Below are 72,089 nucleotides of genomic sequence, written 5' to 3'. Positions count from 1 at the left end.
GGTACCCATTGTCAGGCTCACAGGACGGAGCGGACAAAGTATCGAGTACCAGGTGTAGAGAAGTCTCTCTCCATTTGTCATCGAGTGGTATCCCGGAGGATTCAGGAGGCAACTGGGGGTCCTCCGCCAGGTAGTAGAGGTGCACAGACTGTGAGGTAATCACAGCTTCGGAGCATCCTTGGACATGCACACCGGTTAAAGTGGGTGAAGCATCTGATGCCGGGTGCAGGAAGTTCTCCTGTGTGGAGTCTGGATGGGCAGTAGTCTCTTCGGGCAGGAGAACTGGTGCACTACCCACGCACATTACCCGTTGGGGCTTCTCCGGGATACGGGGAGATGAAGCTTCAGTAGGAACTTCAAGGTTGGGGTCAGGAGGTCTCAGGGAGGACAGACCCTGGCGTGACGGCTTGCCTCTACGTCTAGCACGTCTGGACTGACTCTTGAGGTCGGGAGAAGTATTCCGGAGAGCGTAGTCACCCTGTGAGGATTCTGGGTGGGCAGTAGTCTCATTGGGCTGGAGGACTATTGCGCTACCCACACACATTACCCATCGGGGCTGCTCCGGGATATTGGGAAGTGAAGCTTCAGCAGGAGACTCCGGGTTAGGATCATCGAAGACCATTAGAAAGGCCACCAGGAAGGCCATTATGTCCAGGACGATAGGATCCTGTGTTTCCCATAGGGGATTGATCCATTCCAAGGCATCACCCGCTAGGTTAGACATAATGAATGCCACCTTAACCCGATCGGTGGGAAAACATAGAGGGTAGAACTTGAAGTGTAGCATGCATTGCTCCACAAATGCACGACTTTGTCTTGGATCCCCATAGTAACGTGGCGGATCAGCAGGAACGAGAGCAGATAGATCCATCTGGACGGGTGCGTAATTAGCCAGGAACTCAGCTAGAGAAAAAAAAATTGTATTTATTTATTTTTAATGCATGTATTCGCTGGAAAACGTATCAGAGAGCGAAGGCCGTGGGGCTCAACGGGAACCATGGCCTGAGCATGCTGTAATGCACACGCCCTGGCTGAGCGTCGTGTGCGTGTGATTCCACTGGACCGTGCAGGAGAGTGAATGCCTGGAGGGGCGTAACTAGGTATTCACCCGATCCGACCAGGGTCGCACGACGGCATACGACGCCAGTGCACCCAGGAGGAACCGAGCAGAGGGACCAGGTGCTACTCCAGGACAGACCCCGGACACGGCTGTTGACCCACACAGGGGAATACAGGAACAGACTGGTTAGGCTGGCACACAGACTGGTGGGAATAGGCAGGCACGACTGGTATGCGGGCAGGCGGGTATGCAGGCAGGGGGGTACAGGCAAGCACGACTAGAGTGCAGACAGGAAGGCACTAGCAGGCAGGAACACAGGCGGGATAGGACCCAGTACACACTGGGACTCTGGAACAGAACCACAGATGTGGCAGACAAACACAGCAGAGTGAGGCCGCCCAGAGAGGTGAGCGAGAGCAAGGCAGGACGAGACCGCCTGGAGCGGTGAGCAAGAGCAGAGCAGGACGAGACCGCCTGGAGCGGTGAGCAAGAGCAGAGCAGGACGAGACCGCCTGGAGCGGTGAGCAAGAGCAGAGCAGGACGAGACCGCCTGGAGCGGTGAGCAAGAGCAGAGCAGGACGAGACCGCCTGGAGCGGTGAGCAAGAGCAGAGCAGGACGAGACCGCCTGGAGCGGTGAGCAAGAGCAGAGCAGGACGAGACCGCCTGGAGCGGTGAGCAAGAGCAGAGCAGGACGAGACCGCCTGGAGCGGTGATCAAGAGCAGAGCAGGACGAGACCGCCTGGAGCGGTGAGCAAGAGCAGAGCAGGACGAGACCGCCTGAAGCGGTGAGCAAGAGCAGAGCAGAACGAGACCGCCTGGAGCGGTGAGCAAGAGCAGAGCAGGACGAGACCGCCTGGAGCGGTGAGCAAGAGCAGAGCAGGACGAGACCGCCTGGAGCGGTGAGCAAGAGCAGAGCAGGACGAGACCGCCTGGAGCGGTGAGCAAGAGCAGAGCAGGACGAGACCGCCTGGAGCGGTGAGCAAGAGCAGAGCAGGACGAGACTGCCGGAGCAGTGAGCAAAGGAGTCAGAGCGGAGCGAGACTGAGCAGGGGGAACAGGGCTCTGTTCACACGGAACAGACAGGAAGGGAAAGGCAGAGCCAGATACCCACAAGGTACTTGCAGTGAAGTAGCGAGTGGACCACAAACACACAAACGGGAGTACAGCGACAACAAGCAGGAGTTAGGTACGAGTTCAGACTCTGCAGAAAAAGGAAAAGAACGGACATAGAGGCAAAACAGGTAAAGGATAGGAGAGAGTTCAGACTGGAACTGAGTGTACGGAAGAGACCGACACTGCAGCGGGATACAGGAGCGGGTCTGGGAATACGGCCCCCAGAGAGGCGGGACGAACAGACAAGGAGCGTGTTCAGACAGGACAGACAAGATATAGGAGCGGGTCTAGGTAATCGGCCCCTAGAAGGCGGGAGGAACAGGCTAGGAGCGAGTTCAGACAGGACAGACAAGATATAGGAGCGGGTCTAGGTAATCGGCCCCTAGAAGGCGGGAGGAACAGGCTAGGAGCGTGTTCAGACAGGCCTGGAAATACAGCCTCCAGGATAGGCAGACAAGAGAACACAGAACAGGACCTGGCACCTTCAGAGTGCAAGCACACACTGAATGAAACACAATGCTCAGGCAGGGATTGATTGGAGCAGCTGGGTTATATACCAGGTGACAGACAGCAATAGGCTGAGGACGCACAAGGGGTGTGACCCACAGCAGGTACAAAAAGCAGGAAGTGATCGGGCGCCGCCCTTAAGCAGCAGAAACAGACACAAACACAGCATGTAGGGAAGCCAGAGAGACATTCTGGACTGGAGATCAAGTGTGCGCTCTTGCACAGTGGGAGATGGACCACCATGCAAGGGCGCCGCCAGGTATGTTACACCATTCAATTGGCGGTGGCCACTACAGATGGACGGCCAAGCACCGGAGGTAAGCACTTCCGGCCGGCGGCAGCCGCCGGCACCGATAACAGCTGATTGGCGTGGGTGCCACGTGTGAGATCCTGGCCGATCATGTCATACATTGATGCCCTATCCTACGGATAGGGCATAAATGTGAAAGTAGTGGACAACTTCTTTAACCCTAATGGGCCTCCCGAGATATTTGAATTGGTTACTTAAACCTATGTTGAAAAATATTCCCTCGTATGTGAAGGATACTGGCGATTTTCTACTAGCTCTTAGATTGAATGGCAACCTGATTTCTTATTAACTTCAATAGATATTGTTAGTCTTTATACACAAATTCCCCAACATCTTGGGACTGAAGCTATCAAGCAGATATTACGACAATCAGATAATAGTAATGATTTTATAGCCTTTGTTACTGAAAGTCTAGATTTTATTCTTTCACACAATAGCTTTCAATTCTTAAATAAATGATATAAACAATGCACGGGGATCGCGATGGGGACCCTGCTTGCTTGTGTATATGCTAATCTCTTTTTATCTGTTTTTGAAGCTCAATACATTACCACCATGGCGAATCCGTATATTAAATTTATTAAAATGTATTTACGATACATAGATGATATTTTCATTGTTTGGACGGGGTCATCGATCAATTTTTCTAATTTTGTAACCCATCTTAATGACTGTAATACATTTAATATGCAGTTCCCTTCTGAATTCGGTGGATATTCCCTTAATTTTTCAGCCGTCGGTATTTCAGTTTCAGATTGTTAAGTCCATACTAAAGTTTTTAAAAAAAACGACATCAACTAATTCCCTTCTTCATAATTAAAGTGCACATCCATCACATACAAAAGTTGGTTTACCTTATAGCCAGTTTGTTAGTTTAAGAAAAATTAATAATACTGATGAAACATTTTTAGAGCAGGCTGATGAACTTAAAAATAATTTTCTTGCTAGGGGTTATCCTATTCAAGAATTAAATATCGCTTTAGACAAAGCAAAAAAATATTCTCAAATTAATTTACTTTGTAAAAAAAGCAATAAAAGATCAAATGAGTTGAATAGATTTGTGTTTAATTTTAAACATTGCCCCCTTAATAATGGTATATGTAAAGCTATCTTGAATAATTGGTATTTACTTGAAAATGACAGAGATCTTGCAGCTACAGCCAGTCGCAAACCCCTCATTTCATACAAACGTAGTCATAATTTGGGTGATGACATGAGCAAGCACAGATTACCCGTTGAATCTAAAAATTGGTTAAAAAAGTCAACTCCAGCTGGGAATTTCAAATGCGGAATGTGTTCGTTCTGTTTTTGCCATTTTACAAATAATCCTTTGCGTATAAGACATATTATACACTATGTAAAGGATTTTATTTCTTGTAGGTCTAAATTTATTGTCTACGTAATTTTCTGTCCTTGTGGTTTCTACTATGTTGGGAAAACTATTCGTCCTCTATTTGTTCGCATAAGAGAGCATTTACCTTCCATAGAAACAAGAAAATGGTCCCAAAGATTGATTATGCACGTGATTCATTTCCATGGTGCTGATCCGCAAGTTCTTGGATTTGCTGGTATTGAACAAGTAAATTTTCCTGTCAGAGATGGTAACCACAATAGATTGCTTCTACAAAGAGAAGTCACGTGGATTTCATACCTAAATGCCAATTGCCCGTTAGGGTTAAATGATCGATCTGATTTTTCTATGTTTTTATAAGATTTTATTGACTTTTTTTTAATTGTATTGTGATCTGTGACGTGTACTGCTTCGTCACCTGTAAAAGGAAGTGATGTTACATTACTGATTACCTGGACCTGCAGAAGTGCTCTTGTGAGCGCGAAACTGCTGTTGTCTGTCCTCTCTCCCCGCTGTCCCTGCTTGCCACAGTTTTTTATCCTCAAGATGGAATAAAGGATATTTGATTTTACTGGACCGGTGAGTGCAGCTTTTCATTTTTCTTCCCATTGCACCCTTCTGGCAGTGCCTGTTCACACAAGCCCTGTTGGATGCCCTGGAAAATGACCTCAGAGTCAGCCTAAAGCAAACTTCGGTGCTTTGTGGACTATTTTCCGGGGAACATACCAAACAGGCTATTTAGTAGGCCTGGCGTATTATGAACTGTGTTAAGGATGCTTTGTGTGTATCCAGAAGATGCCTCGTCATGAACTGGGAGAAAGAGGTCCATCCATGATTGCCGCAGACTGGTCCAAAGACTACTCTGTGACTTTAACATCATAGACGGACCACATGTCGATGAAGAAGAGGATTGACATTCCTCTCCTTCCCCTTCTCCCCTCAATATGTACAATGTGTACTTTCATCCTCCATCTCCACCTGGTCCACATGCAAAGCTTCCTCTTTAATTGTGAGCAGCGAGCGTTTGAGTAGACACAGAACCGGGATGGTTACACTGAACATCGCCAGTCACCACCTTGGTTTATTCCTCAAAATTTTGTGGAAACTCACAGATGTCACGCATCCATGCCCACTCATCGGTTGTTATGTGCGAAGGCTGACTGAAATACCGCCGGGCATGTTGTAGATGGTATTCAGCTACTTCCCTCTTCTACTCACAAAGCATTGCCAACATGTGTAATGTGGAGTGCGAGTGGTCACGTTACACACCAGTTTATGAGCTGGCACTTGCAAGCACTGCTGCAGCACTGGCAGATCGGCAACAGTTGGAACTGACTTGCAGAAGTTGGCACACACGCGGTGTACCTTCACAAGTAGCTCAAAAACTGCATTGGTCAGGGCACGGGTGATGTTATGGGTCACATGCTAGTGTAAGGCTAGGACGGCACACCGAAAGAAAAAGTAGCAGCTGGGGACAGAGCACCCGGGGATGGCCTTCACCATGAGGTTGCGGAAAGCCTCAATGTCCACAAACCTAAATGGCAACATTTGCAGGGCAAGCAATCTGCCAATGTGCTTGTTTAGTATTTGGGCCTGTGAGTGGCTGGGTATATCCGCTTGTGTACCAAGGCCTGGGGTAGGGACAGTTGAACGCTGGGCTGGGCTAAGGAATTGGACGTGGTTGCTGATGGTGCTTGCAAATGTGCACCAACAGGTTCAGGGTGGGAGGCATCTGTGCCAGTGTCCTGGACAAGCTATTGGCAAGCACTTAGCACAGGGGAAGATGCAGGTGTTTCCCGCAGACACTGATTGTGTACCCAGGTGTACATAGTTGGGTGGTTTGATGACATGTGCCTGAGCATTCTGGTGGTGCTCAGGCGGGTAGAGGTCTGGCCCCAGCTCATCTTGATATGGCACAGGTTGCAAATGACCGTTCTTTTATCTCTTGCACTTTCTTTAAAAATGCGCCAGACTGTGGAACGCCTAACCCTTGGCTTGGTAACTTTTCAAGTCTGGTTGCTAAGGGGAGCAATCGCCCAACTCTTCAATCAGGCCACCCTATTGCCTCTGCTGCCTGTTGTGGTGCTGCAAATCCTTCACCCTCTGTGTTGCTGTGCTTGCTCTGCATGGCATCTTTCCAGGTTGGGTCAGTGATTTCATCAACCACCACCTCGTTTTTCACTTCCCCACTATGGTCCTCCTGACGTGTTGACCTAACAACATCAATTGTTGGCAACTGTGTCTCATCATCATCATCTATCTCTTGAAATGCTAATTGCCATTCCCCACTATCATCTTCTTCTGACCATGGCTGTTAAAATATTTGGACATCACTACACATAATCTCCTAATGTCCCTGTTGAAATGTGCAGGGTCGAGAGGCCAGAATCAATAAATGGAAATGAAAAGAGTTCCTCGGAGTGCCTCCCATTCGACTGATGGCAGCTGATCGGCGGGGGTGTCACGTGCAGGACCCCAGTCGATCATGCATTGATGCCCGGGTAGGGCATCAATGTCAAAGTAGTGGGCAACTTCTTTAAGTCATATATTGAACCAGCTTTATAAATGTAATGATCTTGTGCCTTTTTAATGTTTTTTTGAGGGCAGTATTGCTCAAGTATTTAATGGAGTAAACATAAAAAAATACATTCATTTTTATTACATACATTTTTTATGTATTTCTATAGGGCCAACAATTCTGCAAAATTCAGTTTTTTTCTGATTCACGAAACTTGCATTTTTCTTATCACTTGTAATATTAAAAAAAAAATCAAAAAAATAAATCACACAGCGCTGATTGTTCAGTTTGATAGAATTTGACTTTTCCCGTATGTACACAAGTTTCAGCAGACTGAGCACAACGTAGCTGGAACTCACAGCATAGCTCTCAATGACTGCCATTATTCTCGTTACTCGAGTTGAGCACCCGAGCAGTCCTAAGTGCTAAATTCAAGTAACAAGCTCCCGGGCATTTTAGTGCTCGCTTATCGTTAGCATAGAGAAGTTACAGACTTTGTTCAGACATGGAGATTGTGCATTGAAAGTAGCTAATGAATGGCAGGTCACTGAGATTGGGACTCAGGAAGAAGAAGGAGGAGGACATCTGAGGTATTATTCTAAGGGTGGGGTAAGAATTGCTATATGTGTCCATATAGTATATACAGTGGGAGAAATAAGTATTTGATCCCTTGCTGTTTTTGTAAGTTTTCCCACTGACAAAGACATGAACAGTCCAATTTTAAGGATAGGCTAATTTTAACATTGTGAGATAGAATATCCCCAAAAAAAATCAAGAAAATCACATTGTATAAATTAGATAAATTTATTTGCTTTTTGCAGTGAGAAATAAGTATTTCATCTGGCAAAAACACTTAATACTTGGCGGCAAAACCCTTGTTGGCAAGCACAGCTTGGCCAAGTGGAAAGGTATCAGGTGGTTAACAAGTCATGAAGGAAGCCAGGTGTCATCGAATCCCTGTACTGGAAAACCCAGAAAGCGACAGATTCTCAAAAGAGGGGTACTAAAGCTACAAATGAATGGAGGTGGGGAGAGTTGGTGTCTGGACTCTTGGACACAGGGAGACTAGTGACCCTCATAAGGGTCACACTCCCTCCCTATTTGATCCCCAGAAGGATTGTGGGCGTTTGCTGTTTTCACACGGAGGCTAAGGAACACCCTGTCGCTCGAGTGACCATAGAAACAAACTGTGGCACTGAGTCCCATGAGGTCAGAGTGGTTAACTACCTGGTACACCCAGTTACAATAGGACGGGACTTTACCATATTCTGGGACTAAGGCTGCATGCACACGATGCGTTTTTCATGCGTTTCTGCTGCGGAATTTCCGCAGCGGAAATGCATCAAAAACGCATGGTAATCCGCACCCCATGGTCCCCAATGGCATTCCGCAATGTCAATGCACATGCTGCGGATTTTTCCGCAGCGTTTCTGCAGCGTTCATAAATCCGCAGCATGTTCATTAATTTTGCGGAAGCGCAGCGGAATTGCCGCCATTGACTTGCATTGAGACGCATAGAATCCGTGTCTGTACATTGGTACAAGCGGATAATATGCGTTTCAATGTGCGGATGGTACCCAGTTCTGGAGGAGAGAAGACTCTCATCCAGACCTGGGTACCATTGTACCTGTAAAAAAAAGAATAAAATAATAAATAAAGTTTATATTCACCTGTTCGGCGGCCCCTGCAGTGCTTACCTTCCAGGACCTGAGATGACGTCGCGGTCATGTGACCGCAGGCTGTCTCGCGAGATGCCGGCAAGCCAGGAACGAACCAGGAAGGAGCGCGACAGCTCACGCGGCGGGGCATCGGAGGTAAGTACAGCTTTATTTATTTATTTTTTACGGTCACACTATATAAATCCATGCCGTTTGCATGGATTTATACAGTGTGACCGAGTTGTCAAGCACTTTCCAAGTGATGCTATCGCCTGGAAAGTGCTTGTCAGTCCGCATGTGGAGACACATGCGTTAACGCATGTGGATAGGCATGTGAATCCGCATATATTCCACATGTATTCTGCAGGAAAAACGCATGCACAATCTGCATGCATTTTTTCTGCCAGGGAGATGCAGAAATGCTGCAGAAATTTTCTGCTTCATTTCGGCATCGTGGGCACATAGCCTTATGGTGAAAAGGGGAGGTGCCGAGTGACTTCAATAAGAGCAGACTTGCCATTAAAAAACTCCCATCGCGGTTTGCCCTGTGTGTGCTTGAGGGTGATGATGACAAGAAAGCGGCCTATGATGCCGACATCCCTGAGTTGGGGGCTTCCGGGGAGAACTTTGGGACTGCTGAACTGAAGGACATTACGCTAAAAGGTGCGTTTGATAATGTCACCGTGTTAAATGTTGTGGCTCAAGAGCCAGGGGCTGACATTATTGTTCCACACTTTGCACTAAACAGGGATTTTCTAGATCAGGTGACTAAGCTATGGGGAAGAGTTATTGGAACAACTGGTAATACCAGGACCCTATAGATATGATGTTAGACCTGGCCAATTCTCGTGTCTTGGTTGGTCATCTGGATGTAGACAAGACCAGTGAGCGGATTCTTCTAAAGTTCTAATGGCCCGGATGTCACCGTTAGATTTCAAAGTATTGTTGGTCACGTCCCACTTGCCAGCTAAAAGCACCAGTTTCTCACTGCCAGAGTGCCATAGTGCCGTTATCGATTATAGAAATCCCGTTTGACATCATTGGCGTGGATCTAGTCAGACCCTTGGTAAAGTCTGCACAAGGGCATCAATATTGTAACATACCTGGCGGCGTCCTTGCAAAGTGGTCCATCTCCCACTGTGCAAGAGCGCGCACTTGATCTCCAGTCCAGGGTGTCTCTCTGGCTTCCCTCCATGCTGTCTGTTTGCTTCTGTGTCTGCTGCTTAAGGGCGGCGCCCGATCACTTCCTGCTTTTTGTACCTGCTGCAGGCACACCCCTTGTGCATCCTCAGCCTATTGCTGTCTATCACCTGGTATTTAAACCAGCTGCCCCAATTAACTGAGGCCTGAGCATCTTGCCCTGTCAGTTGGCTTTTGTATCTAACATGCCAGGTCCTGTCTATGTTACCAGTCTTGCAGTATCTGTTTCCATGTCTGTACTGTGTCCTATCTGTGTACCTTAACCTGCAGTCTGTACTCGTTCCTTGCCTGTTCGTTCCGCCTTCCTGAAGGCTGTATTTCCAGGCCAGTCTGAACACGCTCCTTGCCTGTTCGTCCTGCCTCTCTGGGGGCCGTATTCCCAGACGCGCTCCTGTATCCCGCTGCAGTGTCGGTCTCCTCCGTACACTCAGTTCCAGTCTGAACTCTCTCCTATCTTTTACCTGTTTTTTCTCTATGTCCGTTCCTTTCCTTTTTCTGCAGAGTCTGTACTCGTACCTAACTCCTGCTCATTGTCACTGTACTTCCGTTTGTGAGCTTGTGGTCCACTCGCTACTTCTCTGCAAGTACCCTGTGGGTATCTGGTTCTGCCTTTCTCTTCTAGTCTGTTGTGTGAACAGAGCCTTGTCCACCGCGTCTGCGGTTTTCGCTTTGCTCAGCTCTGTCCACCGCGTCTGCGGTGTTCGCTTTGCTCAGCTCTGTCCACCGCGTCTGCGGTGTTCGCTTTGCTCAGCTCTGTCCACCGCGTCTGCGGTTTTTGCTTTGCTCAGCTCTGTCCACCGCATCTGCGGTTTTTGCTTTGCTCAGCTCTGTCCACCGCGTCTGCGGTTTTTGCTTTGCTCAGCTCTGTCCACCGCGTCTGCGGTTTTTGCTTTGCTCAGCTCTGTCCACCGCGTCTGCGGTTTTCGCTTTGCCCAGCTCTGTCCACCGCGTCTGCGGTTTTCGCTTTGCCCAGCTCTGTCCACCGCGTCTGCGGTTTTCGCTTTGCTCAGCTCTGTCCGCCGCGTCTGCGGTTTTCGCTTTGCTGAGCTCTGTCCGCCGCGTCTGCGGTTTTCGCTTTGCTCAGCTCTGTCCACCGCGTCTGCGGTTTTCGCTTTGCTCAGCTCTGTCCGCCGCGTCTGCGGTTTTCGCTTTGCTGAGCTCTGTCCGCCGCGTCTGCGGTTTTCGCTTTGCTCAGCTCTGTCCGCCGCGTCTGCGGTTTTCGCTTTGCTCAGCTCTGTCCACCGCGTCTGCGGTTTTCGCTTTGCTCAGCTCTGTCCGCCGCGTCTGCGGTTTTCGCTTTGCTTAGCTCTGTCCACCGCGTCTGCGGTTTTCGCTTTGCTCGGCTCTGTCCACCGCGTCTGCGGTTTCGCTTTGCTCGGCCCTGTCCATCGCGTCTGCGGTTTTGCTTTGCTCGGCCCTGTCCACCGCGTCTGCGGTTTCGAATTTGTCTCCCAGTCTGTACTGGACCCTACCCAGCCTGCGCTCTAGTCTGCCTGTCTCTGTATTCCCCGGTGTGGGTCAACAGCCGTGTCCGGAGTCTGACCTGGAGTAGACCCTGGTTCCTCTGCTCGGTTCCTCCCTGGTGCACTGGCGTCGTATGCCGTCGTGCGACCTTGGTCGGATCGGGCAGATACTTAGTTACGCCCCTCCAGGCACTCTCCGGTTCATTGCACAGTGGAATCACTACATAAACACGCACACGCCAGTCAGTCCGGGCGTGTGCATTACAAATATATCCTGATGGTCCATGACTATGCGACACAGTATCCAGAGGCGGTACCCCTAAGAAACTCCTCAGCCAGAAGTATAGCCCGAGAATTGGTCCATATATTTTCCCGGATCGGCCTACCAAAGAAGATCCTGACTAACCAAGGAACTCCATTCATATCCAAAGTGTTGAGAAAGTTGTGTAGGGCCCTCCAGATTACACAACTCAGGACATCGGTATACCATCCGCAAACGGACGGCCTGGTGGAGAGGTTTAATAAAACCCTGAAAGCCATGCTCAAGAAGATCGTGGACAAGGATGGTCGAAACTGGGACTGCCTACTCCCATACCTGCTGTTTTCCATCAGGGAAGTTCCACATGTCTCTATAGGGTTCTCTCCATTTGAAATTTTGTACGGCCAGCACCACCGGAGTTTTGTGGATATTGCAAAGGAGACTTGGGAAGCAGAAGTTACAGTACAAAATTGCAGAGATAATGCAGATTGTGAGAGAAAGAGCCTCTTCCAGGTACAAGAGGCCCAATCAAGGGTCTACAATTGGTCAGCAAGGCTGAGACAGTTTAGCCCTGGAGATCGAGTCTTAGTGCTGAGTCCCAGGGTGGAAAGTAAGTTTCTGGCCAAGTAGCAAGGGCCATACAAAGTGGTCGAGAAACTGAACAAAGTAAATTATAAAGTTCACCAGCCAGGGAGAAGAAACCTTATCAGGTCTACCATGTCTACCTGCTCAATCCATGGTGTGATAGGGAGCCGGTGGAAGCTCCATGCCTGGGGGCAAACCCCGGAGCCAATGTTGAGGTGGCAGAAACACTATCACCGGCCTATAAACGACAGTGCTGAGAATTCCTCCAGTGAAACCAAGATCTGTTTTCTGAGTTGCCGGGATGTATTCAGATTGTGAAGCATGAAGTTCTGATGGAGCCACACATGGGGGTAAACATTAAGCCATATCGAATCCCTGAAGCCAGACTCTATGTGATTTTGTAGGAAGTGAGGAGAATGTTGAACTTGGGTGTCATCAAAGACTGGCTGGTCCAATCTCAATGTCCTGATGGCAAAGTCAAATAGAGAAATGGAGAATGGCAGTTTTGTAATGATTATTGTAAGCTGAATAAGGTGTTCAAGTTTGAGGTGTAGCCGATGCCCCAGGTCAATGAGCTCTTTGAGAAGTTGGAGTAAGAAAGAAACATCAACACTCTTGACCTAATGAAAAAATACTGGCAAATCCCTGTTCCAAATGGCTAAAGAGAAGACAGCCGTCTCTACGCCTGATGATTGTTTTCAATACACCAGGATGCCTTTTGGTCTGCAAGGATCCCAGCCACCTTCCAGAGGGCCACAGACCGGGTCCTAACTGCTCACAAGAAATACTCTGCAGCTTATGTAGACGATATTGTGATCTTCAGCCCAAATTGGGAAAGTCATCTGCAGAAGGTCCAGGCAGTATTGAACGCACTGAGGAAGGCAGTGCTTAGCATAAACCCAAAGAAGTGCGCCATGGTGAAGAAGAGTTATAAAACCTAGGCTATATCGTCGGGTGGGACAAAATCAAGCTGCAGGAGAACAAGGTGGAGGCGATCCAAAACTGGCTACAATTTGTAATGCACACGCCCGGAATGACTGGCGTGTGCGTGTTTATGTAGGGATTCCACTGTGCAATGAACCGGAGAGTGCCTGGAGGGGCGTAACTAAGTATCTGCCCGATCCGACCAAGGTCGCACGACGGCATACGACGCCAGTGCACCAGGGAGGAACCGAGCAGAGGAACCAGGGAGGGTCTACTCCAGGTCAGACTCCGGACACGGCTGTTGACCCACACCGGGGAATACAGGAACAGGAAGACTAGAGCGCAGGCTGGGTAGGGTCCAGTACAGATTGGGAGACAAATTCGAAGCCGCAGATGCGGTGGACAGGGCAGAGCAAAGCGAAAACCGCAGACGCGGTGGACAGAGCTGAGCAAAGCGAAAACAGCAGACGCGGTGGACAGAGCTGAGCAAAGCGAAAACCGCAGACGCGGTGGACAGAGCTGAGCAAAGCGAAAACCGCAGACTCGGTGGACAGAGCTGAGCAAAGCGAAAACCGCAGACGCGGTGGACAGAGCTGAGCCAAGCGAAAACCGCAGACGCGGTGGACAGAGCTGAGCAAAGCGAAAACCGCAGACGCGGTGGACAGAGCTGAGCAAAGCGAAAACCGCAGACGCGGTGGGGACAGGGCTCTGTACACACGGAACAGACTAGAAGGGAAAGGCAGAACCAGATACTCACAGGGTACTTGCAGAGAAGTAGCGAGTGGACCACAAACTCACAAACGGTAGTACAGTGACAACGAGCAGGAGTTAGGTATGAGTTCAGTCTCTGCAGAAAAAGGGAAAGTATGGACATAGAGAAAAACAAAACAGGCTAGGAGAGTATTCAGACAAGAACAGACACAGCAGCAAGATACAGGAGCGGGTTCACACAGGCCTGGAAATACAGCCTCCAGGATAGGCAGAAGACAACAGGCCAGAAGACAATACAGACAGGACACAGTTCAGACACGGGAACTGATACCGAAGGCAGGAAACATAAACGGGACCTGGCATATCAGTGACCAAAGGCCAACTGACAGAACACAATGCTCAGGCAGGGATTCATTGGAGCAGCTGGGTTAAATACCAGATGGCAGACAGCAATAGGCTGAGGACGCACAAGGGGTGTGTCTGCAGCAGGTACAAAAAGCAGGAAGTGATCGGGCGCCGCCCTTAAGCAGCAGACACAGAGGCAAACAGACAGCATGGAGGGAAGCCAGGCTAGCAAACTGGACTGGAGATCAAGTGCGCGCTCTTGCACAGTGGGAGATGGACCACTATGCAAAGACGCCGCCAGGTATGTTACAGTACCCCCCCCCCTTACGCCCCCTCTTCTTCAGGCCTGCCAGAATGTTCCGCAGGGAATTCGAGGGCCAATCCTTTACTTCAAGGAGATCACTTCCACTGTCCACCGGAAAAACTGGTCTCCTCTGGTTAGCTAGGATGCTACCTCCTATCAAGCCATCCTCAGCAACAGACGAAACGGGTGGAGTACCAGGAATAGCACACAAGGAAGTCTCTCTCCACTTATTATCAGGTAGCACCCCAGAGGGTTCAGGAGACAACTGAAAGCCCTCCGACGGGTTGGAGGGGTGCAGAGACTCGAGGGTAACCTCTGCTTCGGGGTACATCTTGTCAAGCTCACAGGATGAAATGGGCGAGGTATCAGGTACAAGGTGTAGAAAAGTCACTGTCTCTTTGCTATCAGGTGGTACCCCGGAGGATTCAGGAAACAACTGGGGGTCCTCCGCCGGGTCGGAAGAGTGCAGAGACTCGGGGGTAAACTCTGCTTCGGAGTACACTAGGTCGGACTCACTGAATGAAGCGGGCGAGGTATCAGATCCAGGATATAGGAAAGTCTCTGTCCATTCACCACCAGGTGGCACCCCGAAGGGTTCTGGAGACAACTGGAGGTACTCCGCCTGGTCGGAGGGGTGTAGAGACTCGGGGGTAACCTCTGCTTCGGAGAACACTAGGTCGGACTCACTGGACGAAGCGAGCAAGGCATCAAGTACAGAGTATAGGAGAGTCTCTGTCCTTTCGCTACCAGGTAGCACCCCGAAGGGCTCAGGAGACAACTGGAGGTCCTCTGCCAGGTCGGAGGGGTGAAGAGACTCATGGGTAACCTCTGCTTCGGAGTACACTAGGTCGGACTCACTGGATGAAGCAGCCGAGGTATCAGGTACCGGGTATAGGAAAGTCTCTGTCCATTCGCTACCAGGTAGCACCACGAAGGGTTCAAGAGACAACTGGAGATCCTCCGCCTGATCGGAGGGGTGTAGAGACTCGGGGGTAACCTCTGCTTCGGAGAACACTAGGTCGGACTCACTGGACGAAGCGGGCGAGGTAACAGGTGCAGAGTATAGGGAAGTCTCTCTCCAATAGTCATCAAGTGGTATCCCGGGGGATTCAGGAGGCAACAGGGGGTCCTCCGGTGTGGATTCTGGGTGGGCAGCAGTCTCTTCGGGCAGGAGAACTGGTGCACTACCCACGCACATTACCCGTTGGGGCTTCTCCGGGATACAGGGAGATCAAGCTTCAGTAGGGACTTCAAGGTTAGGGTCAGGAGGTCTCAGGGAGGACAGACCCTGGCGTGACAGCTTGCCTCTACGTCTAGCACATCTGGACTCCCTCTTGAGGTTGGGAGAAGTATTCCGGAGAGTGTAGTCACCCTGTGAGGATTCTGGGTGGGCAGTAGTCTCATTGGGCTGGAGGACTATTGCGCTACCCACACACATTACCCATCGGGGCTGCTCCGGGATATTGGGAAGTGAAGCTTCAACAGGAGACTCTGGGTTAGGATCATCGAAGACCATTAGAAAGGCCACCAGGAAGGCCATTATGTCCAGAACGATAGGATCCTGTGCGTCCCATAGGGGGGTGATCCAATTCAAGGCATCACCCGCTAGGTAAGACATCATGAATCCCACCTTAGCCCGATCTGTGGGAAAACATAGAGGGTAGAACTTGAAGTGTAGCATGCATTGCTCCACAAATGCACGACTCTGTCTTGGATCCCCATAGTAACGTGGCGGATCCGCAGGAACGAGTGCAGAAAGATCCATCTGGACGGGTGCGTAATTCGCCTGAAACTCAGCTAAGGAAAAAAAAAATTTTATTTATTTTTAATGCACGTATTCGCTGGAAAACGTCTCAGAGAGCGAAGGCCGTGGGGCTCAACGGGAACCATGGCCTGAGCATGCTGTAATGCACACGCCCGGACTGACTGGCGTGTGCGTGTTTATGTAGTGATTCCACTGTGCAATGAACCGGAGAGTGCCTGGAGGGGCGTAACTAAGTATCTGCCCGATCCGACCAAGGTCGCACGACGGCATACGACGCCAGTGCACCAGGGAGGAACCGAGCAGAGGAACCAGGGTCTACTCCAGGTCAGACTCCGGACACGGCTGTTGACCCACACCGGGGAATACAGGAACAGGCAGACTAGAGCGCAGGCTGGGTAGGGTCCAGTACAGACTGGGAGACAAATTCGAAACCGCAGACGCGGTGGACAGGGCAGAGCAAAGCGAAAACCGCAGACGCGGTGGACAGAGCTGAGCAAAGCGAAAACCGCAGACGCGGTGGACAGAGCTGAGCAAAGCGAAAACCGCAGACGCGGTGGACAGAGCTGAGCAAAGCGAAAACCGCAGACGCGGTGGACAGAGCTGAGCAAAGCGAAAACAGCAGACGCGGTGGACAGAGCTGAGCAAAGCGAAAACCGCAGACGCGGTGGACAGAGCTAAGCAAAGCGAAAACCGCAGATGGGGTGGACAGAGCTGAGCAAAGCGAAAACCGCAGACGCGGTGGACAGAGCTGAGCATAGCGAAAACCGCAGACGCGGTGGACAGAGCTAAGCAAAGCGAAAACCGCAGATGGGGTGGACAGAGCTGAGCAAAGCGAAAACCGCAGACGCGGTGGACAGAGCTGAGCAAAGCGAAAACCGCAGACGCGGTGGACAGAGCTGAGCAAAGCGAAAACCGCAGACGCGGTGGACAGAGCTGAGCAAAGCGAAAACCGCAGATGCGGTGGACAGAGCTGAGCAAAGGAAGTGATCGGGCGCCGCCCTTAAGCAGCAGACACAGAGGCAAACAGACAGCATGGAGGGAAGCCAGGCTAGCAAACTGGACTGGAGATCAAGTGTGCGCTCTTGCACAGTGGGAGATGGACCACTATGCAAGGACGCCGCCAGGTATGTTACACAATTATTCTCCCAGAAACAGGTTAGGGCACTTATAGGAATTGTGGGATACTATCGGCGGTTCATCTCGAATTTCGCCATGAGAGCCACACCCCTGACTGACCTCCTTAAAAGCGCAAAATCATCGATGGACATGTGGAATTCTGAAGCGGAGAAGGCTTTCCAGGAGTTGAAGCTAGCCCTGTGTAAATAGCCTGTCATGGTTGTACCGGACTTCATAAAGGAGTTCGTGGTCTAGACTGTTCTTTATAAGTCAGGTTGGGAGCCGTGTTGTCACAAGAAAGAAAAGGAGAGGAACATCTAATCCTTTACCCAAGTGGAAACTTTCGTCCTGTGAGAAAAATTATGCCATCGTGGAAAAAGAATGCTTGGCCATGCTAGGTTAGTGTCAGACCATGCACCTGTGAGATGGATGAGAGAAAAGAACGGGAAGAATGCCTAAGTGACTACGTTGTTTCTGGCACTCCAAGACTTCAGCTTTCATGTGAAGAATAGGCCACAGAAACTACAAGCTAACGCAGATGCACTGTGGAGGCTTCCTTGTCAAGTGACTGAAAGTTCCAACCCCCCAGGCTTTGGACAGTCACTGGTCACTGGTAATGTGGTGGAGGGGAGATATGTTTCACTGAGGTTATTAGCTTCAGTAATATGAACCTTGAAGTTTGCTCCTGCATGCTATGTGCCGAGATGGGTTAATCGGCCACGACAGGGCCAGGTTTATTGTGAACAGCTAAAGAGTTGAGCAGGATAACTGTTCACCATACCTCCATCCTCAGGTGTGGCCCAGGAGGTAAAATTGAAGCATTTAGACTTATTGATTGGTCTGTGTGCTATGAAAGTGAGCTGACCTACAGAGCTGTGCTCTTGCTAAGGAGAGCTGAACCCTGTTTGCTGAGCGAGCGAACGAACACCGCAGTTATACGGACTGTAATGAGTGCAGTTTGTTTATGTCAACAAGTCTGAATACGGCTGTTTTTCTGTTGAACTAGTTTATGAGGCATGTTTTAATAAATCAGCTGAAGGTTTAAATGAAAACATTCCTTTGACTACCTCATTAAGCAGCGGAATGAGCCGAAACACCACAACACATAAGCAAATAAATAGCAATATTCTATTACTTGAAAGATACAGTATTAGTAACTGCATATATTTTCATTTGTAATTACGCAATTCTAATTCTGTATTTTTTGGACTATAAGACACTCTTTATCTTAAGACAGATTTAGACAATGGAACTTATGAAAAACATTTTTTTTCTTCTAATTAAACCTTTAGGACACCTCAGCTCCTGGTGTAAAGTGGAGAGGGTCAATGTGAAGAAAATATATAATCAATAAACCGAAAGTATAACAGCAGTAGAGTTATATTTAGTTGACTAAAGAGTGAAATTGGATATATCAGTATTGAAAACACAAAGGGGCTTTTTCTGGACATGTCAAACATAACACCTCAGCTCCTGGACCATTAGCTTCAAGGCAAAACAGATTGTCTGAAATTAGGTAGTATATTTCCTAATCACTATACAGAGGAGTTGGGGAGATACAGGATATTAGAAATGCAAGGCTCTTAGCTCACTGTCCAGTCAAACAGCATTTTTTAAATAGTACATTCAAGTGATCCTGCAAATATGATCCTATGGTCGGGACTATAAAAAGCTGGGTGGCGCAAAACAAGTTGTTCACATGTGGGGCTGCCTTGGAAGCTGGTGTGATCCCAAACTCATTTCTCCTTTCCTTAAGGAAACAGAAGAAAACAGTAGACAAACAGTTAGGTATTTCTGTTGTTTCTCCCTTTTTATTTTATAACTGTTTTGCATATTTGTGTGTTGTTTTATGTTTAGCTTGTTTTATCTTTTATTGTAAGCAATGTATATTTTTATAGTAAAGGTTAAAATCTTTAATAAGTTTGATCCTTGTATGTGCTAAAGAATTCATAGCCTTTCAGTGTGTGACCTTTTGATTGTCTGACAGTAACATATCTTGGGGACTTATCACCCCTTGTACTTGATGAGTAGTGGCAAGGCGTTAAGAAATCAGGGTGTGGTGAATGTGTTGGGGTGTGATTTATGCTCACTTTGTTTTTGGTTCTAAAGGTTGCGAGCTGGATTGAGTGAGAGGAGATGAATTAACTATTGCAAGAACACCCCATGTCATGTGCTGAGAAGTGTGTGACAGTCAATATCACTAATTGTAATGCACTGGGGTGAAAGAGGGAATTAATACATTTATTGTTAGTGTTTCTCTGCACCATGTATATGTATATATAACATCACAGCAGGGACATTAATGACCACTCTGCAGAGCACATATACAGACACACCACTGCTGAACGTTGCACATTTACATACACACATCTCTGTTACATACACAAATTTACATATACCCAGCTTTATTTTTTTATTATGCATTGCTTATATAGCGCAATCATATTCTGCAGCGCTTTAGAGACATTATCATTGCTGTCCACCAATGGGGCTCACAATCCAAATTCCATATCTCTTTGGGGTGTGGGAGGAAATCAGTTCTCAAGGATTTACTCAAACATATGGTGTTTAGTCAACATGTTTCAGAGTGTGAAGCACTTCTTCAGGAAATGACCACAAGGCATCTCCCCATGTGAGCTCCTTGGTGTCTAACAAGCAATGATTTATGTACAAAACATATTCCACATTCTAAACATGAATATGGCTTCTCCCTTGTGTGTGTGTGACTTTTCTGGTGTCTAGCAAAGTTTGATTTCTCTCTAAAACATTTCCCACATACAGAACATGAAAAAGACTTCTCCCCTGTGTGTGTGTGACGTCTCTGGTGTCTAACAAAATTTGATTTCTCTGTAAAACATTTCTGACATTCAGAACATGAAAAAGGCTTCTCCCCTGTGTGAGTTCTCTGGTGACTAACAAGCGATGATTTCCGCAGAAAACATTTCCCACATTCAGAACATGAAAAAGGCTTCTCCCCTGTGTGAGTTCTCTGGTGACTAACAAGCAATGTTTTCTTTATAAAACATTTTCCACATTCTGAACATGAAAAAGGCTTCTCCCTAGTGTGAGTTCTCTGGTGTCTATCTAGGTGTAATTTATCTACAAAACATTTTCCACATTCTGAACATAAAAAAGGCTTCTCCCCAGTGTGAGTTCTCTGGTGTCTATCTAGGTGTAATTTATCTACAAAACATTTTCTACATTCTGAACATGAATATGGCTTCTCCCCTGTGTGAGTTCTCTGATGTATAAGAAGATGTGATCTTTGTGCAAAACATTTTCCACATTCTGAACAAGAAAAAGGCTTCTCCCCTGTGTGAGTTCTCTGATGTGTAACAAAATTTATTTTCTCTGCAAAACCTTTTCCACATTCTGAACATGAATATGGCTTCTCCCCTGTGTGAGTTCTCTGATGTCTAAGAAAAGATGATCTTTGTGCAAAACATTTTCCACATTCTGAACAAGAAAAAGGCTTCTCCCCTGTGTGAGTTCTCTGATGTCTAACAAAATGTATTTTCTCTGCAAAACATTTCCCACATTCTGAACATGAATATGGCTTCTCCCCTGTGTGAGTTCTCTGATGTATAATAAGATGTGATTTCCGTTTAAAACCTTTTCCACATTCTGAACATGAGAAAGGCTTCTCCCCTGTGTGAGTTCTCTCATGTGTAACAAGCAATGATTTCTGTGCAAAACATTTCCCACATTCTGAACATGAATATGGCTTCTCTCCTGTGTGAATTCTGTGATGTACAACAAGATGTGATTTCTGTCCAAAGCATTTTCCACATTCTGAACATGAATATGGCTTCTCCCCACCAGTGTGAATTCTCTCATGCCTAACAAAATCTGATTTCCTGTTAAAATATTTCCCACATTTGGAACAAGAAACTGTCTTCTTCTCTGTGTGAATTTTTTGATGTGTAACAAAAGATGTTTCGAGAGGAAAACTATTTCCATATTCTGAATGTGTAATTGGCTTCTTTGCTTTAAAAGCAGTTTGTTTTGTAATGCCTCTTTTCTGACTTTTATTTTTCTTCATAGTCTGTAATGAATCAGAAGATAGGACCTTTTTCATAGGATCAGATGATAGATCTTTGTTGTGAAGGGATGATGGTATATATGGAGTAATGACATTCACTTCTATTGTATCCTGTGTGAGCTCAATGTCATCCGATTTAAAAAGTGAAGATGTCAGTTGTTCCTCTGATCTCCTGGTAGAGTCATCTGCCAAGAATAAAACATTATTTTTGAATAAAATATTCTTATTGTATTTTTGAACATTTCTACTCAAAATCTCCAAAGAAATAGGAAGTTATGTAGCAAAATTGAATTATTCACTAAGACAATAACAGTTCGCAGTCTATTAAAAGACGTGAATGAATGAACTAGTGGAGTGTGGTGTTCAACTGTTAGTTCATTTTGCCTCCAAAATATTGGAATAAAACGCCACCAAAAAATGTTATGTAGGCAAAAATTATAATAAAAACTTCAAGCCATCTCGCAAAAAACAAGCCCCCACTAGGTGTCAAAATAGTTACTACTCATAGATTAATTCATTGATGGTTATAATTTACAAATTTGAGTAACTTTATGGGGTTTTCTTCTGTTCTGGTTTTCTGTCATTCTATAACATTGCAGCTTCTACAAATGGTGTGTCATATCTCCTTTGGTATCTGCTCCTGTGATGTCTGCTTCTGCGACCAGTGGCCACCATCATGCATTCTACAGGTGGTGTTGGTCCTGAAGTAGACATTGTAACCCGAAGATCTGAGCAGCACAGGCTCTGTCCAGGCACTAAGAATAGGGTGGCTGGGACCAGTACTACCATCCAGTCTGGCAGTATGGGTGTGTGCGCTGTCCAGCTGGAGTAATCTGCTGCCTGCTTCAGGTAATTGGAAAGCACCACACCCTACTAAAGCTCAAAGCACATTGCTGCAAGGTGTCAGGTACAGCCTTGTTTTCCTCTGGTTCAGTTCTGTGTATTTTCTCTTCTTGTGATCCTGACCCATTTAAGGTCTACTTGTGTCTTCTGATTTTGTTTTTTCTATGCCCTCCTGGATCGTTCTAAAATCTAGGCCCCTCAAAGTAATTTCAAAAGTGAGAGGTTACGCTTTCATTATATGGCAGCATACAGAACCTGTATAACCGTGAGAAGGCAGTAAGGGTATTATTAAAAAGGGTCAAGAGGAACCACAGATGTCACCCAGCAACTCAACTGATGATTTATTAACCCTTTTGCGGCAGAGCCCGTTTTCACCTTTGTGACCGCCTTTCGCCTTTTTCAATTCTGACCTGTGTCACTTCATGAGGTAATAACTCTGGGATGCTTCAACATATCACAGTGATTCTGAGTTGTTTTTTCATAACATATTTTACTTCCCTCCCCATTTATTTCTCTTGACAACAAGGCTCCAAACCAGACTTCTGAAACATCCGTCTGGACCAGAAAGTCCTTCGTGAAATCCTGTGCAACCACGACTGGCTGTTTACACAGGGCTAGTTTCAACTTCTGGAAAGCCATCTCCAAGCCCACTTGGCCATCAACTACTCTATGCCCTTAAGGAAGTCGGTCAGGAGAGCGAATATCATGGTGAAATTCAGAATAAACTGCAGATAGTATCCCACAATTCCTAGAAAAGCCTTAACCATGGGTCCGACTAAACCCATAGCAATGCTGTTAAACCAAACCTCTATAATTGGTAGTGACACGAGAGGACTCCAGAAGTGAGAGACTGGGGAGGTTAGCTGGCAAGTGAGAAAGGAACTACAATAGTTCGAAATCTCTCGGTGACATCCGAGCAAGTAGAATCTAAGAAGGATCTTCTCTTTGGTCTTGTCTACACCCAGATTACCACCCTAAACATGGGAATGGGTCATTTCTAACACCCTACGACTATAGGGTCCTGATACAACCAGGGACATGTCTGTCAGCCATGTGAAGTCATCGTCTGAAATGGAAGTTAGTCGGTTAGTGAAATGTTCCATCTGCTGAGTAAGCACCTGTTGTTGTTGCCAATGCTGCTGCAGTTGCTAGAATTGGACCAGGTACTTGATCAGCTCCTTAATTTTGTCCGAACACTCATCTATCCTTATAGTCACCCTCACACAGGACATCTAGTTTGTCCACAGCTGTCACACTAGCTTCCTGGGGATCTTTCCCGCACTTGTAGCTCCAACTGTGATAGTTCGGCTTACTCTGCTGCTTAATGAGGCACTAACAACAATCATACAAACCTGGCCCTGTCATGGCTGATTAACCTCTCTTACCATATAATATGCTGGAGCAAACGTCCAGGTTCATATCACTGACGCCAATACCCACTCCTCCAGCATGTTACCAGTAATCTTCTTACAACGCTTAAAAAGAGACACCGCCTGTTCATAGACCAGACGGAATCCACAATGCCTCTATTTGCCTCATTATAGGGAGTCTTTCGCCGGGTTCCATATGAATCACGTACTTTGGAACTTTACACGAAAACCCCGATGTAAACGCTCAACATAGCGTGCAGGATAAATGTGAGCCAAGCCTTACTGCGATCTTTGGGAGGCAAAATGAACAACTCAAGAGCAGGTCAAGAATTGATTTCATTTTTCATGCTGTTCCTCGTGCGATATACCGTATTTTTCGGACTATAAGACGCACTTTTTTCTTCCAAAATTTTGGAGGAAAGTGGGGGGTGCGTCTTATAGTCCGAATACTATATTATTGTATGGCCGTATGGTGGTGGGTGCGCAGCAGCGGGGGATCAATGGGGCACAGGAGGCAGCAGCTGCCTGCTGCAGCTTACCCTGTGCCCGCTACTAAAGAGAATGAATATTCCCAGCTCCCCACGCCCATGGGCGTGGAGAGCAATGAATATTCATTTTTCTTAACAGCCAGCACACTGGAGCCGCAGCTCGGCTCCTGCTGCCGCTCTGTGGTCAGTGTGCCTGCTATTAAAGCTCATGAACATTCCCTACAACCCACTCCCATGGGTTGTAGTGAATATCCATGGTCTTTAATAGCGGGCACACTGACCACAGAGCGGCAGCAGGAGCCACGCTGCAGTACAGTGTGCCGGCTATTGAACAGACTGAATGGTCACTGCTTCCCATGCACAGAGTCCCGGCCTGGGGAGCAGTGACCATTCCAGCACATCGTCTCACACTGTGTGAGGACGCATGGCAGGGACGCCATTTGCGGCTCACACAGTGAGAGTGTCGGCAGCAGAGCGGGACAGCGCTGGAGGAGAGAGGAGGGGAGTATGTGTTTTTTTTTTTTTTTTTTGTAGACAGCGTGATGGGGGCTCAGAGGGTTGCCATGCATACCAGGATGGGGGCTCAGAAGGTGCCATGCATACCAGGATGGGGGCTCAGAAGGTGACATGCATACCAGGATGGGGGCTCAGAAGGTGCCATGCATACCAGAATGGGATGGGGGCCACTTATACCAGGAATGAGGGGCCATACATACCAGTATGGAGGATATTAACAGAATTGGGGGACATTACCCCAATACCAGTGCCAGCAGCAGACCCCCTCCACCATAACAGGGCATCATGACCACATTTTTTGCTTACATTTTTTTCCTATTTTCCTCCTTTAAAACCTAGGTGCATCTTATAGTCCGAAAAATGCGGTAAGTGATTAGACAACTTTATTCTTCAGGTCGGTGCGATTACAGTGATACCAGATTAATATCGGATTTTTATGTTTGCCTGCTATCACACACTAAAAGAGGCTTTTTTTTTTTTTGCAAAATCAAGTTTTTGCATTGCGATATTTTGAGAGCTATAATTTTTCTACATTTCTGCTGACAGTCATGTGAGGGTTTTTTTTCTGGGACAAGTTGACTTTTTCATTGGTGCAATTTTTTAAAGGCACATAAAAAAATATCCCTTTCTATTCTATTTTTCCGGGAGGCAGAATGAACAAAAAACAGCAATAGTTTTGGGTGTTTTTTTATGCCGTTCACCGTGTGGTAAAATTGATAAGGCAGCTTTATTCTTCAGGCCAGTATGATTAGAGCAATATCACATTTATATCATTTTTTAATTTAAACAAGGATTTATTCGATGAGAAAAATCAGATGAACATGTTTATATAACAAAATCAAATTTGTACTCATTACATCTCCAATCCCATCTTAATTTTTAATATTTAAAATATTACAACAATACTTCAACTGATAAACATGTAACATACATCAATAACCAGAATTATATCATTTTAGACTCATCGATTAACTTTAAATCTTCACTATCGCTAAATTCCCCCCCAAATCTTCAAGGCTGTACCTCTAAACGCTGTCATCAAATTGTGTGATTTTTGATTGAGTGTGTGTTTAATAAATGTTCTTTTTTTTTTAATTTTCTGTTACACAATTTCCTGTGTCTATTTTATCAAACCAAAGCAAAGTTTTCAGTGTACCTGTGAGGACCTGGCCACTTATTAAAAACTTTTCCAGCACTAAGCACCCATTTTCATCGATCTTATTTTTGCATTTTGTTAGAAATTTGCTTGCGGTGTTGTGTTAGTGATTTGTTTGCTCATCAGTTCAATCTCAGGTATCCATTCCATTCAGTGACCATATCTCAGGGGCCTTGGACCATTGTTCTTTCAGCCAAGGGACCCCTTATGTTGATGGAAAGAGTGGATACAGTGGAGCTATCACCACAGGAGGTCTTACACGCAGTCTCATGTTAAAGTAAATGCTTTTGGGGGAGGGTGTCATCACTTCTGACCTTTGGAGGGGGCTGACCCCAGGGAGGAAGAGAGACACATGCTTTAGTGAGGAGTTGTGTGGAAGGATTGAAGGAAGAGGATGGAGACCATGGACTTGGAAGGATGGATTGATAAACATGTTACCATTATGGATTATGTCGTTTGGATTTAAACTTTCTTAAAAGGTCTGCTGCTACTGGATACCTGTGCTTTCATGGTTTTATCTGCCGTCTAGAGGATCATGGACTGTGGCTACAGACTATACTGGCTGGAGATAAGAAATCTGTGGGCCAACCAAAAGTTGGGAGACAGTGAGTATGGCCTTATACAAAGCCAGTGGAACTACTAAACCCAGATTGGGAATTTGAGGACTGAGAGAACTGTATTTTGGCCATTTACCTGGAATTGCTTTATGGCTGTGATCAATAAAATATTGTTGCATCGTTAACCTGCCTAGGTGATTACTTACAACCCACAACCTCAGATCTTTACAGTACCTAATATCTCTACTATTTTAGGGATTTGTTTTTCTATCCAATGTGTAAGGATGCATTTTTTAATTAGTAAAAGAACTAAATGTACAATGTCAGGAATTAAATTTTTTTCCTGCTTTGGAGTCACCTTCTAGCTTAATAAAGTGAAAAAACAGGATTGTGGGGTCCTGGGAACTTTTAATTTCCCAGATTTTTTGAATATATATCGCATTTTCCCATACTCTTTGGCTATATGAACATTCCCATATACCAGGGGTCCCCAACCACCGGTCCGCGGATCAGGACCTGGCCTTTGGGGGGGGTTTTGATCAGTTTGCGGCACTAAACACTGACAGCATGCTCTGCGGCAGCTCAGAGCACACTGTGTGGGGTGGATGCTGCCCTCCCCAGTTCTGCTGCAGGGCGTGACAGGGCGGGAAAGCGGGCTCGCCTCAGCAGATGCGGCTCCCGGCAGAGAACATTATGCAGGGCGTGCCAGACTCCGTGACACAGCTCCTGGCACAGCACATTATGTGGGGCGGGTCGGCGATGTGGCCACAATGTCATGGCATAACTCCTGGTCTACACTGTAGATCAGGTCCCTGCCAGGAGCCACAACACTGTAGCAGCTACACTGTTAAAGGGAGCCGTGTCTGACCCGGGTATCAGTTCTGCACTGGAGCAGGCTCCAGCCATTCCAGTGACATTACTTCCTTGCATGTTCACATAGGCCTGACATCAGCAGAGGACCTGTCGCTGCAGCTACAGTGCGATCAGTAATATCCTCCAGTTTACATCCTCAAATACAGTATTGCATGGAGTATATACTGATCACTGTAGCTGCTGTTTTGTAACTACTAGATTATTCTGCCCCTCAGAACCGCCTTTGCTGTGTCCCAATATAAGGGAGCTGCCTCCTCATGCTCCTTATTATCTATACTGAAATCTAACCACCATTCTTTTATGATTTTCTGGAAATTTTCATCATTAGCTAAAAAAAAAACCTTTTGAGAAAATGTCATGTAAGGAGAGCGAGACCAGCGCGTTGTCTGATATAATTAGATCATGAATATTTACGTCGTCCATTCTATTTATCAAATGCTGAGAAACTAAAAGACAGTCTATTCTAGACCAAGTGTTGTGCACTTGCGAAAAGTGAGTAAATTCGGGGTCTACTAGGTTTGAGTTACGCCGTACATCCAACATGCTTGTATTCTCTACAAAAGGGGCTAATATTTTGTCGTCATGCGTTCTTCCCATGTAACTTTTCCTTTGGACCCTGATCCATCCTCCGCGTCATTCAGAACTGTATTTAGATCTCCTCCTATAATTATTTTCTTCGTCCTCTAGTATATGTTTCTCTAGTTCTTTAAAGAAAATTTTGTGATTATCATTCGGTGCATAAACGTTATACAGCCTTATTCTCCCAATTGGGCTATCTAGCAACAAATTTATCAACCTCCCAACATCTTCAGCATTGTGTGGAATCCCCTTACAATTCACATGTTTATTAATTAATACCAGCACCCCTGCTTTTCTGTTTACTGCTGGGGAACTCAATATAGCTCTCCCACCCACAACTTATCCATTCTACAAAAATCTTGCTCTTTTAGATGCGTTTCTTGTAATAATGCAATGTCTGCCTTAATCTTTTTAAGGGGTCTCAAAACCATCATTCTTTTATGTGGAGACTGAAGACCTTTTACTTTCCATGTTATTATTTTCATATTTATACTGAATATGATACAATACCAAAACTAGAACTATAACTACTATATAAATAACCAAATGTTTCAAAGCTTCTATTCCTCCCTACCCAAAATTCAACTAAAATCAGAGATGTTAAATTTTTAGACTTCGCGCATGTATTAACGGGAGCTCTGTAATCCCAGAAGCACTTCTTCGCCCGTCCAAATGCTTTGGATCAAGTTCAAAACATCTTTGAGCCCTGCTCGTTTTCTTCTCCAGACATGACGGACGATAAGGAGAGAAAATCATATAGTCAAAATACCTATAAGTCTACACCCAAAAAAAAATAATTTAAAAATTGGTGGGTTTTCTCTCATCTTCATTACAATTTACCTTCATAACCTGAACCTTCCTCGCCATTTTTTATGATCTTCTATCGTTTGGATCTTCTTGATCAGACTCCACCCTTATGGTTATTATTGCTTCTAGTGTCCTTCAGCAGCTTTTGCAATGGCTTTCTTACAAAGTCTCTAGCCTGGTCTGGCGCAGTGAAAGATTCTGAAGCTCCTTCAGGAGGAAATATTTTTAGAGTAGCCGGGAATTGTAAAGGAAATCTATTTTTCTTTCCCACTAGTTCTGTGAAGATTTCACTGAATGCTTTCCTTTTTTGTGACTTCTACAGAATAGTCACTAAATAATAGAACTTTATGTCCTCTGGTCAAAGTCGGGGATATTTTCTTCCTATATTGCTGAGGATGTTTGATTCGCCCATAAAGTCTAGATATTTTACAGTCACTGGTCTCAGTCTGTTCTCCTGTGGTTGTTGTAATGGGAAGGGGGGGGCAACTTGGTAAGCTCTTTCTGCTTTAGAAATGCCAGTAATTCCCAGGGAAGTAGGTAACTCCTCCATGCATATCCCCATCATTGATTAGGTGAAATTGACTCAGACAAGATTATTATTCTCATGTTGTTTCTCCTGGACCTGTTTTCCAGGTCATCAACTTTATCAGAAAATTGTTGACTAAGCTTTGTGGCTTTTCTTAGCTCTTATTGTAAATTTCTCAGCTCATCCTCTGTAGAGCGAATCCTATTTTCAGCTGCGTCAAGCCTGCCTGCTTGCTGTGAAATGGCTGCCTGCATTTGTTGTAGTGATGCAGAGTGTCAGGGATTCACACAATCCCGATTACTCACAGAGGCCACCCACTGTGATCTCTGGAGCGAACAGCTCTCTGCTGCCCCGTCGTCCGGACAATTGCACAATTAGCCAACGATCAATATAGGAGGCTGCAGGCTGTTCTCACTAAGTAGTTATCGGCAAGCTAACAGTGAGCGTACGGAATACACACCACCTTCCAACACATGGAATAAATGTATATGCCCTCGTACGATCGCTGCTACTTCACGATAACCCAAGAAAATTATTTTCTGCTACCACCAATCAGTTTTGTTTTTAACTATTAAAATACAATACAAACCTGATTGGACGCTTGCTTTCTGGTAGCGTATATGGCTTCGGGGAAGGCTCAATTACAGAGCAAAGGAAACAGAACTAGATTACATTTTATATTTAATCCAGTGTTCATGAAAAAAATATACAAAAGGGGACAAAACAATACAGCTTATACAGTTACAGAAAATAAAAGGGATTAACAGAAGAACTTACTATACCAATCGCAGAGACAATTCAGCTTAGCTGGAGGAGAGCACACGCCAATTGACCATTATGGAAAGTGGTCCCTGCTTACATGAAAATATGCATCTCTCAGCACAAACGCAGATCAATATTCTTTTATGCCAGATTGGGCCCCACCCACACATTCCCCCGGTGATGACTTCACGTGGGGCGGGTTGTGGGCTGGCCTCAGCCCTTCATGGGTTTATTAAATCCATTATTTCTGCGATAACTCATCACTCGATGATCGCAGAATTTAGCAAGTGATGCCATATTTTTTATTGTGATTTTACCTTTCCTTGGAGATCAAACATGACATGGCTGCTGTCAGTTATCTCTGCATTGTTGCATTACAGCTCACCGGCAGGGCTCACCGATATGAAAAAATATGCACACTGTTCCTTAATTAACTCTGCCGCTAAAAAATATGTCCCATCACAATCGGAATTATAGAAATTACACTATTCCATATTTCCCTTCGGTGCCTCATAGTCCAGGCTACTCTAAGAAGTGTGATATATTCCCTTTGAGGCTTAGCGAGATGTTTCCTATCTCCTTCATTCTATGTGTATTCGTCTTACATGTCTATCACGAGGCACAATGGACATCTTCCTCGTTTTTGTTCTACCAGGGGCGTTCTTTCGCATGGTAAATAGCCTGGATAATTAAGTTTGTTGCTTCTTGAGTACACTGCTATTTTACATAGAAGCAGCTTTTTACATGGCTAGTTCCCATCCTTACTGCATATGGGATAGGGAAGGAGTGACTAGGAATTTGGTGAGAGAGACTTCAGAGATTTTCCATATTTTCTATGACATCTGTCTGCTCCATTGCTACTTCTGCAGCTGGCATTTTATAAGGCACATTAAGCCCTGTTAGGTGCTAGTCATCCCCTTCTTCCCCTCTCACTTGTGGTAGAGAAGCCGACTGAGTGGAGGACTTAGTGTTCTTTTTAACTTTCCGTTGCCATTTTGCTGCACCCTTCCTTCTGAGCTGGCTGTGGTTAACTTGTTAGGGTCCCGTTCCTGGTAAGATATTTCTCCATGCAGTGCTGGAGATTTGTGAGTCTCATTGGCTGGGTTTCTTCCCTATTGCGTGGCTTTTATGGTCCCGGAAACCCCATGAGGAGAAGCTAGGGCACGGTGCTGCTCACACACAGCCTTCCATGGGAGTGCCGGAGCCGGAATGTTTTGCCACTTTTACACAAAAATAAAGCATTTTATTAAAAAAAAAAGATACTATTTTTATTTCCATTCATCTTTTTGATCGCATTTTATTCCACTATTTATTCGGCAGTAAGATGGAAAAGCATAGCTTTTTTGCCATGTTTTTCTTTTTTTTTTTTTACAGTGTTTACTGAAAGGGTTAACTAGCATGACAGTTTTATAGGATAGGTCGTTCTGGATGCAGCGATACTAAATGTGTGTACTTGGTTTATTTTTACATAAATACACCTATTTATTGGTATTTTTTTTTTTTTTACTTCGATCCTCTATGGGATTTTAACTTTTATTACTCTGATCTCTGGTATAATTCATTGCAATGCATTATACCTGTCAGTATTGCACTGACAGAAGCCTCCTGGCATGGTCTAACAAGCTTGCCATAGGTCTCTGACCCGGAGGTCTTCTTGACATCGTAGGGGCACCGATCGGAGAGGAGAGAGAGAACCCTCCTCTCAAATGCTGCGATCGATATTGATCGCAGTATATAGGGGATTAAACAGGTAGTGTGCACACTTCTCCTGGCAGCGACAGTCGGGTCTCAGCTGTCATGTAAGCTGAGCTCCCGGCGGCGATCGAACGGGCACAGCTTCTGTACCGCGTGCATGATGGCCATGATGTATCCGTACGTCAAACGTCGGGAAGCTATTCCCAACTATGACATATGGGTAAGTCAACATGTGAAAAGGTTAAATGCTACCAAGGAGTTTCAGACTAATATATAAGGGAAGCAGGCAAATCCCACCACAATCAAAGACATCATACAGAATGAACTTGTTTTCTTATTCTGTCTCCTTTTTTTTTTAACATGTTACATCCCCATAAAGAACATACATTCTGGGGGAGAAATATAACACTAAACCAGAGTTGCCTTCATTTATGGTGGACCATTGGAGCTACTATGAGTTCTGACCAGAAGAGCAGAGAAGGTATTAGTGCTCCACATTTCAGGAGCGATTGTGCAGGAAACTGAATTCATTAGTATTGAAAACATAATGGAAATACTGACATGGAGCAGGGGTGGGCAATTAATTTTCCAGAGGGGCCACATGAGAGACCGTGACTGTTGTGGATGGCCAAACCAATAGGCTGAAATTAATTCTGCTCAATATTAATATCAATATATTAATAATTATAATACTATTAATAATTATATAAATTGCATCAATTAATATTGAGCAGAATTAGGTATCCCCTATAAACTGTTCAAACTCGAATACAGTCCCTTCTATATAATAATAATAATAATAATAATAATAAATAATCTTTATTTATATAGCGCCAACATATTCCGCAGCGCTTAACAATTCAGTATATATACACCATAACAAGCCTCCCCCATGTCCAGCACGAGGAGCCCCACACGGCCTCCCCCATGTCCAGCACGAGGAGCCCCACACGGCCTCTCCCATGTCCAGCACGAGGAGCCCCACACGGCCTCCCCCATGTCCAGCACGAGGAGCCCCACACGGCCTCCCCCATGTCCAGCACGAGGAGCCCCACACGGCCTCCCCCATGTCCAGCACGAGGAGCCCCACACGGCCTCCCCCATGTCCAGCACGAGGAGCCCCACACGGCCTCCCCCATGTCCAGCACGAGGAGCCCCACACGGCCTCCCCCATGTCCAGCACGAGGAGCCCCACACGGCCTCCCCTATGTCCAGCACGAGGAGCCCCACACGGCCTCCCCATGTCCAGCACGAGAGCCCCACAAAGCCTCCCCATGTCCAGCACGAGAGCCCCACAAAGCCTCCCCATGTCCAGCAGGAGAGCCCCACAAAGCCTCTCCATGTCCAGCAGGAGAGCCCCACAAAGCCTCCCCATGTCCAGCAGGAGAGCCCCACAAAGCCTCCCCATGTCCAGCAGGAGAGCCCCACAAAGCCTCCCCATGTCCAGCAGGAGAGCACCAAAGCCTCCCAAGGTCCCTCCTCCACCAATGCAGTCAGCACGGATGGAGACAGACAGAGTAGACAGCAAGCATGTGGGCCACACTTAGCCCAGGTCTGACATGGAGTGATGTCATGAAACCAGGGCTTGAGCCATGCGAACACATCTCCTGCAGGTGTGAATAAATGTATATTGCACCCATCAGCCACGCACAGCTTAGAGATATATAGTTACATAGTTTATAAGGCCGAAAAAAGACAAGCGTCCATCCAGTTCAGCCTATTTCTTGTGCACTGCAGCTATTCCGCAGCGTTGATCCAGGGGAAGGCAAAAAAAAACCATGCGGTATAGGCCAATTTACATCATTGAGGAAAAATTCACTTCCCGACACCAATCTGGCAGTCAGATTAAATCCCTGGATTAATTAACTATCACTAAGCATAAGATGTAATTTTATTGTTCTCAAGAAAGGCGTCCAGGCCTCTCTTGAACTCATTAAGTAAGGCTCTGACCGTAAAGAATCCCCTTCTATGCTGGTGCAGGAACCTCCTTTCCTCCAGACGCATAGTGTGCCCCCTCGTCTTTGTCACCATCCTTGGTATAAACAGGTCATGGGAGAGATCTCTGTACTGCCCCCTGATGTATTTATACATGTTTATGAGGTCTCCCCTAAGCCTTCTCTTCTCCAACGTAAATAGGCCTAATTTTGACAACCTCTCTGGGTATTCTAGTCCCTCCATTCCCTTTATTACCTTAGTCGCCCTCCTTTGTACCCTCTCTAGCTCCAATATGTCTTTCCTGAGCACCGGAGCCCAGAACTGTGCACAATATTCTAAGTGCGGCCTTACCAGCGCTTTATACAGAGGAAGAACAATGTTCTCCTCATATGCCCCTATTCCTCTTCTGATGCATGCCATGACTATTTGCCTTCGCAGCTGCTGCCTGACACTGGGCACTCCAATTTAATTTGCTATTTATCTAAATCCTCCTGTAGCTGTGCCCTATCCTCATCTGTATTAACTACTTTACAAAGTTTAGTATCATCTGCAAATATTGCTATTTTACTATGCAACCCTTCCACTAGATCATTAATAAATATATTAAATAATATAGGGCCCAAGACAGACCCTTGAGGCACCCCGCTAGTAACCCTGACACACCATGAGCTGACTCCATTGATAACCACCCTCTGCTTTCTATCACTCAGCCAGCTATTTACCCACTTGCACACATTATCCCCCAGACCAAGCATTCTCATTTTATATACCAACCTTTTGTGTGGCACGGTATCAAACGCTTTGGAGAAGTCAAGGTATACAACATCCACTGACTCTCCCCGGTCCAGCTGTGAGCTCACCTCCTCGTAGAAGGCGATCAGGTTTGTTTGGCAGGAGCGATCCCTCATGAATCCATGTTGATATGGAGTTAGACAGTTATTATCACTAAGATATTCTACAATAGCATCTGTAAGAAATCCTTCAAACAATTTACCCACAACAGACGTTAAGCTGACTGGTCTATAGTTCCCAGGGTCACTTTTAGACCCCTTTTTGAATATTGGTACCACATTTGCTTGGCGCCAGTCTAGTGGGACAGTCCCTGTCCATAAAGAGTGCTTGAATATAAGATACAGCGGTCTGTCTATCACATTACTTAATTCTTTTAGCAATATATCATGGCACACGTGATTTTTTTTATGTAGTTCATCGCAATCCTCTGACGTTAGTCGGTTTTAAAATAAATTGAAAATTCAGGATAAAGGGAAACTCTGTTCTTATGGTACAGAAATTCACACTTGGCCCTCACTGCACATTTCATGTTGTCGGTCATAAAAGCGAAGTTTAGCCACAAAGACTGGACCTGGTCTTGTAGGGACCATATGAGCACATTCAGCAGCACAGAAGAGATCGAAGATTAATTCAATAAGATATCAGGGTTCTAGGAAGGTAACAGCATCATTACCCTCCACTTTCTCTTAGAGGCCCATCATAATATTTTTCTTCAAATAATTTCCTAACTTGTCAGCACATTCTACCTATGCTGTCATTTGGCTTTGTAGTTTACAGATCTGGGCAGGTAAGGGTCTGCATTTTCTGATTCCAGGAGGTAGGTGGATCCTCCAGGTTGTAAGTTCTATATAAGAAGGGCTTTGAGTGCCCAAAGTAATTTGAAAAGTATTGGATGGCGGAACATGCAGGGATATAACAGCAGAATCACACGATTGTGATATGTCCGGACTACACTACTGATACAGCAGTGGAAGCTGATGACCGAGAAGAATCTGTGACTTCTCTGTCTTTAGTGGTTACTACTCACCTGGACAATAATCTGTAGGAATCTCCTCTTTAAACTGCTCATCATCCCTCACATATGTCTCTGTAGTATTATTATGGGTCAGATCTTTACCCTGAAACAAATATTGTAAAAGTCACTGACAGATGGAGAAGTCACATCTATGATCAGCTCTAATACTGACATCTTCACCATCCTCATTACACAAGTATAAAACATATAATACAAGACTGGGCACAAGAACTTCACAGCCGTCTACACATCATAGGGGAGATCTCATGACACCTTCTCTCCATCTACCTGATGATCCTGAGGAACATTGGGATCTTCTGGTTTACAATCCTGTGGAAGAAGAGACTGGCGACATCTCTCTGGTGTTGTCTTCTTACTCACTAGAATTTGAGAAAACACAAACAGGGAATTAATTCATTCTTTATATAGAGATAATTATAGGCTGTGTGTATTTAGTACGGTCTATTACCTGGTGATGTGAGGGGCTGGGGAACCTCCATCATGACATCCTTGTACAGATCTTTGTGTTCTTCTAAATACTCCCACTCCTCCATGGTGAAATAGACAGTGACATCCTGACATCTTATAGGAACCTGACACATACAATGATACAGTCATCCCCCCCATCCCTTCATAGCAATACTGTATAATGTCCCAGCATTCCCAGCAGTGTCACCTCTCCAGTCAGCAGCTCAATCATCTTGTAGGCGAGTTCTAGGATCTTCTGATCATTGATGTCCTCATGTATCATGGGGTGAGGTGGAGGCCCTGTGATTGGGCTCAGGGGTCTTCCCCATCCCTCAGACAAAGGGGGCTGACAGTGCTCACTAGAGGTCTTCTTCACTACTGTGTAATCCTGGTTATGGAGAGACATTAATAAATCTCACTACAGACATTTCCAGAGTCCTCACCTCTCCAGTTCTGTCCATCTGTTATTCCCATAGATAAGAATGATGTAATGTGACATCAGAATATCTCACCTCTCCAATAAGACAGAAGAGGATCTCTAGGGTGAACTGTAATAGCCTCTCCGCCATTTTGTTCTTGTCCATATCCTTCCTTCCTTGATGTCTAAATATAGTAGAACTCCACTGAGAAGATCCGTTATTGTAGGGACCTGAATATGAAGATGAGCGGATGTAACATCAAAGAATTCCATGTAATATTATCTCCCGTAATTGTAAGAGGAACATACAAGGAGATATAATTTGTAGATTTTATATTCTCTTACGGAGTGGAACATCTGTCTGACATCTGTCTGAGATGATTTAGTGAATTCTGCTTTGAGCAGGGGGTTGGACCAGATGATCCAGGAGGTCCCCTCCAACTCTACCATTCTATGATCAGTTGAATTGCTGACCAAGTCATCTCCTCCATTTTCTCAATCACTGGCTATGATGGCCATTGCTTCAACAACTAATTGGCCATAGATATCTCAGGTTTGTTGGGACTGACCAGGAAATACAGAGACTGGTGGAGGACTCAAGCAGTGGTGGCGCAGGAGTAGTGTGGAATCATTAATGTGTTACTATCTTTACCATTTTACTACATTCTGTTTTCCTGACATCTATTAATAAAACTTATATACTTTACTTCCATGCAGACTTCTCTATACCTCTCTGCTCCTATTTACTAATGGTATGTTCTTCAAGTTACACCAGCTACCCCCCACTTTCATTTATGACCTTGTTTACTTAGCCTTTGAATATCCAGCATCTGGTTCAGCCTTAATCAGCTGATCAAGATGAGCACAGAACACTCCCCTCTGGTTCACAGCTGAATGCATTCTGTTGCAAATATATTGTGGGCCAGGAGTCTGCTAGACTTCAGTCTGTGGCCATTACCTTAAGTGTGTCCATTGCTTAAGTGTAAGAAATATGAATTAATTCTGAATTGGACCTGAAGTGAACTGAAGGTAAGTGGATACTAAGTGACAGTAAACAATGTTTGCGTTTGTTTTCTCTCTCACCCCCTTAGTCCTTCACCTTTTCCAACCACCCCTAATCCCTACACCTAGTAATGAACTCTTCATCTCTCCCTCTATTCTCCCCACCCATCTCACCTCCACCTCAGAACTATTCCTCAACATACAATCCTTTGTCTCCAAACACAGACAGCCACCTCATGCCCGCTCCTGCTCCCACCTACTAACACTTTCTCTGCTCCTCCTCCTCCTCCTCACTGCCGGCAAAATCTCTCCACATCCCTACAATCACTTCCACCTCCTACCCACGATCTATCCCAAACTCTCACAACCCTTCTAACCTTATACCCATCCGCCCAGCACCCGCTTCCCCAGTCCCTCTAACAGGAGCTCTATGGAACGCTCGCTCTGTCTGCAACAAACTTACCTACATTCACGACCCCTTCATCACTAACAAGCTTTCCTTCCTCTGCATCACTGAAACCTGGCTAGCTCCCTCTGACACGGCCTCTCCTGCTGCACTTTCATATGGCGGATTCCACCTCTCCCATACCCCCCGCCCCACCGGCAAGCACGGTGAAGGAATAGGTTTCCTCCTCTCAGATAACTGCTCCTTCACCCATATCCCACTGCCGCCCTCAATTACTCTCCCATCTTTTGAAGTGCACTGTGTGTGCATCTACTCCCCCTCTAACCTCCAACTGGCTGTCATTTACCGCCCCCCCGGATCAACCACCACTTTCTTTGACCACTTCACCACTTGGCTACTTCATTTCCTCTCCGTTGACATCCCCATTGACACTTCCCTCTCAGCTGCCTCTAAGCTTCTATCCCTCACTTCCTCCTTCGGTGTTACTCAGTGGTCTTCCACAAAGCGGGCCATACACTGGACCTCATCTTCACCCGCCTCTGTTCCCTAGCTAACCTCTCTAACTCACCTCAACCTAATTACATGCTCTTCCCTCTCCTCTCCAGGGCAACAATCCCCACTCCACAAATGTGCATACCCTCGCAGAAATCTCAAACACCTTGACCTACACTCACTCTCTCAATCCCTTCTCCCTCTTACAGACATTAGTTCCTTACATGATGTAGATATTGTAGCCACTTTATACAACACCACAACAGCTGCAGATTTCAATTTGGTCTCCCCCCTCACACATACCAAAGCTCGCACAAACAACAGACAACCCTGGCACACCAGCCTAACTAAAGAACTGCGATGGGCCTCCAGGGTTGCTGAGCGTAGATGGAAAAGGTCCCACTCCAATGAGCACTTCATCGCATTCAAACAGTCCCTCACTACCTTCAAGTCCACACTCACTGCAGCAAAACAAACATACTTCGCATCTCTCATATCCTCCCTGTCTCACAACCCCAAACAACTACTCAACACCTTCAATTCTCTTCTGTCCCCCAGTGCCTCCTCCCTCTCCCCTTATTTCAGCTGATTACTTTGCCTCATTCTTCAAGCAGAAGATTGACACCAGACAAAGCTTTTGCCTAAAGCCCCCACAGCCCCTCCCCACACCTAGTCAACCCTCCTCCTCCAAAACCACCTTCTCCACCATTACGGAAGATCAACTTTCCTCTCCAAATCACATCTCACCACCTGTAAACTTGACCCAATCCTGTCCCACCTCATCCCAAACCTTACCACTATCTTCATCCCAGCCCTAGCCCACCTCTTCAACCTGTCACTAACAACTGGTGTCTTCCCCTCATGCTTCAAACATGCCTCAATCACACCCATCCTCTCTGACTAGCTATCGCCCCATATCACTTCTCCCCTATGCCTCAAAACTACTGGAACAACACGTCCATTCTGAGCTGTCCTCCCACCTCTCCTCCTGCTCCCTCTTTGACCGCCTACAATCTGGTTTCTGACTGCACCATTCTACTGAAACTGCACTAAAGTCACCAACGACCTACTAACCGCCAAATCTAAGCGACACTACTCTGTCCTCCTCCTCCTAGACCGGTCATCTGCCTTCGACACATTGGACCATTCCCTCTTACTACAAACTCTCTCATCTCTCGGCATCACAGACTTGGCCCTATCCTGGATCTCCTCATACCTAACTGACAGGACATTCAGTGTCTCCCTCTCACACACCACCTCCTCATCTCGCCCCCTATCTGTCGGTGTCCCCCAAGGTTCAGTTCTAGGACCGCTGCTCTTCTCCATCTACACCTTAGGCCTGGGACAGCTCATAGAGTCTCATGGCTTTCATTATCACCTCTATGCTGATGACACACAGATCTACCTCTCTGGACCCGATATCACCTACTTACTGACCAAAATCCCACAATGTCTGTCTGCTATTTCATCCTTCTCCTTATTCACCCCCCCCCCCAACTGACCTATCCATCAACGTCAATGGCTGTCCACTCTCCCCAGTCCCTCAAGCTCGCTGCCTTGGGGTAACCCTGGACTCTGACCTCTCCTTCAAACCACATATCCAAGCCCTTTCCACTTCCTGCCGACTCCAACTCAAAAACATCTCCCGGATCCACACATTCCTCAACCATGAATCTGCAAAAACACTAGTGCACGCCCTTAACATCTCCCGCCTTGACTACTGCAACCTCCTGCTCTGTGGCCTCACTTCCAACACCCTTGCACCCCTCCAATCCATCCTAAACTCTGCTGCCCGACTAATCCACCTGTCCCCCCGCTATTCCCCGGCCCCTCCTCTCTGTCAATCTCTTCACTGGCTCCCCATTGCTCAGAGATTCCAGTTCAAAACCCTAACCATGACAAACAAAGCCATTCACAACCTATCTCCTCCATATATCTCTGACCTAGTCTCCCGTTACATACCCGCACGCAACCTCCGATCCTCACAAGATCTCCTTCTCTACTCCCCTCTTATCTCCTCCTCCCACAATCGCATACAAGATTTCTCCCGTGCTTCCCTCCTACTCTGGAACTCTCTACCCCAACACATCAGACTCTCGTCGACCGTGGAAACTTTCAAAAAGGAGCCTGAAGACCCACCTCTTCCGACAAGCCTACAACCTGCAGTAACCACCACTCCACCAATACCGCTGCACGACCAGCTCTACCCTCACCTACTGTGTCCTCACCCACCCCTTGTAGATTGTGAGCCCTCGCGGGCAGGGTCCTCGCTCCTCCTGCACCAGTCGCTGTCACATTGTGTTCAAGATTATTGTAATTGTTCTTGCACGTATACCCCTTTTTCACATGTAAAGTGCCATGGAATAAATGGCGCTATAATAATAAATAATAATAATACTTAAGATCACATATCAAACAATAGAAAGAAATGGTTATGAGCCGACAGCTATGTAGAATGTAACTAAATGTTTATTAGATAAAATAAGTCTAGGTCCAAAAGATGAACACAGCAGTTTAAAAAGCGTCATCCACAGCCCACCCCCAGAGGAAGGCAGGACTGGCACCATTCCAGCCAGAGAGGACACTTATGGGTCGGTGTATGTCTCTACTTCCCAAAACTGTTATTGCTATTGTTGTATATACAGCTAACAAAGAAATCCCCTAAAATATCAATGTCTATTAATCCATTTATAAACAATCCCAAACAATATGAGATGAGATAAAGAAAAACACACTGTGGCGAGGAGATATGTCATATAATATCTGTAGACAGTGAAAATAGATGCCAAGTTGATAATGTGTATAGGTGAAGGCTTTTTTCACTCTATAAAAGGACCATGTTGATGACATCACACACTCCCAGAATGCTAGAGGGCTAATTCAGTAAGAAAAATAAAGGGTCCCCAAATGGTGTATAGCGCATGTACGCCGGCAGCAGAATCTTCCAGGGCACATGTGCAGGTATTCCAGACACAAGAGGACAAGAATGCGATTCGGGCATGTATTTTGGGCCTCAGATGTCAGGATGTACAGTGGGTACGGAAAGTATTCAGACCCCTTTTTTAAATTTTTCACTTTTTGTTTCATTGCAGCCATTTGGTAAATTCTGCACCCCATCTTGACTGAAAAAAACAGAATTGTAAAAATATTTGCAAATGTATTAAAAAAGAAAAACTGAAATATCACATGATCATAAGTATTCAGACCCTTTGCTCAGTATTCAGTAGATGCACCCCTTTTGAGCTAGTACAGCAATGAGTCTTCTTGGGAATGATGCAACAAGTTTTTCACACCTGGATTTGGGGATCCTCTGCCATTCTTCTTTGCAGATCCTCTCCAGTTCCGTCAGGTTGAATGGTGAACGTTGGTGGACAGCCATTTTCAGGACTCTCCAGAGATGCTCAATTGGGTTTAATTCAGGGCTCTGGCTTTCCCAGTCACAGAGCTGTTCTGAAGCCACGCCTTTGTTATTTTAGCTGTGTGCTTATTGTCATTGTCTTGTTGGAAGGTGAACCTTCGGCCAAGTCTGAGGTGCGGAGCACTATGGAAGAGGCTTTCATCCAGGTTATCTTTGTACTTGGCCGCATTCATGTTTCCTTCAATTGCAAGCAGTCATCCTGTCCCTGCAGCTGAAAAACACCCCCATAGCATGATGCTGCCACCACGTTTCACTGTTGGGATTGTATTGGGCAGGTGATGAGCAGTGCCTGGTTTTCTCCACACATACCGCTTAGAATTATCACCAAAAAGTTCTAATTTTCATCTCATCAGACCAGAGAATCTTATTTGTATAATTCCTTATCCATCTACTATATGTAAATGGATAAGGAATTGGCTAAATGATGGGAAACAGTCATCATAAATGGTACGTTCTCTAAATGGGACATAGTCAGCCGTGGGGTGCCGCAGAGATCTGGGCTAGGACCGATTCTTTTTAACCTCTTTATTAATGACCTTGGGGATGGGATTGAGAGTAAAGTGTCAGTTCTTGATGATGACACCAAACTATGTAGGATATTAAAATCTGATCTTGACATTACAATATTGCAGAACGATCTGGATAAGATGACTGAATGGGCAAACACTTGGTAGATGAGGTTTAATGTAGATAAGCGTAGAGTAATGCACCTAGGACGGAGTAATCTTATTGCTGCATACACATTAAATGGGAGTATACTCGTGACTTCAGAACAGGAGAAGGACTTGGGTATTCTGGTTACAAGTAAGCGAAGCAGCAGTACTCGATGCCAAGCAGCAGCCGCAAAAGCAAACAAGATTTTAGGATGTACAAAAAGAGAAATAAAATCCAGCGATCCCAACCCCTTTATTAATCACTGATTAAGCCACATCTAGAATATGGGATCCACTTTTGGGCTGCACATTTTAAAAAGGATATTCAGAAGTTAGAGTCAGTTCAAAGGTGGGCAACTAGATTATTACAAGGGATGGAAGGCCTCTCATATGAGGAGAGGTTGAAAAAGTTGAGCTTGTTTAGCTTAGAAAAATGACGACTCAGATAAGATCTCATTTACATGTATAAATATGTGTGTGGTCAGTACAAAGAACTGGCACATGACTTATTCTTTCCAAAGACCATACTAAGGACCAGGGGGGCACTCATTAAGGGTGAAAAGGATGAAAGGAGATTCCAGCAGCTAAACAGGAAAGGGTACTTTACAGTCAGAAAAAGATGAGGTCCAGCTTTCCCGATCAGAACCAAGACCCTCAAAATCAAACGAAGCAGGTGAAGTTCAGCTGCTCATTTAATCCCTTAGGAGCTGCAGTTTGTAATTGGAAAATCCATTTAGATTCTCTCTGAAGCAGAAATCTGTCAAAATTACCCCCTCTTTTTGGAGGTTTTACCAGGTCACTTCCCATACACTATAAATATTAATACTGTACATGAAGGGGACGTATCATATGTTTGGCTAAGGTTGTATCCCGACCATCTGATATATCACCAAAGTGTTCACCCTCCCATGTGCGAAGTTTTTGTGTGGTTTTACCCACATATTCCTTTCCACATCCGCATGTGGTCTTATAGACCACCCCTTTTTGTCTTAGAATAGATGAAATCATTAATGGTGTATTCTCTCTGTGTGACCTGGCTGGTGAAGGTCTTCCCAGTCTCCATAACAGGACGGGCCACACAGCCTTTGCATTTACTGCAGCCCTTTGGTCTCTTTGGTAACCATGGTAATCATTGTGGGGCCCACAAAATGGCTGTGAACAACTCAGTCTTTTATTGATCGGTTCTTCTTGTAGGTAATTTTAGGGGAGGGTCCGACCAATTCGTCTAAGTCTCTATCCATTCTCAAGATCCCCCAGTATTTATCCAGAATTCTTCTAACCCCTGTTGCTCCATTATCATAGGTCGTAATTAGTGTTGAGCGAGTGTTCTCATTTAACCCTTTAATCAAGCACGCTCGGGTGTTCGACGAGCACGCCGAAAATACTCGGCGAACACCCGAGCATGATCGATTAAAGGGTTAAATGAGAACACTCGCTCAACACTAGTGGTAATCAGACACATTTTTCATCCCTTTCTTTTTTATTGTTTCTGGATATCGATGTACTGCAGGCATTTTGGAGATTTACTGTGTTTGAAGCTCTGATCGTGCATTTAATCTTTGCAACCTGCTGAAAGTACTGATAGCAGTGCGCACCTTATCTACCTAAGGCCATGTTCACATGTTCAGTATTAGGTCAGTATTTTCCATCAGTATTTGTAAGCCAAAATCAGGAGAGGAACAATCAGAGGAAAAGTATAACAGAAACACGTCACTACTTCTGTTTTCACCCACTCGTGGGTTTGGTTTACAAATACTGATGTAAAATACTGAACGGGTGACCGTAGCCTTAGTGTGAATAAGTGTTTGTCTGTTCTCAGCTCTTTCACTGTGATAATTTTTAATAAGTTAATGAGATCCTTCAGCTGTAGGTTCTCAAACTCCCTCTGAAGGTATATGGATACCATTTGGATAAATGGGATAAGGCTCGATTCTTGCCCTCAGTGCACACAAGGGTGAGGTCTCCCTTTCTTTGATCTGGTCATTATGTTTATATAGCTTTCCATTGCTGGGTGTCCATAGTTGGGCCCTGATCCTGCTCGGCACTTATTCACATTGAGGTCATCTTTGACACATAGTAAGGTTTTATTACTAGAGGTTAGGTCCATCATGACTGGGTTCACCTTGGCGCTAATAAGATGGCTTTTATGCTTTTTTTTTAATCAAAGAAAGTGTTTACTAAGTACCCTGTTATTTATATGTACTTTTGATTTTTACTTACTTATAGTAGGGAATATGTTCATGTACTTTCTATCTTAGGTTTGGTCTGTTTAATGACCAGTGTGAACATGTTCTTAAACGTTGCGTATTTACCAAATTATACTCTAGTTCATTGATGCAAACATAACACCATATGTAAAAAAGCTGAAGTTGAAAAGAGGATGGCTTCTACAAATGGATAATTATCCTAAACACACGTCAATACCCACGATAGACTACCTCAAAAAGGCGCGAGCTGAAGGTTTTACAATGGTCCTCACAGTCCCCTGATCTGAACATCATTGAAAATCTGTGGCTAGATCTCAAAATAGTAGTGCATGCCAGACGACCCTGATATCTCACAGAACTGGAAAAATTTTCCAAGGAAGAATGGCTGAAAATCCCTCAAACAAGATTTGAAAGACACTTGTCTGGCTACAAAAAACATTTACAAGCTGTGATACTTGCAAAAAAGGAGGAGGAACTAGCTACTAACCTTGCAGGGTGCCCAAACTTTTACATGTCACTGTATGTTCATAGAGGACAACACTGTTGTGCAGCTACTTGTGTGGGGCTGGGGGTCTGAGTGGGAAAAGAGGGTGTGCTTTTACTTACGAGGGGCTGCGTGGGGGGAGGAGGGGGTCCTGTTACTTGCATGGGACTGCTTGATGGGTGTCTGCGTAGGGAAGGAGGGGGTTCTGTTACATACGTGGAGCTGCATGCTGGGGTCTGCGTGGTAAAGGAGGGGGTCCTGATACTTGCATGGGACTGCTTGCTGGGGGTTTGCGTCAGGAAAGAGGGTGGAGACACGAGGGTCAGTGGGTGCTCTCGTTCACTGACCTGGCTGTCTTTAGAAAGACATGGACCAGGTCTCATCCCAATGAACTCCCGCACTCCTTCCCCTTGGGCAGAATACTACTTAGACCACACAGGATGAGGGTAACACAACAGGGGGGATACTTTATTGTATCACCAACAGACAACAACATATAGAACAGTCCAAGCAAGTACACAAGATGGTGCAAATGACAGAGTCTCACCCTTCCGCTGGCTCACCAGGGATTAGAGACTCTGTGTCTTCGGGGCTTCCAGGGCCGACTACCCCAACCAGTAGCACCCACAGAGAGGAGGGAAAGACCAGCTTCAGAAGCTGACTGAGTACATCGAGGTATGTGTCCAGGTGACCTGACTGTCCCAACCTGGATTCTCCAGACGTCTTTGTGTGTTCAGTGATGGTCAGAGAAGCAGATTTGTATTCCTACAGCTGGGGCCGTGGTCTCTTAAGCTGACATCCTGTAGAGTTTCTTAGAGAAGGAAAGAGGTCTCTTTTCAACCCACAGATGACATTCAGGACATTATCCACAGGCTTGGAGAAGGATGGGAGGAGGCATTCTTTCTCTCACTGTTCCAGTGGACAATTAACCTGCATATTTATCCTGCAATGTTTGCAGAGAGTCACCAAATAACAAACATCGATTGTTCAAACAACCTGCACCTCTGTTACCAAGGAAAACAGAACAATAAGCTGCAGGGGCTGATACAATAGAGAATCAACAGCCATTCACCAAATCATCATACAACAAGCCAATCTACAGGAAGAGTCACTGTACAGACTGGTGTGAATGACAGCTCATGTGCCCTGAACTATGAAATAATACATCTGATATAATTAAAAATAAATGCTGTGTCGTCACAGAGGGGTCCTATTCCTTGTGTGAGGCTGCATGCTGGGGGTCTCTGAGGGGAAGGGTTCCTGTTACTTGCATGGGGAAGGAGTGGGTGCTGTTACTTACATGGGGCTGCAGGCTGGGGGTCTGCGTGGGTAAGGAGGGGGTGGTAATAATTATAATAATAATCTCTTTATGTAGCGTCAAAATATACTGCAGCGCTTTACAATTCTTACTTGCAGGGGGCTGGGGGTCTGCATGAGTAAGGAGGGGGTCCTGATACTTGCGTAGGACTGCAGGCAAGGGGGCTTGCATGTAGAATGATGGGGTCCTGTAGCTTGCATGGGGAGAGGGGGTGCTATAGCTTTCATGGAGCTGCGTGGGGAAGAAAAGGGTCCTATTACTTGCATGGGGCTGCACGCTTGGGGTCTACATGGGGAAGTAGTTGGTGCTGTTACATTTGGGGGACTGCGTGCTGGAGGTCTGCATGGGGTTGGAGAGGAGGTCCTGTTACTGGCTTGGTGCTGCATGCTGGGGGGGGTCTGCGTGGGGAAGGAGTCCTGTTAATTACATGGGGATGCATGCTGGGGGTCTGCGTGGGGATATAGAGGGGGTTCAGTTACTTACTTGGGGCTGCGTCATGAAGAGGGGTCCTCTTATTTGCATGAGGCTGCGTGGGGAAGAAGGGGGTCCAATCACTTGCGTAAGGCTGCAAGTCTGAGCAGGGAAGGAGGGGGTCCTGTTAACTGCATGGGGCATGAGACTGCTAGCAGGGGGTCAGTGCAGGGAAGGAGCGGGGATTGGGTGCTGTTACATTTGGTGCATGCTAAGGGGATCCTGTCACTTGCGTGTGGCTGCGTGCTGAGGATCTGCGTAGGGAAGAAAGGAGTCCTGTTAATTGCATGGGGGTACAAGCTGGGGGTCTGCGTGGGGAAGGAAGGGGTTCTGTTACTTTCTTGGGGCTGCATGGTGGAGGGTTTTCCTTTTATTTTCGTGAGGCTGCATGCCGGGGGGTCTGCGTGGGGAAGGATGGTGTGCTGTTAATTGGATTGGGCTACATTCTGGGGGTCTACGAGGGAAAGCAGGGGGTTAACTCACTTGTGTGGGGCTGTGTCCTGTTAACTGCACTGGGCTGCATAATGGGGGTCTACGTGGGGAAGTACAGGGTCATATAATTTGCAAGGGGCTGCGTGCTAGGGGGTCTGAGCGCGGAAGAAGTGGGTGCTGTTACTTGTGTGGGGATGCGGGCTGGGGGTCTGCGTGGGGAAGGAGGGGGTCCTTTTATTTCCGTGAGGCTTGTTATGGTTAAATTTTTTAATATCTAGATACATTATTAATTTAGAAAATCAATCTATATAAACTATTATATGTCTGAAGTTTTAGTGTAAGACTTAGATTGTGGAATGTCTGACTAAGATACTGGTTTCCTGTGAAGTCCCTGAGAAGGTTTTACGTTGGGCCAAGGGAAGTGTGTTTATTACTGATAGTCTAATTTCGGTTTCCTGTTCAGTTAACAATCGTATTTCCTTTTAGTCTAGCTAATAAATATGGTGAGTCTTTGTTGCCACACGGAAGACTCTACCTGCTGACAATGCATGTCACATGTATTCTGTCTCTCTTCCTTCATCGATGAAGTATTTTAATTTGAATCTCACTGGCAATGTGAAGACCCTTTGCTGTCTATTCCAAAGTTCTCCTTAAAACAAAGAGGGTCTCCATAATAGTACATGGTGCCGAAACCCGGGATTGTCATAACCGAACCTCCTCTGGACCTGTCAACAAGGATCTCTCTTGAAATTACTGAATATCATCAGCGGTATGTAATCCCTTGTATTACTAATAATTCAGTACTATCTAGAGGGCTCCAGGATGGGTAATTGGTGCTCCTAACAAGACAATCATTTTTTTGAACCCTTGCCAGTGATTGAATTTGTTGTCTTATATGTTTCAATGTGGTTTTTAGATGCATGATTGACGATTGAATGATAATTGAATGAGGTGAAGAGTAACCAATCTTGCCCAGCGTGTCGGGATTAGGCACCTCCGCAGTTCTTCTGTATATTTCAGGAGTCGGAGGATTGTTTTATGTTGTTTGTTTTGTCTATGTCATAAATGTCTGGTATGATATTGTAAACTATGAGGATCCTTGAATGTGGGACTGAATGATTTTTGATTGACCAATAAGGGACTACAGTCTCTGCTTGATAAGGGATCCCGTTAGGTGTGTTCCTTCACATGTGGTGGAGAGGAAAATCGGTCCGTAAGAGGATCAGGGAAGTGTGATTGCCTATAACAGAGGAATCCTTCACGGTAAGGTAGTACTCTGAGGGTATTGAATTCCCCTGTAAATTGATAAGGGCACCCTCAAGAAAAGGGGTAACTGAATGCAGTTTTTAGCCCGAATACAGCAGAGGGATTAATATCAGCGAATGTGCAGTGTGCATTGAATGATTGACGTATTGTTAAGTCATTTTTGATGAATCAGAATCATTGTCCTCAGTGTCTGTGTTCTGTTTTGTGTAAACTCAAGAGAGGGAAAATCATAGTAGCTGAAGTTCGTGCTTAGCTTGTATACCCAGACTGGGAAACATATAGTATAAAAAGTAACACTTATTGCAGATATAATTGTCACGCAGTGCCTTTAAAAGTTGTAGAAGGAAAACCTTTGAACTGGGAAATGTTTTATGATCATGCAGAAATAATTGCAATATTAAGTGGAGCAGTAGGCTTGGTATTGTTATTTGTTTGGTTGTGTGTAAGAATCTCCCTAGCTCACAGGGCTGGAAAATCGGTGTTAGTATTTCCTTAAAGAACTGTCTTCCGAGGCTCAAAGGAGACTGGGACAGGATCAGATCCGTCTTCCGAGGATCAGAGGAGACTGGGACGGGAGCACATTTAGAGTCTGAGAGGCTCTAGGTGTGCTGAAGAGAGTTCTGCGGTAACTCTGGCACAGTAGTTGCAGTCATGGGGACTGGCAACAGTAAGGAATTGACTAACCTAAAGGGCATGGCAGCAGTTCCAGCATGTGAGATAGTGGAGAGACTGAAAGGGAAAGAAGCAGTAGAGGGATGTGAAATAATATTGAGGAAATTTGGTATGGGAAAGTGGGGAAATCTGGAAGAGAAAGAATTGGAGAACTAGATCTGCAATTGGGAAGGATGGTTGAAAGATAAAAACAAACTAGAGCAGGCTAGGATGTGGTTAGAAGTAGCAAAACGTCTCTCAATAAGTGAACATAAATCAAAGGAAACCAGGCATGGAACTGTCTATGTAAGTAATCTATGATAGTTTGAAAAACTCTCAGACCCCTGTAGTCTCTGTACCTGATGTAAATTCTGCACCCCCGCCTTATGCTGGGTCAATGGGATGGACTTGAAGACATTGTGGTCATCAGAATCCCCCTGGGGTTAATTGTTGCAGGTCCTGTGGGTCTTCACACCCAGGGTGCCTCTGTTCCCTATGAGGACCACTAGTCATGTACAGTTTCAACCTCCTGGTTGATAATGTTCAGGTACACGATCCCCCCCACATATCCCCAAGTATGGCCAATAGAAACATATCGGCCTTGGTCCCCCAGTGAACTTATTGCCCTCGCTACACAGCTCCCAGATCCCCGAAAAAAAACCTTAACATTTAGAATGCGCCTTTAGGGTGTTCAATATAAAATAAGAAAAGTGGAGAGAGGGGAGAGAGCGCAGAATCTAAGTGCAGTATCAAGATTCAAATATATATTAAATAAGTGCTGGTTGCACTCACCTTTTTGATGTCACAATAAACTTGTCAATAGTCCCACTGGGTGGGTTAGTTGTAAGTTCCTCCTGGGGTGTTCAGGAGGCATATCGGGCCACATGGGATGATCTAGTTTCTGTCATTCTGCAGAAAGGCAGTGACCCCTTACTTATGGAAATTACTCAGATGCTGCCAGGCCAGGAACCAGCCATTAAAAATACATCAGAGTCGGGTCGGGTGTTTATACAAAGGATGCAAAACTGGGCACAGGCAGAGCAGGATAAAAAAACAAGACCTGTTACAAACTGTAGTACAGGATAAGGCTCCGTCAGTCTCAGAATATGCCTCTGTATTAGAATAAACATGGTTGAATTTTGGATATGAGCATAATGATGATAAGGATCGCAGATTATTGTTGCAGTGTTTTATGAATGGTCTTAGACCTACGATTCAGACTGTAGAACGCACTAGTTGCCTGGAGTGGCGCAATATGCAATGGGTTGATTTAAAGGAAATAGCCCGAGGTGCTGAACTAGAAAGCATGTCAAAGAAAAGGGTTAACTTGGCTCCTGTGCAGCCAAGGAAAGGAAGATGGGGGGGGGGGGGGGGAGTAACCACCAAGGAGGAAATAGAGATTACAGCAATGTAGAATGTTGGGCTTGCCGGCAAAAAGGACATCTATCCATCAAATGTCCCGCAAAATCAACAGCCACTGCCCAGCCCCCTCCATAGGAAACTGGCAATCCAGATGTCTCCCTCTGCCCGTTGTCACCCCCCAGGGACCCACACTCACTGTCCCCGTGTAGACCCTGGAGCAGCCCGTACAGTATTAATGCAAGAACATGTTCCAGAGGACATTTTTTCCCACGACTATGTGACTTGTGAAGGGGTAGAGGGACGACTTACTAAATTACAAATGACTCATCCACTCTGGTTAAATTTGCATGACTCAATTTCAATTGTAACCCAGGTTTTAGTTTCCCCTGATGTGCATTTTAATTTGTTGGGAACAGATGTGTTGCAGAAAATTGGAGCCTGCATAGAATTCACTCCAAATGGCCCCAAGATGACCAAGATGACCACCCCCTGGATGTTGACACATTGTGTAGTCTTCTATGCCTAACAATTCCCACAGTTCTAGACAATACAGACTCTAAACCTCATTCCCATCCTGTTTGGCTTGAGGATATACCCAGTCAATTGTGGGCATGTAGCAAACTTTATGTGGGAAAACTACCCATCCCTCCGGTGACTGTAAAACTTAAATCAGGTGCCCAACCCCCCTGTATAAAGCAGTATCCTTTAAGTGCTGCTCAGGATGCGGCAATACATGAGAATGTCCAGGAGCTCTTGTTAAGAGGTCTAGTTATTCCCATAATCTCCCCATTTAAGACTCCCCTGTACTCAGTCGAAAAGAAAACCCCACCTGGACAGCCAGTAGCCTATAATATGGTACATGATCTTAGGGCAGTTAATGCAGCAACTATAGTGGATACTCCACTTGTACCCAACCCCCATACTCTCCTGAATCAGGTCCCCTCCACAGCTACCAGTTTCACAGTGATTGATCTGGCCAATGCTTGTTTTCTCTGTCTTCTTGTCCACGGAGTGTACCTCTTATTTTGCCTTCACCCACAGAGGTGCTCAGTATGCATGGGTAGTCCTTCCTCAGGGAGCTGCTAACTCCCCTTCCTTATTTTCCACATCCCTAAAGACTGTACTCAATAACTGGTGCCCCTTTGATTCATCCACCATACTCTTACAATATGTGGATGACCTTCTCCTGTGCTGCACCACTGACCAGATATGCCACAATGAATCTCAATCTCTGCTGATATTCTTAGCAGAAAATGGGTGCAATGCTTCAAAAGATAAACTCCAATTGTGCGAGTCCACTGCCACTTTCCTTGGGCATTGCCTGTCTCCAGGCATTAAGCATCTCAGCCCAGGGAGGATTGAGGCTATACTAAAAGTACCCTTTCCAAGATCTACCAAGTCCCTTCAGGCATTCTTGGTCCTAGTCCAGTACTGCCGTCTCTGGATACAAAATGCCTCTAGTATTATGGCCCCATTGTTCCAATGCCTCAAAACTGAGCCTTTCACCATTAATTCTGAGGCTATTCATGCATTTCACACCCTCAAGCTCACTCTCTCTGCCTCACCAGCTCTAGGTATACCGAATTATGACAAGTTTTTTACTTTGTATTGCCACAAACAGGCTGGACATGCGTCTGGTGTCCTTACCCAAGAACATGGTGGTAGGCAGCGCCCTCTAGGGTATTACTCTGTAACCCTAGATTCAGTCATTATGGGTTCTCCTACTTGTGTTAGAGCTGTGGCAGCTGCTTCAGAACTTGTTGAAAAGACAGAGGACATAGTGTTAGGAAGCCCCTTCACACTTCAAGTTCCTCATGTTGTATCTGAAATACTTCAACAGGCTCAGACCCATCACCTCTCAGTATCAAGGTTGACAAAATATGAAGTCTCACTCCTTACACCTCCCCATATAACTATCAAACGCTGTAATGTTCTAAATCCAGCTACACTACTTCCAGTGGATTTAGAAAAGGGAGGAAAGTATCAGGATGGAGAAGAGGGAGGGACCATGAGCCAAGATTTGCCCCTGTTTTTCAAATTAGGAGATGAGGAAGCTCAGTTTGATATGGCACATGAACATGATTGTCAGGCATTGATGGAAGCTGAAATAAAGGGCTTGGCAAATATTACTGATGTACCACTCACTAACCCCTCTGCTGAGTATTTTGTAGATGGTTCCAGAGCTTGGGACAGTGAACAAGGACGATTCATCACCGGGTATGCAGTAGTCCACAATGGTAAGGCTGTGATACAAGAGCCACTCCCCTCCAGCTGCTCTGCGCAAGAGGCAGAGCTTAAAGCACTCGCTGCAGCGTGTAATCTGGGAAAAGGTAAAGAAATTAATGTATTTTCTGACTGGCAATATGCTTATGGTGTTGCACATGACTTTGGCGCCATTTGGCGAAGCCGTAATTTCTTGACCTCTGCTGGCAAATCTATAAGGAATGTGCAAGCGGTAGAGCAGCTACTCACAGAACTCACCCTTCCCCGAAGGGCAGCCATAGTCAAAGTGTCAGCAAACACTCGGGAACAAACTCCCCTTGCAGTAGGGAATGCCTTGGCTGACCAGGCGGCTAAGGAAGCAGCATGATTACCTCTGACAGAGATACTGGCTATCGCAAGTGCAGAAACCCCAGGAGACTCAGAGTCAGGGAGTGCAGGAAGCCCCCTTTCAAATAAGGAGACATCCCCTGTACCGGTCCCAGTGGCCGTGGACCTCGAACTACTGCAGGTCTTCCAGACTCAGGCTCCCCCCCACAAGCAGAATGCATGGGTCAAAGTGGGCGCTGTACAGTCAGTGTCAGAGGTATGGCAGGTAAACAAAAGTATTTGCCTTCCATGCTGCCTGTTCCCTATGATGGCTGCCTTGCACATTCTCCGTAGCATAACTCAAAGAGTGTTATGTGTGCAGTGGTGCTACAAAGATGGTGTGCCCCAGGGTTCCCGAATATGGCTGCAAAGTATGTTCAAGAATGTCTAGTTTGTGCAAAACATAACCCTGGTAGGCCTATTCGAGTCCCACGAAAATGCACACCAAAACCAGATTACCCATTTCAGAGACTGCAGGTGGACTACATACAGCTACCTAAGGTGGGTAATTATGAATATGCCCTGGTATGCATTGATCTTTTCTCTGGGTGGCCAGAAGCTTGGGCGGTGACTAAAGCAAACACAAAAACTTCTGCTAAAAAATTGATCAGTGAGGTGGTTTGTAGATATGGGGTGCCCGAAACTATAGAAAGTGAACCCACTTTACTGGGGAACTAATGATACAAATCATGGTCACTCTTGGGACAGAACAGGCTTTCCATGATCCCTATCATCCTCAAAGTAGTGAGAAGGTGGAACGCCTCAATGGTACCTTGAAACTAAAAATCCAAAAGTGCATGGAAGAAACACACTTGTCCTGGGTAGATTGTTTGCCCCTAGTATTGTATTCAGTGAAGACCGCCCCAAGGGGGAGGGAGAAGCTGTCACGTTATGAAATACTGTTTGGTAGTGTCCCTAAGACAGGGTTGTATTTCCCACAGCAGCTGCAGGCCTCCTATGGTTCTCTCACTGAATATGTTCTGGAGTTGCATAAACATTTGACTGTTACTCCTAATCATGTTCTTTCCTCTATCCCAGACCCCAGTTGCCTCAGCGGCACTCACACTTTGGTACCAGGAGACTGGGTCGTAGTAAAGAGACATATGAGGAGACCACTGGAGCCCAGATACAGTGAACCATTCCAAGTGCTGTTAACCACTGCCCCTTCTGTCAAGCTTCAAGGCAAGGAAACTTGGATCCAAGCCAGCCATTGTAAAAAGGTTTTGAACCCCAGCAGCAGCAAAGATGATGACCCTGTTTGTTTGGACTATGGTGATTACAACCGTACCCTTTGCCCTAAAGCCCCCGTCTCACATAGCGAGATCGCTAGCGAGATCGCTGCTGAGTCACGGTTTTGGTGACGCAACAGCGACCTCACCAGCGATATCGCTATGTGTGACACTTTGCAGCGATCAGGCCCCTGCTGTGAGGTCGCTGATCACTGCAGAATGTCCTGGACCTTTTTTTGGTCGTTGCCCTCCCGCTGGTCAGCACACATCACTGTGTGTGACCAGTGGGAGTAGCGATCAGGCTGGTAACCATGATAAACATCGGGTTACTAGGGGCACACGCGCATCTAGTAACCCGCTGTTTATCATGGTTACGAGCCTGCTAAAGTGAGCGGTAAGCTCCCGCTCACCGTAGCAGAGTTGTAACCATGATAAACAGCGGGTTACTAGGTGCGCATGTGCCCCTAGTAGACCGATGTTTACCATGGTTACCAGCCTGCTCCTGCTTCAGCAGGCTGGTAACCAGGAGCAGGACATGTGGAAAGATTCTTTCCACGATGTCGCTGCTCCCCTGATCGTTGGTGAGCCTGCCTGTTTGACAGCTCACCAGCAACCACATAGCGACGCAGCAACGATCCCTGACAGGTTGTATCGTTGTCGGGATCGCTGCAGTGTCGCTAAGTGTGACGGGGCCTTAACTCTCCATGAAGTACTTAAAGAGAACTGGGATAACAAACTGATAAAGCATCACCAAGTCTTACTCCAAGACATGAACTCTAATGACAGTCCTAAGAACTGTTGGATATGCACCCATAGTCCAATATCCTCCAATACTATACCTTATTTAGCTATTCCAGTGACTTAGAAAGAAATATTTTACTTAAGTAACCACACTTTTCCTATTAGACTAAGAACAACAACAAAAAAAGAAGGCTGTAGGTCTAACTGTAGCTGCTTGGGTGACTGAGCCATGGTTGTTGTTTAACAGGAGTGGTCCGCCTCTAAGTCAGACTGAAATGCCTTGGGCGACCAGTCGTGTCGACCTCTCCTGTTATCCGAACTTTACCTCTTGCATCTATATTCAGACAAAATCCAGAGGGTTTCCTTTCTCTACAGCTGACTATTCAGAGTGTAATGGATCTGCTACCACTACTACACAGTGTATAGCGGTTGATGCCATTCTCAATCCTAAGCTTCACTGTGTAAATGTCACCTTGCAAAATCTAACATCAGGTTTACCTCAAATGACACTCAGTATTAGGGAAAAATTATGGAAAAATTAAGCATCACCTTGTTATCTAAATGGATTGCTAGTCTGTTCAACAACACTGTGGTTGGAGCACCAGAGAGTTTATATATTGTATGTGAACATCAGGCTTACAAGTGGTTACCCAACAATTTAACAGGAGTTTGCACATTGGCCTTTCTGACACCTTCTACTTTTATAGTACCACACAGAAGAGTAGATATTAAAGCAATCCCGCTACACACACTGTACAGACGACAAGCCCAGACCAAATGGTAAACCACATCTTGTAGAAATGAGGGTGGCTAACAATTTTTTTAAGTGTTTTATTCATTTACCCATTCATATTGCAAATGTGGGATAAGTTGGTAGAGGTGACTGATTATCTAGATGACCAGATCTTCCAGATTCTTGACATTCTCAATACATCTAATATTGTACAGAAACAACTAATTACAGTGACTAACCAACACACCATTGTGCTAGATTACTTGACTGCTAGAGAGGGCGGGATGTGTCAGATAATAGGCCCTACCTGTTGCCACTACATAGACCCTGCCGGAAATTTCCAGGTAAAGACCAAGATAGAGATAGAGAAATGAGGCATGCGTGGCTCCAAGAACATCATGCCAACAAAGATTCCTGGTGGAACGACACTTTCTCATTTCTTAATCCTGTCAATTGGTTCAAGGATATAGGTGGATGGCTAATGGGTATCCTACAAGGTATTCTACAAATAGGAATTTTGATATTACTAGTGTATATAGTTTCCAGGATTAGTATATTTGCTATTAAGAGACTATGCAAGAAAACACGTAAGATTAAGCATCACAGGCCTGCGAAATATAATACCACTTCTCCTATAAACATATATATGATGAGATTTACAAGCAAGATATTTGTCGGTGAAAGGGATTCGTCCCCTCCAGGCTTTTATAGCATGGGGAAGTAGCTGATGACTAAATTGTTTTGTAAAATAATAAAAAGGGAGGAATTGTTATGGTTAATTTTTTAATATCTAGATACATTATTAATTTAGAAAATCAATTTAAATAAATAATTCTATGTCTGAAGTTTTAGTGTAAGACTTAGATTGTGGAATGTCTGTCTAAGATACTGGTTTCCTGTGAAGTCCCTGAGAAGGTTTTACGTTGGGCCAAGGGAAGTGTGTTTATTACTGATAGTCTAATTTCGGTTTCCTGTTCAGTTAACAATCGTATTTCCTTTTAGTCTAGCTAATAAATATGGTGAGTCTTTGTTGCCACACGGAAGACTCTACCTGCTGACAATGCATGTCGCATGTATTCTGTCTCTCTCCCTTCATCGATGAAGTATCTTAATTTGAATCTCACTGGCAATGTGAAGACCCTTTGCTGTCTATTCCAAAGTTCTCCTTAAAACAAAGAGGGTCTCCATAACAGGCTGCATGATAGGGGGTCTGTGTGGGGAAGGATAAGGGCCTATTACTTGCTTGAGGCTGGGTGGGAAGGGTGGAGTCCAGTTACTTGTGTGGGGCTGAGTGCTGGGGGTCTGTATGTGGAAGGAGGGGGTCATGTTACTTGCATGGGGCTGAGTGCTGGGGGTCTGTATGGGGAAGGAGGGGGTGCAGTTACTTGCATGGGGCTGTGTGCTGGGGGTCTGTATGGGGAAGGAGGGGGTCACGTTACTTGCATGGGGCTGGGGGTCTTCTAAAATCCCTCCTCAGATCACTCACACTGAGTCCTGTGTCCTCATCCCACCTGCACAGGCTCCATGGTGCAGCCCCTCAGTCCTCACCTTCCCAGCAGCCTCAGCACAACACTGCTTCCTGGTGTCCGGTCTTCACTCACTGGACTGAAGGAGGCCCCGCCCCGCCCCGCCCCTTCCAGTGACATCATCCCCTCAAAGAATCACCTCCACTCTAGACACTACCAACACCACATATATGGCTGTGTGCACAGGACCTGTGATGAGGTCACAGGAGGGGAGGAGTCAGGGGTCACATGATCAGGGGCCTCAGTGGATGCAGGACTCTGCTGTGCTGGTTGTCATGGTGCTGGATGAGGGGAAGTTTATGTGTGGGGTCATGAGGGGTTTACAGTGTGGATGTAGCAGAGCCGCGTGTGTACGAGGTGTACGGAGCGGAGCCGCGCGTGTACGAGGCGTACGGAGCGGAGCCGCGCGTGTACGAGGCGTACGGAGCGGAGCCGCGCGTGTACGAGGCGTACGGAGCGGAGCCGCGCGTGTACGAGGCGTACGGAGCGGAGCCGCGCGTGTACGAGGCGTACGGAGCGGAGCCGCTCGTGTACGAGGCGTACGGAGCGGAGCCGCGCGTGTACGAGGCGTACGGAGCGGAGCCGCGCGTGTACGAGGCGTACGGAGCGGAGCCGCGCGTGTACGAGGCGTACGGAGCGGAGCGGCGCGTGTAAGAGGCGTACGGAGCGGAGCCGCGCGTGTACGAGGCGTACGGAGCGGAGCCGCGCGTGTACGAGGCGTACGGAGCGGAGCCGCGCGTGTACGAGGCGTACGGAGCGGAGCCGCGCGTGTACGAGGCGTACGGAGCGGAGCCGCGCGTGTACGAGGCGTATGGAGCGGAGCGGCGCGTGTAAGAGGTGTACGGAGCAGAGCTCTGTGTATATTATTGTTTCCCCCCTTGGCACACCCAATTTCTCCCTTACAGCCCCACTACTCTGCCCTGAGCTCAGTCCCGGGGGTCCGGCGCTTTCTATGTTATAGATTTGGGGCATCTTGGTAGAAGTTTCTCCCGGTCTCTTACTTAGACCACGTTCACACGTTCAGTATTTGGTCAGTATTTTACCTTTAGTATTTGTAAACCAAAACCTGTAGTGGGTGATAAATACAGAAGTGGTGACGTGTTACTGTTATACTTTCCCTCTTATTGTTCCGTTCCTGTTTTTTGCTTACAAATACTGATATAAAATACTGATCAAATACTGAATGTGTGAACGTGGTCTAAGGCTGCGTTCACACATTGCGTATTTTCCTGTGTTTTTTTTACGCTGCGTATTTTCCTGCTTTTTTTACCTGCGTTTTTTTACGCAGGTAAAAAAGCACCTCCTTTCACACACTGCGTAAAAAAGCGCAGCAAAAAATGCAGTGTGAAATGAAGTGTGACATGTGTAATGTATGTGTCTGTGTGTCCTGTCTGTGTCTGTGTGTCGTGTGTGTGAGTGTCCCCCTAGCAGTGTATGTACAGACAGCTTCTGGCTGCAGTACATACACTGCTTTAAAAGAAATAAACTATGGATACTCACCTATCCGATGGATGGGAGAGGCGTCCGCTCCGGTCCCGCGGCTTCCAGCATCTGCCGTGAAGCGATCAGCTGACTGTCACGTGACCGGCTTGTAAATCAGCTGACCGGAAGCTGGTTACAAGCCGGTTAGCCTACAGCTGATCGCTTCACCGGCAGATGCTGGAAGCGCGGGACCGGAGCGGACGCCTCTCCCATCCATCGGATAGGTGAGTATCCATAGTTTCCCCTCCATAAAAAAGCGCTGGAATTACACATTGTGTGAACACCGCTGCGTAATTCCATCGCTTATAATGGGCACAATAGGAGAAAGCGCGGGACGCAGCTGCGTAAAGAATTGACATGTCAATTCTTTACGCAGCTGCGCTTTCGCGCTGCGTAAAATCACACTGTGTCTGAACAGCAAAGTGAATTTCCCATTCACTTTGCTGGCAGACACAAGGCACATTGCGTATTTTGAAAAAGCGCGCGCAAAAAAGCACGCGAAAATACGCAATGTGTGAACGCAGCCTTACACTGACTCTTGGTCACGGTTACAGCATTATTTGCTCCTCACTACGGGCACAATTACCCCGCGCCCCTTTTCTACAGTTCTAGACGTTTTGAACGTCTTCTTATGTTTTTAGGAGATTAGAAGGATTTTAAGTTTAGCAGGAAATTTTCAGAATTGATCTGTCTTTTTTTGTGATCTGTTAATTTCTGAAGTGTCTTTTAGGGGCTGAACTATTCTCCTGCAGTAAATGCTTCTCTTCTGGGAGTTTTCATCATCACATTTAGTAAGATTGGTAAAGGGGTTGTCAGGAGCATCTCCGCTCAGAATTGAGCGGCTCCAATAACATTAGTAATGTAATGTGTGACACCCCCCCTTGCTTCATCAACTTCTATGGGAGCAGTGATATAATGTGTGACCTCGCTCTGTACACTTATATAGGAGCGGTGGTGTAATGTGTGACCCCTCCCGCTCCATCCACTTCTATGGGAGCAGTGGTGTAATGTGTGACCCCGCTCCATCCACTTCTATGGGAACAATTGTGTAATATGTGACCTCCTCCTGCTCCATCCACTTCTATGGGAGCAGTGATATAATGTGATGGGCATTGGATACATGCTTTGTTATATCAGTATAAGGCTATCAGAAATTTCCTGAGCGTCTCTGCATCTCCTTGGCAGGAAAAACGCATGCGGATTTTACATGCGTTTTGTATACGTTTTTATGCATTTTTTTATGCGTTTTTTGAAGCGTTTTTGTACATCAATGAATTCTTTTTGGAGCTAAATAAAGTTATTTGGTGGGACATTGCTTAAACCTTGGATTACCATCAGAACTGGGGTGAGTATATTGGTTAATTTGAATGATTAAAGAAAGTGTCTGTTGTATTTCAAATAAAGTGTTTATTCTGTGTGTTTATTTAACTCTTTACTTTAATTAAGTTTGGTCATGAAAAGATCTCATTGACACCTTGTTATAACCAAACAAATGAACTAGGTGTCAGCTGATCCCATTCGCCCAATCTTCATTAGCATTTCTATTCATGTAATTTATGCAGTTGCTGTGAGCTGCTATTTTTAGCTTGGGAAGGTGCCATTTGCAAAAATGGTCCCTGGTCATAATTAACATCTCACAGCTGGTTTGTTAGCCGCTATGTCCCTCCTGGATCAGTACTCAGCAGTGATTTGGACACAGCGTATTTTTATTGCATCCAAAACGCAGTGTTCTAATGCTGCACTTTTGCTGTTGGTACATGTGAATCCACTGCATATAATGACATTTCAATCGGTCAAAATCTGCAGCGGAGACTAGCGTGTCCGCTACAGAAATTGACTTGCTGCAGGTGAGTTTGGGTACGTGGCCATGGTCAGGAGCCGCTGCAGGTTTGAGGGTGCGTGTTTATACAGCGTCAAATCTGCAGCGTCCAGTTGTTACAGCATAGTGGATGGGATCTCTAGAAATCCCATGTCCACTATGTTTGTATCAGATGCTGCGAATCACCCGCAGACACTGACATGCAGCGCATCTTTCAGAACAGCAGCATGTCAAATTCTCTTGTGGAGTCGCTATTGTCCACAACAGAAATTTAACCACTAGAAAGTATAGAATGCGGTAAATACGCATGGTTCATTGAACACATGGATTTACCTGCATTTAATAGAATGCAACGTTTTGTACGCAGCAAAAATTATGCGTCCAAAGCGCTGCTACGTCCGGATCGTGGGCACAGAGCATAAAATTGAAAAAAAAAATGGCGTGGGCTCCCGCATAATTTTTATAACCAGCAGAGGGAAAGCCGACCGCTGGAGGCTGATATTAGTAGCCGCGGAAGGGGCCACTAGCCAAAAATGTTCCCTGGCTATGAATATCAGCCCACAGCTGTTTGTTTAGCCTTCACTTGCTAGATTACAGGGGATCCCCCTATAAAATCTAACCAGAAAAGACTAGACAGCTGCGGGCTGTATCAGCCCCTCTCTGGCTATTAATATCCCTGAGCAGTCCCAGAAATGGCGCATCCATAAGATGCGACAAATCTGGCGCTTAGCCTCCGCTCTTCCCACTGCCCTGTAGCGGTGGCGAGTGGGGTAATGGGGTTGGGGTTCACGTCAGCCTTGTATTGGCGGCTGATGTGAAGCCCAGGTTAGCAATGTAGGGCGTCTATAAGACGCCCCCATTTCTAACTGCGTAGTAAAATGGTCGCCGCCTTTTCAATAAAAACATGGCCAGAATAAAGTATTTTAATAAAATAAAAAACAAAAATTATTGTACGTAAAAAAAACGTAAAATAACAACCATATTCGTCACCAGTCCGTCATCAGGGTGTGGTCACGTGACCGATCAGCTGATTGCTGACATTACCGCAGGTCCTGGCAGCTCAGTACACCACTGGCCGCCGGGAGTATTGGATTTCCGCCGGGGACCAGTAGGACATCGGGGGCCACCAGACAGGTGAGTATAGAGGGTTTTTTTTTGTCAATTTTTACTTTGTTTTTACCGCGCGTGGTAGGCGGCTTGGCTGGGAAGTGTACTGCTCCTCCCTGCCTCGGGATGAGAGGAGATATAGTCCTCCTCTCCAAACCAGGTACCACCAGCACCGTGTTTCCGCCGCGAATTTGCGGTCATTGACTAATTGAAACGCATCAAATCCACATATACCTGTGGGTTTGCTGCGTTTCAATGGGCGCGAATTTGCTGTGGGATCGCGCTCCAAATGGTCCTGCTACGTTTTTTAATGTAATGCGAATCCGGAGTGGAAATTTTCGCATCATGTGCGCAGCACATCCAGATTAGCATTTCTATGCATGGCAGACCTATTAGTAAGCGTTCTCGCAACGTTTCCGAAAACGCATCAGAAACGCTACGTGTGCACATAGCCTAAGGCTGCTGCAGAGACTTACACTGATATAGCAGAGCTGAGTCAGTGATCAGAGCACAGCATTGTGATGATTACCCTGCTGTGCTCTGAACACGGTGGTGGAGAGCAGTGATCAGCAGCTTGGTTTTATTCTACTAACGTGAGGCTTCGAACACTGCTTCCCCCGCCAGTACTCACCTCATCCTGGATGTCCACATCCCGGCACCTCCTGTCACAGTTGCATCGTTACCCAGGGCGACCATAGGCTGCAGCTTCTCTCAGACACACGATAGATTCAATTGCTGACCAGGCACATCTGACAAGAGTCTTCATAAACAGTTGAACAGTGGAGTTTAATCAAGTACGGCCAGTACCATTTAACTCTTTGAAGCAACAGGCTTCATCACAGTACAGTCTATTAAAGCAGGCACAGTATCGTCAGTCTCGGTAGCATAATTCAGCACAGATTAGATCTCTTTAAAGCACACTTCTATGCATACACAACCACAGGTTTTTCCTTCACAAGGCACAATAGTGCACAGCATTCTTTATCCTGCATGGAGATGGAGGGGGAGGAGGGTTTGATGAGGGAGATGATCCCTGTGACACAATTCCTTCCAGTCCTTATCTTCCTGTCTGATAATACTCTGCACTGTTAGTTCAGGGAGTTTATCTGACTTGTGTTTTGTTTCTCTCCAGATCTGAATCCTGTTCAGTTGCCTTCTGTCAGATCCAGATAACACACCACCTTTCTCTTTGGCTCCAGCCAGACTACGAAAACAAGTTCCCCACAACTTCCCTGGGGCTCTGCTAAAACACTTCATGTCTCCTGTGACTGTGTTAACCCCTCTAGTTGATGGATGCTTCTGAAGCATAACACTTCCTGTCTCTTGTGACTGTGTTAACTCTTAGAGTTACTGGATGCTTTTGAAGCAACACCACTACTTCTGCATGTCACACTCTTCCCTCCTTTTTGAATTTCGTCCTCGACATTTGCCTTAATTGGTCTATCTGACCAATTCTGAGACAGTGCTGAAAGTTGAGTAACTTTATATACAAATTGGCGTTGTCAAATTGGTATAACATTCATTAACATTGATAACAACTAGTGTTGAGCGAGCACTAAAATGCTCGGGTGCTCGAAGCTCGAGCCGAGCTCGCCGTGATACTCGGGTGCTCGACCCGAGCAACGAGCCCAATGTTAGTCTATGGGAGACTCGAGCATTTTTGCGGTGGCACCCCCGGCAGTCTTTTAAAAGCCTAACAAGTGCCCAAAACGATAGTGACAGTGCTCAAATGACATGGGGACAGCATGGGGATCGCCCCAGGAAGCATTTCTGACCCCCAGGTCACTGCTGTCAACAACGTGGTCAGAGGTATTAAGCCACTTTTACAGGCTCACAATAAAACGTTCAAAAACGAAAGTGAAACTTTTTTCCTGTGAAATATGTTAAGGAGAGTGTTGAGCGATACCTTCCGATATCAGGAAATATCGTATCGGATTGGATCGGACCGATACCCAAAAAGTATCGGATATCGCCTATTCCGATACCGGAAACCAATGCAAGTCAATGGGACACAAATATCGGAATGAAAATAAACCCTTTCTTTCCTTGTAGGTTAATTCTACATGAAGTAAAACAACTAAGAATAATGTAGAATGTATTACGCGAAAAGCCGGCAATTCATCAGCGGCATACACCGGTACCAGACAATTTACAACAGAAAGAATAGAGCTTCACACATAGATTAGATAGATAGAAACATGTCAGTCACATATATATGAAGTACAGTGACAGTGTTGCTTACTGTACTTGTCATTTAGTGTAAAGGATTTATTTAAAAAAATAATTGTGTTTTCATGCACTGTCTCTTTAAAAAAGCCGGCCGGCAATTCAGCAGCGGTACCCGACAATTTATAACAGACAGAAAAGAGCTTCACACATAGATTAGATAGATAGAAACATGTCAGTCACATATATATGAAGTACAGTGACAGTGTTGCTTACTGTACTTGTCATTTAGTGTAAAGGATTTATTTAAAAAAATAATTGTGTTTTCATGCATTGTCTCTTTAAAAAAGCCGGCCGGCAATTCAGCAGCGGTACCCGACAATTTATAACAGACAGAATAGAGCTTCACACATAGATTAGATAGATAGAAACATGTCAGTCACATATATATGAAGTACAGTGACAGTGTTGCTTACTGTACTTGTCATTTAGTGTAAAGGATTTATTTAAAAATATAATAGTGTTTTCATGTACCGTCTCTTTAAAAAACCCAGCCGGCAATTCAGCATCGGTACCCGACAATTTAGAATAGAAGGAATAGAGAATCATACATAGATTAGATAGATAGAAACATGTCAGTCACATATATATGAAGTACAGTGACAGTGTTGATTACTGTACTTGTCATTTAGTGTTAAAATAAAGGATTTATTTACAAAAAAAATGGTGTGGGGTTCCCCTTAATTTTAGTCTCTAGCGGAGGTTAAGCAGACGGCTGGGGCAGATGTTTGAAGCCTGGGAAGGGGGTAATACCCACGGAGCTTCCCAGGCTACTAATATGAGCCCCCAGCTGAATACCTAGCCTTTACTAGCTATTAAAATGGGGGACCCCCTCAAAAAAATGACGTGGGGTCCCCCCTAATTTAATAGCTAGCAAAGGCTAGGCAGGCAGCTGGGGGCTCATATTAATAGCCCAGGAAGGGTGCCATGAATATTGGCCCCCTCCTAGGCTAGAAACACCAGCCGTCAGCCGCCCCAGAAATGGCGCATCCATAGGATGCGCCAATTCTGGCACTTAGCCTCACTCTTCCCACTGCCCTGTAGCGGTGGCAGTGGGGTAATAGGGCTGGGGTTGATGTCAGCTTATAATGCCAGCTGACATCAAGCCCAGGTTAGTAATGGAGAGGCGTGTATAAGACACCCCCATTACTAACCGCATAGTCAAAGTTAAAAAAAAAAAACACAAACACCCAGAATAAAGTCCTTTAATTGAAATAAACACACAATTCTTTATTGTTCTAAATTAAACTCTACTTACCATCACGCCCATTCCAGCTGAAGCCAACGATCTCCTGCAATAAAAGAAAAATAATAAAGCAACCTCATCCTTACCTTTCCATGGTTCCCAGGACAGCTTTAGCTCTGCTACATCGAGATGACAGGCTGGATCGCAGCAGAACGCTGCCATCCAGCCTGTCATCCCGCAGACACTGAGAAGCGCAGGCATGCTTGCGCTCCTCAGTGTCTCTCTGTGACGGCATCCAGATGAGCCGAGTTCATGTCCAATGAACTCAGCTCACCTCATGCACGTCACTGACAGCGTGGGAGAATTCTCCTGCACTCAGCGCTTCAGCGTGAGAATTTTCCCACGCTGTCAGTGACGTGCATGAGGTGAACTGAGTTCATTGGACATGACCTCACCTCATTCATGTCACTGACAGCGTGGGAAAATTCTCACGCTGAAGCGCTGAGTGCAGGAGAATTTTCCCACGCTGTCAGTGACGTGCATGAGGTGAGCCGAGTTCATTGGACATGACCTCGGCTCATCTGGATGCCGTCACAGAGAGACACTGAGGAGCGCAAGCATGCCTGCGCTTCTCAGTGTCTGCGGGATGACAGGCTGGATGGCAGCGTTCTGCTGCGGTCCAGCCTGTCATCTCGATGTAGCAGAGCTGAAGCTGTCGTGGGAACCATGGAAAGGTAAGGATGAGGTTGCTTTATTATTTTTCTTTTATTGCAGGAGATCGTTGGCTTCAGCTGGAATGGGCGTGATGGTAAGTATAGTTTAATTTAGAACAATAAAGAATTGTGTGTTTATTTCAATTAAAGGACTTTTTTCTGGGTGTTGTGTTTTTTTTAAAATACTTTACTAGAAATTCATGGTGGTCATGTCTAATCTTGGCGTGACCCCATGAATTTCGGGCTTAGGGCCAGCTGATAATGCCAAGCTGACCTTAACCCCTTTATTACCCAGTGAGCCACCGCACCAGGGCCCTGGATGAGTTGGGTACAGCGCCAGAAGATGGCGCTTCTATGAACGCACCATTTTCCGGGGTGGCTGCGGACTGCAATTTGCAGCGGTTGGGGCCCAGAAAGCTTGGGCCTCCCTGCGCTGCGGATTCCAGCCCCCAGCTGCCTAGTTGTACCTGGCTGGACTCAAAAATAGGGCGAAGCCCCACGTATTTTTTTTTTTAATTATTTCATGAAATAATTAAGAAAAAAAGGGCTTCCCTATATTGTTGTGTCCAACCAGGTACAAATAGGCAGCTGGTGGTTGGGGGCAGCCCGTTCCTGCCTGCTGTACCTGGCTGGACACAAATATAGTGCGAAGCCCCACGTCAATTTTTTTTAAATTATTTCATGAAATAATTTTTTAAAAAAAGGGCTTCCCTATATTGTTGTGTCCGGCCAGGTACAAATAGGCAGCTGGTGGTTGGGCGCAGCCCGTTCCTGCCTGCTGTACCTGGCTGGACACAAATATAGGGCGAAGCCCCACATCAATTTTTTTTTTATTATTTCATGAATTTCCTGAAATAATTTAAAAAAAAATACGTGGGGCTTCTCCCTATTTGTGTGTCCAGCCAGGTACAACTAGGCAGCTGGGGGATGGAATCTGCAGCGCAGGGAGGCCCAAGCTTTCTGCCCCCCCCTCCCGGTGCAAATTGCAGTCCGCAGCCACCCCGGAAAATGGCGCGTTCATAGAAGCTGGATGCTGTACCTGGCTGGCATACAAAAATATGGCAAAGCCCACGTCAAAATTTTTGGGAAAAATTAATTAAAAAATAAATAATAATTTAGGGACTGCATCTTTATTAACTCCTCAAATGTCATTTAGTGTTAAAATAAAGGATTTATTTAAAAAAAAATTGGCGTGGGATCCCCCATAATTTTAGGCTCTACCAGAGGTTAAGCAGACGGCTGGGGCAGATGTTTGAAGCCTGGGAAGTGGGTAATACCCACGGAGCTTCCCAGACTACTAATATCAGCCCCCAGCTGAATACCTAGCCTTTACTAGCTATTAAAATGGGGGACCCCCCCAAAAAAATGTACCCCCTATTTAATAGCTAGCAAAGGCTAGGCAGACAGCTGGGGGCTGATATTAATAGCCCAGGAAGGGTGCCATGAATATTGGCCCCCTCCCAGGCTAGAAACACCAGCCGTCAGCCGCCCCAGAAATGGCGCATCCATAGGATGCGCCAACTCTGGCACTTAGCCTCGCTCTTCCACGCTGCCCTGGTGCGGTGGCAGGGGGTAATAGGGTTGGGGTTCATGTCAGCGCCAGCTGCCATGAAGCCCAGGTTAGTAATGATGGGCGTCTATAAGACACCCCCATTACTAACCTACAAAGTGTTAAAAAGAAAAAACACACTACACCCAGAAAAAAATAATTTATTTGAAATAAAACACACCATTTTATTTAATTCTTAGTTTACTAAAAAAAAATAGTTACCTGTCCACGTTCCTGCGCTGATCTCCCATGCACAGCTGTCACATCTGGAGATGGTGACAGCTGTGCATGGCTGCTGTAAGCTCACGCTGCCGGGAACACGTCCGCTCCCGGCAGCGGGAGCCACTGACTGAGGTCACCGGAGTGCATTCAGGCAGCGCAGCTCCGGAGACCTCCTTTACGGCACTGCTGTACCGTGGGAATTTCTCACGATACTGCAGGGCCGTAAAGGAGCTAACCGGAGCAGCGCTGCCTGAACTCCGGCGAACCCGCTTATGCAATGACGGGGCTGCTTTACGGCCCCATCATTCTAGCGGCGGCAGCGGTTCAGAGCGGTCACAGTCTATGTGGCTGCTCTAAACTGGAGATCATCGTGGGACACTCGTGGACTACTACGGAGGGGTAAGGATAAGGTTGTGGTTTATTATTTTATATTTTATTACAGGAGATCGATAGCTTCGGGGAATTAGGTGTCTAGGTGAGTATAGGTGTAGTTTTTTATTTTTTACTTTATTTTAGGTGGCGATCGGCGGGGACAGGTAATGTATAAACTAATTTATTTTAGGTAACCACTGGCCACCAATGAAATGTATTTAAAATTTATTGGGGACACAGTAGGGCAATTTAAATAGCAGGATCAGGCTGATGGGAACTACTGCTCCCATCGAGCTGATCCTGCTGGCACGAGTGGACGGGGGACAGACATAGGCCGATGGGAGTAGTAGTGTCACATCGGCCTATGTCTGCCTGCACACACCCGCAGACATCGCACAGACACCGCACACACTCGCAGACATCGCACAGACACCGCACACACCCGCAGACATCGCACAGACACCGCACACACTCGCAGACATCGCACAGACACCGCAGACATCGCACAGACACCGCGCACACCCGCACACACCCGCACACATCGCACAGACACCGCACACACCCGCAGACATCGCACACACCCGCAGACATCGCACAGACACCCCGCACACACTCGCAGACACACGCACAGACACCCCGCACACACTCGCAGACACACGCACAGACACCCACACACACCAATCATGACGGGCTGATCGTCTGGGAGGTGAGGCTGACCTGTGCGGCCGTGGGAAAGTTCATGTGAGTTCATGCAATGCAGTCAAGCATGAACTCACGTGAACGCTCTGAGGGCACCGCGGCTACTTCAAATGAACAGCTGATCAGTATCACCTGATACCTCAGCTGTTCATTTGAAATAACCGGCGGGAAAGCGCAGCACAGAACGGGAAAGCCGGCGGTGAAGTCATTTCACTGCCGGCTTCCCCGCCCGGGTCCTTCGCTCCCCGCTCCTTGGTGCTGCGCTCCCCGCCCGGTCCTAACTTACGATCGGGATGGGAGGTGGCGAGGGGAGCGGAGGATCGGGGTGGGAGGCTGCGGGGAAGCAGTATGGGGCTGTGTGATTGTTTAAAAGCCGGCGGCTTTTTACCGCCCGCCGGCTTTTAAACGATCAGGAGAATTCTCCCACGCTGGGATGGCATTCTGATGACAGGCTGGATCTCAGCTGAGCGCTGCCATCCAGCTTGTCATACTTCAGAGACACTGCAGAGCGCAGGCATTATGGGAACTTCCGATTCCGGTATTCGATATTGTAAAAGTATCGGAATTAAGTATCGGAATTCCGATACCGCGAATATCGGCCGATACCCGATATTTCAGTATCGGAATGCTCAACACTAGTTAAGGAACATCCTTTCCAGGGAAAAGACTTGTGTATAAGTTAAAATAAATGACCAAAAACAAAAATACTCCTCCACACCTTCGGCTATGTTCACAAGTAGCATTTTTTATGCGTTTTTGCACTTTTGTATTGCTTTCAACTATGACAAATGCATTCACCGTGAAATGTCATTTTAACATTTTACAACCTTACCTGGCCATGTGCTGTGTGACACATGCATAAAGTGCTGAAAAGACAAGGGAACAGCATGGGGAAGACCCCTGGAAGCATCTCTGACTCCCAGGTCACTGTCTAAAAGTGTGCCCATCATAAGTGATCCTTACCGCATCAGAAGATGCAGACTTGCAACTATCCCCATGCAAGTTCTAGTCCCAGGGCAGTGTTCAATTGTACCTCCCCCATTCCTTGCAATACAAGCTCAAGTATGCAGCCTGCCACCCACCCACCCCCAGGCTGCAATACCATACTGCTTGCTTGCTTGAACTTGAAATTGAAATTGGGCCTTTTAGGCATGTGGAGGCGGAATCTGGCCACCACGTCATGGCTGTGTTGGCGGCCTGGAATCCATACTCAGTCCCCAGCCGCCCGGCGGCCGGGTGTCTATACTCGGTCCCCAGCCGCCCCGCGGCCGGGTGTCCACACACGGTCCCCAGCCGCCTGGGGGCAGCCGGGTGTCCATAAACGGTCCCCAGCCGCCCCTATTTCTCCTTGGAACATCCCCCCACACACTTTTCTTAGCCCGGCCTGCTTTAGGCAGCATTGGACGAGCCCACCAGAGAACCAGACTCGTCCGGTGGGCCCTGACTTCTCCATCGGTGGAGTTGAGAGTGCCAAGGTGAGGAGCATGATGATGATGACAGAAGTTAGCATCTTCTATGTTTTCTTTTAATGCAAGTGTAAGTGTGCAGCCTGCCACCCACCCACCCACCCCCAGACTGCAATTCCATACTGCTAGCTTGCACTTGAAATGGGGCCTTTTAGTTTGGAGGAGGCCGAAGCTGGCCACTACCTCGTGGCTGCTTCGGCAGCGAGGTATCCATACTCAGTCCCCAGCCGCCCATATTTGTCCTGGTGTGCCTTATACATAAGATTAAGCGCGTATACCAAAACATTACCTGTGCCCTCCCCAGTGCATTTAGTGGGAAGGAGAGCCTATTCCGCTGTAGTGTGTGCATGCCAAAACCCTGTTCATGGTACATGCGAAGATGCCTCCCACCTTGCACCTGTCGTTGCAGACTTGCAACTATCCCCATTCAAGTCCTTGTCCCAGGGCAGTGTTCAATTGTACCTCTCCCATTCCTTGCAATGCAAGCGCAAGTATGCAGCCTGCCACCCACCCACCCCCAGGCTGCAATACCATACTGCTTGCTTGCACTTTAAATTGGGCCTTTTAGGCATGTGGAGGCAGAATCTGGCCACCACGCCATGGCTGTGTCGGCGGCCTGGTATCCATACTCAGTCCCCAGCCGCCTGGTGGCCGGGTGTCCCCGCTTGCTCCCCAGCCTCCAGGGGGTGGCCGGGTGTCCATACTCGGTCCCCAGCCACCCCTATTTGTCCCGGTAACCTTTCCCACACTTTTCTTAGCCTGGCTTGCTTTAGGGCAGCATTGGCCGAGCCCACCAGACAACCAGACTCCTCCGGTGGGCCCTGGCTTCTCCATCAGGGGAGTTGAGAGTGCCAAGGTGAGGAGCATGATGAGGATGATAGAAGTTAGCATCTGCTTTGTTTTGTTGTAATGCAAGCGCATGTATGTAGTAGCGGCTAGGCCTGAGGTGGTCAGCGTTTTGGCGCATATCCTACCTCCTCCGAGGATTGCTGGATGTTTTCCTGCTACTATTCAAGTTCTATGACTCCCGTTAAAACAAAGCTTCAGGTGATAAATGATGGATGAGGTAGTGGCAAAGGAGAAAGAGCAGGAGGAACAGGGACCATTCACATCAATATCAGGCCAGTCAACCAGATATGTCTTGTAGGATATGTTTCTGTAACAAAAGGAGCGATTCGGCTACACAGTTATAGGGCATACAGTGAGTGCAATGCCTGCCAAAAATTTCGAGCCACTCCAATGCCCCTTGGAAATGACATGGAGGTCAGAGGGCGTTAACTAAACCTTTTTTTCCATTTATAGCAACTGGGTCTCCCTTGCACTGTTGGCCTAAGCAGTGAATGGAAGGCTTTCCAAAAATTATGAGGAACTGCAATGCCCCTTACAAGAGCCATGTGTGGCACCCCAGGGGTCTGGTCACCACAGTAATAGAGATATTACGTCGGAGAGCAAGTGGGAGGTTTCCTGGTCAGGATCCCTTAAACATGCAACATCCTCCTGCCCCAATCCTGGGAGGGGAGAATTCTGCCCTTATAAACTGGATCTGGGGCGGGGTTGAGTGAGTCAGAGAACAGTCAGAGTCAGAGTGAGAGCAAGGGAAAGTAACAGCAAGGAGCTCTGTAGGAGCTAGGAGCTAAAGACCAGGGGCTGGAAGCTGAGCAGAGCTCTCCCTGGCAGAAGACAATAGGAACCGGACACAGGAGTCCGAAGCTGTGAGGACTTATATATCCAGCAGCAGAAACCAGCCGGCAGGGGATTTCAGGTCCTCTGGCCATAGAAGCCCGAAGGCTCAGTCACAAGCAAGGGACCAGCACCGCCGTCGTGGAGCGGAGGCTAACAGAAGGCCCCAAGTCACCAGCCATACGGGTGAGCACTACATGGTACACTCAGGGACGTGGGCTACTTCTACCCGCTTACAACAAGGTAGCCAGTAAGAGTGCAGACAGACGAGGAGGCCTACAACTCCACCTGGCCAGGGGAACTCCTGCTTGCTCACAGACTGACCAGGCCTCTTATGCTAGCCAGTACTCCCGGGAGGGTCTACCTTATAATCATCAGTAAAGACCCTGAACTGCACTGCAAAGACTCTGAGTCATTCCTGCTGTGCTCGTGCACCATCACCCCCATCATCCACACTCACTGCCCTGAGGCTATACTCCTCCCGAGGGGAGTTATCCCATTCTATGCTGCGCACACAACACCAGCCTCAGCGGTCTGCCTCGCAGCGGTGGTACTC

At 46.4% G+C, this 72,089-nt stretch overlaps 1 protein-coding gene across 5 annotated transcripts; it reads right to left on the bottom strand.

Annotated features, from left to right (window-relative positions):
- Window positions 1–19,568: 19,568 nt before the first annotated feature.
- LOC141271776 (uncharacterized) lies at window positions 19,569–57,142 on the bottom strand. Of its 5 annotated transcripts, none has more exons than XM_073681906.1 (7): window positions 57,035–57,142; window positions 36,127–36,263; window positions 35,823–36,002; window positions 35,616–35,739; window positions 35,435–35,526; window positions 35,159–35,249; window positions 19,569–21,417 (listed from the first exon to the last, which is right to left on the bottom strand). In XM_073681906.1, exons 2-7 carry the CDS (start codon window positions 36,196–36,198, stop codon window positions 19,793–19,795), a joined length of 2,184 nt encoding a protein of 727 aa, XP_073538007.1. In that variant the 5' UTR covers window positions 36,199–36,263; window positions 57,035–57,142; the 3' UTR covers window positions 19,569–19,792. The 5 variants fall into 5 exon arrangements, with proteins under 5 accessions (XP_073538007.1, XP_073538006.1, XP_073538008.1 ...); XM_073681905.1 differs by having other exon boundaries at window positions 56,973–57,104; XM_073681907.1 differs by having other exon boundaries at window positions 56,998–57,076.
- Between the last annotated feature and the right edge of the window lie 14,947 nt (window positions 57,143–72,089).

This window comes from Phyllobates terribilis, unplaced genomic scaffold (assembly GCF_046119375.1).
Source record: "Phyllobates terribilis strain yellow unplaced genomic scaffold, ASM4611937v1 Scaffold_5__5_contigs__length_657084704, whole genome shotgun sequence".
NCBI lineage: Eukaryota > Metazoa > Chordata > Amphibia > Anura > Dendrobatidae > Phyllobates > Phyllobates terribilis.
This window is presented reverse-complemented; position numbering and strand designations above follow the sequence as displayed.

What these genes read in the sequence shown, in the direction of transcription:
- LOC141271776 (XM_073681906.1), bottom strand. Translation starts at nt 36,198, where the DNA reads ATGGACAAGAACAAAATGGCGGAGAGGCTATTACAGTTCACCCTAGAG. An exon ending in TCTTCTGTCTTATTGGAGAG is followed by an intron (nt 36,003 to 36,126) that starts GTGAGATATTCT and finishes CTCCATAACCAG; the next exon opens with GATTACACAGTAGTGAAGAA. An exon ending in CCAGCCCCTCACATCACCAG is followed by an intron (nt 35,527 to 35,615) that starts GTAATAGACCGT and finishes CTCAAATTCTAG; the next exon opens with TGAGTAAGAAGACAACACCA.